General features: G+C 37.3%; 3 protein-coding genes and 1 non-coding gene across 11 annotated transcripts; 2 read left to right on the top strand and 2 right to left on the bottom strand.

Moving 5' to 3' along the window:
- The first annotated feature begins 5176 nt into the window (after positions 1-5176).
- Positions 5177-5283, top strand: LOC114172945. The gene has a single exon (XR_003602434.1). It is a non-coding gene; the product is annotated as a small nucleolar RNA R71 (small nucleolar RNA).
- Positions 5284-5693: 410 nt separating this feature from the next.
- LOC114172944 (LEAF RUST 10 DISEASE-RESISTANCE LOCUS RECEPTOR-LIKE PROTEIN KINASE-like 1.5) lies at positions 5694-6424 on the top strand. Its single transcript, XM_028057117.1, has one exon. It carries the CDS (start codon positions 5696-5698, stop codon positions 6422-6424), a length of 729 nt encoding a protein of 242 aa, XP_027912918.1. The 5' UTR covers positions 5694-5695.
- A 10347-nt stretch (positions 6425-16771) lies between these two features.
- On the bottom strand, positions 16772-20425 carry LOC114172943 (TMV resistance protein N-like). Its single transcript, XM_028057116.1, has 7 exons — positions 20402-20425; positions 20031-20224; positions 19758-19930; positions 18846-19627; positions 18491-18763; positions 17634-17771; positions 16772-17218 (listed from the first exon to the last, which is right to left on the bottom strand). The coding sequence occupies exons 1-7, from the start codon at positions 20423-20425 to the stop codon at positions 16772-16774; spliced, it is 2031 nt and encodes a 676-aa protein (XP_027912917.1).
- Positions 20426-35320: 14895 nt separating this feature from the next.
- LOC114172942 (TMV resistance protein N-like) lies at positions 35321-48259 on the bottom strand. Of its 8 annotated transcripts, XM_028057110.1 has the most exons (8): positions 47735-48256; positions 40714-41403; positions 40405-40619; positions 39536-40314; positions 39241-39438; positions 38414-39139; positions 37499-37927; positions 36588-36656 (listed from the first exon to the last, which is right to left on the bottom strand). In XM_028057110.1, exons 2-7 carry the CDS (start codon positions 41196-41198, stop codon positions 37505-37507), a joined length of 2826 nt encoding a protein of 941 aa, XP_027912911.1. In that variant the 5' UTR covers positions 41199-41403; positions 47735-48256; the 3' UTR covers positions 36588-36656; positions 37499-37504. The 8 variants fall into 8 exon arrangements, with proteins under 8 accessions (XP_027912912.1, XP_027912911.1, XP_027912908.1 ...); XM_028057111.1 differs by lacking the exon at positions 37499-37927 and adding an exon at positions 35321-36489 and having other exon boundaries at positions 36580-36656; positions 39536-40619; positions 47735-48259; XM_028057107.1 differs by having other exon boundaries at positions 39536-40619; positions 47735-48257.
- Positions 48260-64964: the final 16705 nt, after the last annotated feature.

The raw sequence follows: 64964 nt of genomic DNA, 5'->3' as shown, positions 1-64964 counted from the left end.
GCTTATTTCTTTCTCATTTTTAACATTGTTTCTCATTTTTCATTTCTCCCTTCTAGGTGTATCAACTTTTTTCACCACCTTCTGGACTGCATTAATTTGTTTTCATTATTTTTATTTTTATGTATTTGGTTGATATCACCATGACCTTTCATTCTTTTTCATTCCATAGCTTTTCCCAATTGGATTTTGACAATACCAACGTATTGTTCTTTCTCCCTCATCAATGAGATAGAATTCACACATTTTTCAGGCTTAGCTTGTGTGTATGTAAAGCTGAGGTTCGAAAAGGACAATTCAAATGGGCTAGATGTTTGGCTCTGGGCTAAATGTATTCAACAAAGAACTTCCCTTGATCCTTTCCATGCTTCTCATGCTTAATAAAAGTAAATGCAAAACCAGTAAAAAACTCAATACGAATGTTTCAATCATCTCATCTTTTTGACTCACTCATCTTATTAGGTGGGTTCATTTGATATGTTAAACTGTGAACTCTATTTGCAATTCATCTTGAACCTTTAAGCACTAGAACTTACCATTTTTTCTGATTTTGCAATTCCCTAATAGTGTGTTTGGATAGAGTGTTTTAATGAAGCAATTCATCTTTTTGAAGAATTTAGATTTCTTTGTAATTAAATGCTTTGTTTGCATAGAGAAATTAAAAAGCATTTAAAATGCAAGCATTTTTTGAAGTATTTCAATTAGCTAAATTAGTAAAAATTCAAATACCCTCAAATTAGGTGGAATTTGAAATTATTCTTACTCAACCTTACTCTCTAGACTGTCTGGTAGAGTTCTCAATTTGGTCTAGTCCACAAACAGGCTCGATGAGGCAGACGGGCCGAGTGGGTCCGACGACCTAAACGGATCGGGTTAGCCCAACGACACAAACAGGTCAGGTGGGCCCAACGACCCAAACAGGCCCGGAAGGCCAGATCACACACACAGGCCAAGCAGACCCGACGAACCACACACCTTGGGGGGCTCGAAGACCTAAATTTATCGAGTGGGCGCGATTACCCAAATAGTTTTGGGCGAGCCGGACGACTCACACGAGTTGACCGACCTACAAGTGTCGGGTGAGCTTGACGACCTAGCCATGTCGGGTAGGCCTAAAAACCTATACAGGACCAACAACCTAGACAGGCTCGATAGGCCTGCGACCCAGACATGCCTGACCGGTCCATCAACTTAGACGGGAACAATGGCTCCGACCCAAACAGCCCTGACGGACCATCGACCCAAACAAGCCTGACTGACCCTTGACGTAGATAGCCTCGACGGGCATGTCGCACTAAACGAGCCTAATTGAATTGCAGACCTTGACGAGCTGGACCAGCCCACCAACCTAGACAGGACCGGACCGACCCGACAACCTAGACGGGCCGAATGGTCTCGATGACCTAGCCAGGTTTGAACCCAACGACATGTAGCGGGACAGGCAAGCCCGATGACACAAACGAGCCCAACAACCCAGATTGGTTGGGTGGACTCAATGACCTAGTGGGGCCAAGCGAAGCCAATGACCTAGGTGGATCGGAGTGGGTCGATGAACTAGACGGGCACGACTGGACCGTATGGGTAGTTGGTTGGTCAGACCTGTCTAGATCGTTAGGCCAACCCAACCTATTTGGGTTGTTGGGTCGGACTAGCCTGGCTGAGTAGTTGGGTCGACTCGGGCCATCTAGGTCATCGAGCCTGTTTCCAAATTTATCATGAACTCAAAACATAAATAAACTTAAACTAAGTATTGTTGTAATGAAATTTTATTCCACAAGAAATTCAAATGTTTTATCCAAACAAGAAATTCAAAATGTAACGTATTTTAATTTCTTAGCCAAACAAGTTATTTAGAAAATAAAGGGAATTTAATTGCAAATAATTCAATACAATGCATTTCAATTTCCCAGCATTGTTAAAATGCTTCATCCAAACACAGGTAAAGCTTTTAAAGTTCAAAAATGTTTCTTTAGTTTTTCTCCTAGTTCTTTTTCCAACCAAAAGTTCATAAAGATTTTATATGTAGTCCCAAAAGATATCAATTGCCCAAAATGTCCATGCCTATACTTATTTAACAATTCAAAGCAAAACATAAATTAAAAACTGAAACTGAACGCAAAAATTTAAATGTGTAAAAATTTAAAAAGAACTATATTTTGTGTGGTTTCAATCTTCCTCTACATCAAGGTTCTTTTTTAGCTCCTATATAGAACCACCTTGTCAAAGAACTCATCAACTTTAAATTTAGAGGCTTCAACATCTCTCTATTGTGGCTTTAGTTCTTTGACTGCTTGGCCAACTTCTATATTGGCAAATTGATGGTCAGCTTCAATACTGACAAATTGTGTTTTAGGTTCAAATCCTTAACTTGTTTGGCCAACTTCAGTATTAGTTAGTTGTGTCTTTTAAGTGAGGGTTAAGGATTCAAAGCCTCCTTATTCCAATTCCCTTTATTGTGCCACATCTATAGGTGAGCTCAAGGATATTCATGACCTTTTCTTGCAAATAAATGTGAAGAATAAGGTTAAGAAATGTAGGTTTTTTTCTACTCCCCTTGTTGTAAGTAGAATGACAAATATAGAAAAAATTTAGATCCAAGATGCATGGCACAATCTCCTTAAAGCACCATGCCCACTAGAAAACCTCGAATTATGATTCTGCCATCTCCAATTAGTGTCCTACAAGTGAGAATGATAAAGAAGAAATATAGAAGATCTGATGGAGGCATTGCTATGTAGTGAATCTCGCGACTAGGGTTCGTGAAGGCTTGGTTCAGATGTTACAACGTTGAGTTTTCTGGCGTGATGGACGTGTGTTGGCTAGGTTCACAGTGGTTTGTCTGTGTGGAAAAATCCATGGCGCGTTCTAGATTGTTGGGTTTGTTCCGTCTTGCTGCAACGAGATTTTGGCGAAGAACTGGTTCGTTTCATGAGTGCAAGAACGTGAACGAAGATACGCTAATGGTGGTTCAAGGGTATTGTGTCATTCTCGATCTGCCCGTGGTCACGCTTCTCAATTTGCTCCGTCAGCACTATTCTAACATCATTCGTGTGGTGAAGATGGTGTGGAAGGCTGGAGTTGAAGGTCGGAGAAGATGAGAGAAAGATCATTTATGCAACTTTTTTTTTTAATTTTTAACGTATATTACACCTCGGTTGCCATCAGAACCGAGGCAGAAAGATGACACTTTTTGCCTCAGCTGCATATGCCTCAGGTCTTAAACCGTGGCCAAATGACCAAAATAACCGCGGCAGAAAGTCTTTCCTGCACTGGTGCCATCACAACAAAATTGACTGGGAAAATGAATTTGTCAACTTTAACTAAGACATCATCTACCACACCATATGGATACTTCATAGATCTGTCAACTAACTATAATGTCATCCTTGTAGGCTTTACTTCTCTGTTTTATTTACATGCTCATTTTTATTTTGCTCTTCCTTTCCCTCACACTCATTCTTTTCTTTTGGATTAATTCATCTTTTGGTCCTCTAATTATGATGTGGGGTTCATTTTGGTCCCTTAATTTTTTTGAGGTTCAATTTAGTCCTCGACGTTAACAATGTTAAAAAATTAATGGCAGACTGTTTTAATGTGATAGTGTGGTATCTGTGCAGTAGGTGGCAGTGTATTGAGATTGGGTGATGTGGATTTGAGTTAAAAAAATTAACATTGTTTTGAAAGGGTGTAAATCTGTTAGGGTTAGGGTTCTTTGAAAATAGGGAATTGAAGAACAAATTGGGGGATTTGGTGGAGAAGCATAATCAATCCGAGAAAAACCAAACGAAGGAGAGGGATTCGAAGACGAAGTGTTCGCTGTCGTCTTGGCTATGGATTCGAAGACGAAGTGTTCGCTGCCTACAGTTGCAATATGGTGCTCCACCATGAGAGGAAGAACCACCACCGTGAGAGGAAAGCCACCATCATGATTGGATGAGCTTGGATTTTGCCTTTTCCGCGAATTACACGACCAAGAAGAAGAAGAATGCCCCCTTAATATCATTCACAATCAACGCACCAAATGTCAAAGAACTCCTGCACAAAGAAGATGAATTGTGAAATTAGGGCTAACCAATTCTCCCTCCATATACTTCTATGCCACCTCATCACAGTACATTGATGCCCAACTATTAAAAAACCTGCCACGTTTCTGTTCCAAAGTGACACAGTTGCACTATTCTGATGTTGTTTAACCAAAGATAACAAGAGGTACCAAATTAAATTGTTTTAAAAAACTGGAGGACTAAATTGAACCTCACAAAAATTAGTGGACCAAAATGAAACATACATCATAATTAGAGGACCAAAAGATGAATTAAGCCTTTCTTTTTCACTCGCTTTCTCCTTCAACACTTCCTCTTCAACAACCAAGTTATCTCCAATCCCTCTTCCCACAATCTTCCCACTTCCGGTGGTAATTGATTTATAGTGCTCCTCGGAATTGGTCTGTGTGTTGGCTGAAAAGTGACTTGTCTACTGATCTGATAACTGTTTTGCCAACTGTCCAACCTGTGTTTCAAAGTTCCTGATTGAAGCTTCTGTATTATTTTGATTAGTCAAAGAAGCTTTCATAAACTTTTCTAGAGTATGCTCCAGTTTAGTTGTTCTATCATGCACAGAAGGATAATGTTGTTGTTGTTGTTGATAAATAGGTTGTCTATTTGAAGGACCAACATCTTTCTTTCATCCAAAATTCTAATTTAAATTATTTCTCCACCACTATGGAAAGTTATTATTGTTGGAGAAATTTTCTGGTCTTCCTTGGTTACTCACATATTGAATTTCTCCTTGTGAGCTACTCTGATAAGAACAATGATCGTTTGGATGATCGCCTCCACAAAAGTCACATCTCATGGATTATTGATGACTAGGAAAGGATTGCACAACTTGTAACTGCTCAGGTAATTTAGACATTTGCTTGGTTAGTGCTTCAATCTGCTGAGTCTGAATTTTATTGAGCTAATATTACATTTGTAGTACTGAGATCAAGCACTCCTTTCTGTTGAACGATTTGTCTATTATGTTGAGCTTGATGATCTGTGGATGCTAATGCCTCAATGATTATTGTTGCTTGCTCCGCTTCTACACTCATCATTGCTCCTCCAACTGCTGCATCTAATATCATGTTAGTATCAGGCCTCAGACCATTGCAGAAAATATTCAACTGGCAATATCTTCAAATCCATGATTCAGGCATCTCCTCAATATAGAATTGAACCGCTCCCAAGCTTCACAAAATGGCTCATCTGGTCCTTGCCTAAACATCGAAATATCAGCTTTGGCTTTGATGTAGCGAGATGGTTGAAAGAATTTGTTCAAGAATTTGTCTTCTACATCATTCCAGTTGTTCAAGCTCTGATTTGGATGTGACTTAAGCCATTCCTTTGCTTTGCCTACCAGTGAAAAAGGAAACAAACACATGTATACATGATCAAGACACCAGTGCAGGAAGGGCCTTTGGCAGCGGTTATTTATCATATTCTGCACCGGTTCGCGAACCGAAGCATATTGGGGCGAGGTCAAAAGAGCACAGCTTTTGGCCTCGATTAAGGCCCGAAGCCATAGAGTGCCCTGCTGCCTCGGTTCAGACGAACCCGAGGCCATAGAGCCCACCTTTTGGCCTCGATTTTCTGTGCCACCCGAGGCCATATGAGCTGCTTTTTTTTTTTTTTTAAATTCGAAACCCTCTCTCTCGTCCATGTCTTCCTCCATCGTCATCATTTTCCTCTTCCTCTCCCTCTTCAGACCCTGCAACACTCAAACATGCTCTTCCAATAACACAAACCCGTGTCCTCCGTTCTCCTCTCACCCTCCTTTCCCTTTCTCCTCCACACCAGGCTGTGGCCACCCCTCCTTCCATATAACCTGTTCCAGCCCCCATTCTTTCATCTCCATCAACAACCTCTCCTTCTCCATACTCTCCTACAACTCCAACACCTCCTCCATAACCCTCTCCCCTCGCCCTAACCCAACGCCCCACCCCAACTGTCCCTCCTTCTCCTTCATTCCTACCCGCCACATCAACCTCTCCGCCACCCCCTTTCGTGTCTCAGCCGCCACGTGCTCCCGCCTCTCCTTCCTCCGCCCCTGCTCGCCGCCTTCCCTCCCTAACTGCTCCCACTGCCCCTCCCAGTGCCACCTCATCAAATCTCCCTCCCACCTTCTCCCTGACTGCAGATCCACCCACCACTCCCCTCAGTACTCAGACTCCCCCTGCCTCACCGACATCCTCGGCTTCCTCCAACAGTTCCTCAAGAACGGAATCCAACTCGACTGGGACCAGAGCCGTGACCCCTACTTCACTAATTGCACCATCTGCCGTGCCAACAACAGCACCTGCGGGTTTGGGTCCCTCTACCTCGCGCAGCTCCGCGACGGCTGTTCTGGTTGTTGCTGCCGCTGGTTTTGCTCCTGCAGAGAGAAATAGAGGAGAGAAATGGAGGAGCTGCGCGCGCGAGGAAGAAAGGGGCTGCAGTTTTGAGCCCTAATTAAACACTATGGCCTCGGTTCAATTTAGAACCGAGGCATATACCCCCTTTTGCCTCGGGTCCCCACCACCCGAGGCCTAATAGGGCTTTTGGCTTCGGGTTTTTTACAACCGAGGCCTATAAGTCAAAACGAGAATGGCATTTTTGAAATTTTGGGCATCCTTTTTGGCTTCGGGCCTTCTTAACCGAGGCCTAACAGGGCTTTTGGCTTCGGGTTTTTTACAACCGAGGCCTATCACTGGTTTTGGCTTCAGGTTGTTGGGGAACCGAGGCATAAAAGTTGCCAATAATTGCAAAATTGCCACCGCGCCATTATAGGCTTCGGTTCCTGGCCAACCGAGACCTATAAGGCGAGGTAAAAATCCAATTCTGCACTAGTGAGATCTCCTTCCTCAAAGCCCACGGTTCGAACCAGTTCATAGAATGTGGAGAGATGAGTATATGGATCTTCATTATGCATTCTAGTGAACTGATGAGAATTGATTAAGCTGAGGAAAGCTAGCTTCATCTCCAATGCTTTGGTAGTGGCTGGTATTGCTATGCTAGAAAAAAATATCTTGGCCCTTGTTGCATAGCATAGTCTCCAAGTGTTCTTCTGGTTGGAGTTGGTCCTTGATTCTCCATATTTTCTGCTTCTTGATGTGTGGTGAGAGTACTGGAAGATTCTTCCTTTGTTTTCCTTGCTTTTTTTTTTGCTTTTGCCTCTATTTCTTCTAGATATCTTTTCTATCTCCAGGTCAAATGCTAATTGATCTTCAGGAACCCGACCTCGTAAGAACATAAATGAAAACTGCTCAATCAAGGATTAGTACAAAGGAGGAAATTGAATAAACTATCTAATTAAGAAAATATACACAAAGCTGGATGAGATAACTAAAAATTTCAAAAGAACACCGTTCCCCGGCAACGGCGCCAAAAATATTTGTTGATCTCTTGGCAAGCGTACCAAAAATCAACTGTAGTATAATTATTTTAAGTAAGAGTGTCGAACCCACGAGGAACAGATTCAGTGAAAATAGATAATTATCTTAATCAACATATGTACAAAGATTTTAATTTGATTTATCATTGACTATTGCATAAAATTAATACAGTAAAAGCGGAAAAGTTTAGAAAAATTCAGTAAAAGAAACTGTGATTGAATTTCATTTATATCCCTTGTTTGTAATCTGGATGAATATAATACATAACATCTGAAAATACCAATATTGATGCAACACCCAATAATCATTTATACCGATTCCTCGCATATAAAATTCATAAGATTAGTTCCCTGAATATTGATTCCTCATATATTCAGCAAAGTATCCAGCATTACAATCGAGTGTTATAAGCAATTAATATATTGAGATCTATTCCTAGCATCATAGTATATCAAGTATCATGCAATTGATATATTGAGATCTATTCCTAGCATCATAGTATATCAAGTATCATTGTTCAAATCGGATTTTCAAAAAATACTTTCCAGTCAAATCTAAAAAACAAAATCGGGACAGCTATTGATCAGATAGAATCAAGCATTAAGAATAGAACAATAATACCAACATAATAGAAATGCTATATATAAATATCATCATATTACATCCAAGTTTGAGTCGATTGCATTCAATCCCAAGGAAAGAGATTAGCCACTTATGGTAGCCATCAAAACCTAAGAACTAGAAAAGAAGAACAAGAAAATGAAGATCTCACTGGTGTGTGATGCTCCAGAACTCGTACAGATGTGCTAACTAAGGATCCCTCTACTCTTCTAATTCAAGGAGTATATATACTCCACGAAGTCTCACTTAAGTCGGTCATTCTCGCTTAGGCGAGATAGAGTTCTCCAGGTTGAAGAAAGGTCTCGCTTGGGCGACCACATTCTCGCTTGAGCGAGAATTGCAAAGATGATGATGGCTTCTTCACGAACTCTAGCTTAGGCGAGCTCAAGCTCGCTTTAGCGAGAAAGGCGATAAGTGATGATTTCTTTTGCACAAGATCTCGCTTAGGCGAGATCCTTCTTCACTTAGGCGAGATTAGCGGCCTAAGCTCTCGCTTGGGCGAGATTGCTTTGGTTTGAGCAACCTTGGGCAACATTTGATTGCAATAGTGGAAGCATGTGATTGAAATTCATTTGTCTTAGATTTAGGGAGAATCAATGTGAAATAACACAAATTACAAACAGAAGTGTCAGAGTTCTCTATGAATCTTTACTAATTTTTGGCACTTATCGTATGGTAAGCTTGTAATTTGAATTAAAAATGTTCATGTTTTTAATTTTGAATGATAATATAATGATTGAAGGAGATCATTTCAATAGCAAAATTATAGGGATAGGAAAGTCGTTGGTCTAATGATGTTTCTCTTCTTGGTGACGACCATCCTTATTGCTTGGCTCATTCAGTGTAATGATGGAAATAATGGAAATAAAGTAACACACTAAGTTAAATCAAGGAAATAACTATGTAGTATTACTTACTACTGTAAAGAAAAAAACCAAGGAGAAGGTTACTAATAAAAGCAATATCCAGAGGAATAGGAAGAGACAATATTGAATAGAGACCAAATTCACACCCTCCCTCCTTATGCTAATGAGCTATATATTTAGTTAATGCCCTACACCTTTTACCCAAACCACGTGAGTTTGTTACACTTCCATATTTGCCAGCTGTTTTGGTTGTATATTCCCACTAACCGTTTCCAATTCTATCCTTACCTCCTTTTCTAATATAAAATTACCACCCCCATTAAAAGTAACCTTGTCCCCAAGGTTAATATCAAGATATTTCTATTGAAATTGTGGCAAGTCTTCCCATGTAGCAAGTATCTCATCCTTGCCTTCCCATTGAATTAAGACTTGTTGCATGTATTGATTACCTTTTACGATCACTTTGGATTGCAACATAGTCATAGGTTGCAACTTCTTTATTAGTGGAGACAGTGGCCCACTGACATTTATGATCATATTATAAAATTGAATTGAAGGTGATAGTTGAGATTTTTCACCATGTAAAGTAACAAATTGGCCATTCACGTAAAATTTTAATGTCAAAGTCCGAAATAGTTTTACCAAGCGTGGCTAACCAAGCTACTCCAAGTACAAGGTCTACATTCGTAACGGGAAGAAGATATACCGGAAGATGTAAAACATGCCCTTGAATTTGAACCTCCATAGGATTTATCATCCCTTCCACGTTCACGAAATGACCATCGCCAATCAGGACCTGTAATCAACAAGTTGGTTCGATATGGAATAGCAAATAATATGCAATTCTAGGGTGTAAAAAATTTGCAGAACTCCCACTATCCAGAAGTATTCGAATTTGCATTTGACTAATAGTTCCCTGAAATCTCATGGTTTTGATTCCTAAACATCCGTTCAATGCATTAAAAGAGAGATGATCCTCTAAAGAAGCTTGCTAAGTAATCTCATGCTCCTTATCAGGGGGTCAGGGTCGAACAAGGTAGGTGCATCGTTTGCAACCTATAACAAGTAAAGTTGCTTATTGGGACACTGATGGGTAGGTGTAAATGGGGCATCGCAGGTGAAACATAACCCTTTTTCACGCCACAAATGCATCTCTGCCGAAGAGAGTTTTTGAACATTAGACGTTGTGGGTTTTTTGTTGAAGTGATGACCCGACAACAAGGGAAGGTAATAAAGGGGGTAGACTCGTATTTTTGAGTGTTTGGTGGGTCATGGCAAGAGTATTGTTGGAAGATGTCTGTAAGAACTAAGAAAATTAAGTAAATAAATAAATATTTATTTAATAAATGTGAGGGAAGCAATCTATAAAGTAATTAATGTAGAGAATTATGACAAAGGAATAATGGTAGCTCAAGTAGTTAGACACGCTTGGTGCATTTGAGAGGGACTTGGGTTCTTTTCTTACGTATGCCATTAATGTGATATTTTAATTATTTAATTTATTGTGGCCGCATATATGAACACGTGGCATGATGGTATGAGTATATGTGTGCATGATTGTCAAGAAACATCTATAGGCTGATGGTTGTGCATATGCCTGATAATTCGGTGGATGCGAGTTCAAACCTTTGCTAGCATAAAATAGATATTTTTATGCTTGGATTACTTTTGGCTACATTAGTAAGTGATCAAGAAACCCTAGCCGTCTCTAAAGAAGCTGGAGAGGTAAGGATCATGGCAATTGATTAGCTGAAACCACGTGTGGTTGCCTAAGAGGGTTTTACAGAACATGCAATTGTGTTATATATTGATGCATGAAAGTCTTCTACTGAACCAAATTCTTTTATCGTTTAACCTCTTGATGTTTGTTGTATGTGATTTAGAGAGAGTATGTGTACACTTGTGGTTTCTGTTGTATTGAGTACTCTATGTAACTCCATCACTGCTATGATTATTATGATTCTTTTATTTTTTTTTACTTGCCAAGATGTTTAGAGTTTTTCTCCTAAATGCGGCACAATTATTACTATTACTATATTTATTATTATTATTATTTATATATTATTATTACTAGTTATTATTATTATTTTTATTATTATTAATATTATTATTATTATTATTATTATTTTATCTACTACTATTATTAATATTTTATTATTATTATTATTATTTTATTATTAGTATTATTTTTATTATTATTTTTACTATTATTAATATTATTAATATTATTATTTTTATTATTTTTATTATTTATGTTATTATTTATATATTTTTATTAGTTATTATTTTTATTTTTATTTTTACTATTACTATTATTATTATTATTATTATTATTATTATTATTGTCGCGATGGGACAACGAACCAACAATTAAATTTGAAAAAAACAGAGTTTGGAGTCGCCACCATAGTTATTATAGGAAACTATGGAAAACCATAAAAAAAGAGCAAGGTCTGCGAAAAATCAGAATCAGAATTTGGGTCCGGAAGTCGGTTACGCGTGGGGAAGGTATTAGCACCCCACAACGCCCGTCCTAAGACGGTACCTTTAATCAAATGTGCAAAAAGTTATGTGGTTTTTTTAAAATATTTAATTTTCCCCAAAAATATTAATAAAAAAATGTATACAAAACAACAAAACTATTTTTTTGATTTTTTGGGCCCGACGAGGATCAATCCTCGCTCCTACGTATCTCCATGTGAATGGAGAATCAGGGTTACGTAGTTCTTTTGAATAATTTATTTGGAAAATTATTTGAAAATGGTATAATTTGTTTTATAATTTTGAAAATATTTTTATTTAAATTTTAGTATTATTTTAAAATTGGTGTCATTCGACTCGAGCGGCCGGATAGACACTTCAAATAAATTCTTTTTTTTTTCTAATCTTTTATTTTTTATTTTTTTAATCATTTATAAATTTTTAATATCTTTTTTAAAGTTATTTTAGAGTAGTTGTGGATGTCATTGCGACGTGAGCAACCAAATAGATATAAAAGAGTAAACAAAGAAAGTTATATTTTATTTTTAGATCATCTGGATATATTTTTTGAAAAAGTAAAAGTCTAAATTGGATATCAGGCGACGCGAGCGGCTGGACAGACAATAAAGAAAGGGGAAAAATATTTTTTATGATTAAAAAAAAGAATGAAAATTGAAAAAAAAAAACTAAATCAAAAGATGAAAGAATTGAGAGGGACGTACCTTAAAAAGTTTTCAATATCTCCTCACCTTTTCTCTTTTGTTTTTTCTTATGCTTCCTTTTCTAATATTTTTGTCTTTGTTTTTCCAATAGAAATAAAGATGAGAGGTGTCTGTGGGTGGTAATGAGAGAAAGAGAGTGTAGAGAATGTTTTCTTCTTTTTTTCTACGTCCTTTAATATGTTTTTTTAAGAGAGATAAGAAATGAGGTGTGTATGTGGGAGTCGTGATGGGAAAGAATTAGAGAAGTGTAGAGAATGTTTTTTTTTTTTTTTTCGGTTATGATAGAGTGCATATTTATACTTGCACCTTACAATATCAATGCAATCTCAGCCTTAATTGTAATGATAAATATAAGGAAGAAATGGTTATGATAACAACACATTATGAGAATCAAATCATAGTAAATTAGAGCACAAAATCAATCCCAAATTAGTAATATTGATTCTAACCATTAACAAACCAGAGCACAAAATCAATCTCAATTAGTAATATTGATTATAACCATTTGAAGAAATATTTCTTTTAATTATTAGAATATTACTAATTTCTCTTCCAGGAACAAGGGTAGAAAGCAGGTTGAGTTGCTGGGCTCATGAGAAGGAGTGCGATAATTAATAACAAATTGGGTTCTTCCCTCTTTATTCCTTTTTTTTTTCTTTTTTTTCATCTCTCTTTTTTTTTTCTTTTTTTTTGTCTAAAATTAAAGTTTGAAAATCTTTGAAGAAAATAATGTTTCACATTTTTTTTATTTTTTAAATTTTTTTGAAAATAAATTTATTTACCCGGACAAAATTGGGTGTTGACAATTATTATTATTCTTATTATTTTATTTTACAATTATTATTAATATTTTGTTATTATTTTATTATTTTATTATTATTATTATTATTATTATTATTATTATTATTCCTATTATTATTTTTATTTTATTTTATTTTACTATTGTTTTATTCTTATTGTTATTATTATCATTTTTTGATTTTATTTATGATTTTTTTATCATTATTATTCTTTTATTATTATTGCTTTGTTTTGTTATTATTATTATTATTACTTTGCTATTATTGTTATAACTTATTAGTATTATTGTTTTATTATTATTATTATTGTTTCATTTTATTTTATTTTATTATTGTTTTCATTATTATTATTATTATTATTATTATTATTGTTTTATTTTTTTATTATTATTATTGTTGTTGTTGTTTGTTTTATTATTATCATAATTATTGTTTTATTGTCCGTGCGATATTTTGGGGCAAGAGTTATATATTCTTCCTGCTTTTGTGTATTGTTTGGTTGTTCAGGATTGTGTTGGACTATGATCCAGTCATGTGATTATGACTGGATAAACATATTTCATGTTATGGATTGTAGTATAGTGCTTGAGGTTCTTTGGAACTTGCTTCAAAGTGCCAAAAACTAGTAGCAGTGACGTTACTGGTGTGGCGCCTAGCGGCTTGGGGTGTGCAGCCTGGCGGCATATGGAAAGCGTATGGCGCCTAGTGACGTGAGGTGTCTGCCAGGCGGTCTGGATCCAAGTTCTGCCTAGCAACTCGAGAGGTGCGCCAAGCGAATTTAGGTGCAGAGTTGGATCACGAGGAGGATTCCTGCACCGCTTTGGATGGAGGTCATGAGGCGATGCTTTGTTGGGGCCCCAGTTACGAGTATAACTTGTATTAGGGTAACACGTGGCCACTCAAGGTTGTAACCTGGTGGTTTTGGAAGTCCAGTGGAGTGTGCGAGATCGTGGCTCATACGGTGAGGTTTCAGAAGATTACCCTCTTAAGTGTAACTGATTGAGTTTGGTAGTCTGGGGTCAACAACGGACTGCGATTCCTTTTGGGGAACTCCACTTGGTGTCGCGGATTGTGGTCGTGGCAATTTATTCCTACATGTGGACTATTAGGTGGTGGCTTGAGTCGGAGGGGAGAATAGACACTCGTGCAGCAAAGATCGATCAGTGTACTCATCAAAAGGTGTAGAATCAAGATGCGTCCAACATAAGGTTTAGGAGTTGAGGATTGAGGATTGGGGTGCTAACCTTGGTCATAGTTTGAATTGCTTTATTGCTTATGTGGTATTTATCTTTCTTGTATTTGAGCTCACCCTATTTGTGTGTGTTTGGCGATGATCATGTAACTTGTTACATGAGAGCAGTTGTGGATGGAGGTAAGCACGTGATACTTAGATTCAGAGTGGGGCCAACTACGGGAGTTTTTACTAGTTTTCTTCATGAACTATTTTGTAATTAATATTATGAACAATTAATCTTTGTAATAATTGAACGTCGTATGAATTTTATAATTGGCGCGTTGAAATAAAGTTTTAAATTTTTCCGCATTTTGGAAAAAAGGAATTATCATAAATGTGTATTTATACTTATATCTCTATTTTAATTATTTAAATTAGTAATATCCGGCCGAGATGTTACAATTTCGGTGACAAAACTGCATTCTTTCCAACAACATATTTTGCTTCATATAATTTGGCTAAGGAAACTACACGCAACATAGAAGTATGTTCCTAGACTATGACAACCCTCTGTATGTCAGATCTGAGACCACCGATGAAACAATCTAACAAAGCATCAGGAGTGATTCCATATATACAATTTGCCAGCGTAGTGAACTCTTGATGGTACTCTTGCACATACCCAGGTTGATTGAGCTTTAAAAGAGTAGATTGGGGAACTTTGTATGGTGAATTGCCAAATTCTAGTTCGATCGCATGAGTAAATCCCACCCATGACTGAAAGGGACTGTTCTTATCCATCATTTGGAACCAGGGTATATCAGCATCCATGTGAACAACAACAATGGTTAAACGTTGAGCATCCGAAATATCATAGTAAGTGAAAAGTTATTCAGCCTTAAAAATCCATTCAAGTGCATTAGATCCATTAAATCGAGGGAAATCCAGCTTGACATTTATAACCTAAAATGGAAGAGCATATGCGAGGATGCAACATCTGATTTCAAAGCGGCAAGACCAATCTCCATGTTCTCAAAACGCGTAACATAATCAGCATGGCGCAATTCCATCATTTTCATCATTTGTTTGACATCAGTTGATAAATTTTTAAGCTTTGCGGTAATGTCCTTCAAACGAGGGTTTTTCGCCATGGACAAAATCAATGAAAGCACCAATTGTAAAGATAGAAATAATGGAAATAAAGTAACACAGCAAGGTGAATCAAGGAAATAACTCTATAATATTATTTACTACTGTAAAGGAAGATACCAAGGAGAAGGTTTCTAATAAAAGCAACATAGAGAGTAATAGGAAGAGACAATATTGAATAGAGACCAAATTCACACCCTTCCTCCCTATGCTAATGACCTATATATTTAGTTATTGCCCCCACACCTTTTACCCAAACCACGCGATTTGTTACACTTCCTCATTTGTCAGCTGCTTTGGTTGCATATTCCCACCAGCCGTTTCCAATTTTATCCTTGCCTCCTTTTCTAATATAACATTCGGGTGAGGGACATTCTGGTTCTTTCATTGTGCGTAAGGTTTGAGACATTTTGTTTATTTATCAACTGAATTTAACATCAGTAGACAATGTGAAGATTATTTTTTCTTAGATATGGTCATGGATTGGTGGTCAAGAAGAAACTGTCTATCTGATATATGGTGAATCAAATGAGTTGAAAATGGGGCATTACCTCAAGCCAAAGGAAAATGCCTTGAATAAATTCACTACAAATAAAAATGGGCAAGGTATGACTTCTTCTAAGTTATTGTTCTTGTTTAAGAACAGAACAGGATCCCTTGAGTTATGGAATTAAATCCCAGTTTTTTTTTTTTATTATTTGTTTATTTTCATCGTTTTTCTGTTACTGTTGTGTAGAAGTGTACAGTTAATAAATTCAATGTTCATTTTATCCTGTTTCTCCCTCCTCACATTATACCTTGTTGGTCATCCTTGAGTTGTTTATTGTGTTTCCTTTCTAGTTGTTATTTGAGAATTTTTTTCCATTTTGAACATTATTAATTCACTATAAAAAGAAAAACACAGTTGATTTATTGTCTTCTTAAAATGTGTTAAGATTTGTTACCTATTGGCTTATGTGTTTGGTTCAACATAATATGTTATACAATTAGGATAGTAGCGTAGCCTGGTCCCTTTACTGAATTGAATGAACAGAATTAAATATCATCTTAACTACATTATTTACGTTCATCCTCTTTGTCTTGGTAATAATAAAATTAATATTGTAAAATCCATTTAGAGGAACAACTTCTTCTAGTTATTATTAAACAAGATTATCTACTAATTCCACGTATAAGTTAGAGTTTGTAATTTAAAGAATGTTCCTTATTTAGTCAGTTTTAGAAGATATAAAGTGTTGTCATGATTGTAATTACAAGAAATACAATGTTTTAAGTTAGAATGTCATAATGCAGTATTTCTTTTCGAGGACTTCTTAATAAATTATTATTATATGCTGCTAAAAGGTAAAAGAATTGAGAAAAGCAACAACCAGAAAGCAAATACAATAAATAGATCAAATAAAACCAAGGAAACACGATGCAAGGAGCGAGAAACAGGATAATAAACATGAATTTCTTAACTGTAACTATACAAATGAATTCCACTCAAGGACATAAGGATTAATTCCATAACTCAAGGGATCGTGCAGTTCTGAAAGAGGATAAATGACTTACAATTTTTTCATAAATCTAATTAGGGAATTTTTCTTTGACGGAGACTCCTTTTCTAAGTCATTTGATTCACCAAATATAAGATACACAATTGTTCTCCTCACTACCAATCCATCACCAAAAATCACGAAAATCTCAACCTTGTCTCCTGATCCTAAATTTGATATTATACCCTCCCAATCTTTATCGTTAAAGAAAATTACCGTGCCATGGTTGTGTATATGCAATGTGCACTTTGTATAATTAACAATTAAGACACTTCTAAGACCTTCGGTTGCCACAATTTCAGGGTTTGATAAATAAACTATACACAAAGCCATTCCCTTTATGTCACGATCCCGAGGCACAGTGAAAGAAACAGAATATCCCTCACCCATATGGGCCAAACAATTAGGATCATTGTCACCAGGAAGAGAAACTTCACAAGATTCACTTCCTGCAATTACCTGTATCATGAGATAAATAAGGACATGTTTAGTTAAACAAAAACAAATACATGATTAAAACAAATCTTGTTAATAGTTTTGTTCGGTATATATCACCATTTCTATATGGATTTAGAATGCGGTTCTGTTTTTGACTCTCTTAGTTATATTTCTACAATCATTAGGAAAAAAACAATCACAAAGCTAGTAAAGCAAGAAAGTGGAAATCAATTTGCTAGTACTTGGCTTAAGCATAATCACTTGGTTAGTTGGTTTTTAAAATCTGATACTTTTAGAAGAAGTTGTGTTCTTGTAGAAGTGCAGAGTGCTAAAAGTTTAGAACTGTAGTTTCTATTCATTAGGATTATTGTGTTCTCTTAATTAATAGCTACAATGGTGGTGAAAGTAATGAACAGAGGGAAAGTTAGAGAAGAACCTTGGAAATTCTATCACTGAAAGCATCGAAGAATTCTTTCCATCTTCCAACACCGATCGAAAAAGACCTGAAGTGCTGCTTTGAAGTGTGTGATTCTGTAATATTTACACCATATTCGACCAAAATATCTTGTACTTGCTGAGATAGTTGAAACTCCGTCTCACATTGCAACAAAACACTTCGAAGATTGACAAGGATCCTAAGTAATGGCGCAATGTCATCCCAACTATTAACTTCCACATCCATGAAAAAGGAATGATAATAAGATAGGGGGTTCATTGATGGCAACATCCAAGACCGAATGATAAAAGGAAAAAGATTATGTGATAATCCCTCAAATCCTCGTAGAGATAAATATCCAATACTTTTTGAGCTTACAATTGAAAAAGGAACTTGTTTCACAACTGTATTTTCAGTAATTAGTGTTATGAAGGATTCCATTTGCACTATATCTTTTTCCAATAGGTGAATCCTCGAACAACCAGAAAGAATGAGTGTTTTTAAAGATTTCAACATATATATCTCTCTGGGAAGATTCTTTATCCTTGTACAGTCCTTCAAATTTATAAGTGTAAGATTGCCGAGAGCTCCAATAGATTTGTGCACTTCGCACAATCTTGGGCAATCTTTGAGAATGAGGTGTTCAAGACTTGGTAGTCTCGAAAAGTCAGGGGTTTTTCTCAAGTACTTGGAGCGACTAAGATTAAGAACTTTTAGTCATGCCAAAACCTTCAAGAAGATAGTTTTTTTGGAAAATGTTAGAAAAGAAAGTGATGGAATAAAATAGTTGTAAGTGGAAACAAATACTATATTTATTTTGGGCAGAGGTTCAAAATAAAATGTCAAGTTATAAGAACCTGGGGTTCTTTCCAGACGAGTCGAGGAAGACGGTGTTTTAAATCAATGGCTATTGCATCATGTTGAAATCCAATAGGATGGTATTCTGAAGAAAACTTTTCCAACCTAATCAATCCCAGTTCCTTAGAGCGGTACTCACAATGTCCACCGAGTTTCATCCTTCTTATTGCGTCTCTTACCTCTAAATAATCACGTTCGAAGAAATCTTTTACAGTTGGAAACCATTTCGGAGGGAATCTCTGAATGAATTTTTTTTCCTGTGATGAAAATAGCTAAAAAACAAATATATTGCACATGAGAAAGCAAACACTTTTAAAAAGAAGTTTAAAAACAATAGATAAAGAATGTTCTTACAATATGCTCTAACAGTACATAATCTGCATCCATATCAAACCATAGTCGACTGGTCTTCTTAGCTTCCATTCCTGAAGTAATTTCGCCAATAATTTCTCTTGCCATTTCTCTTAGCAAAGGATGCAATCCAAACTTGTTGTTCTTTTTAACTATTATGAGGCTACGTTCTATGAGAATTCCTATTCCACTATCAGCGTCTACCCCACAACCATTAAGGATCTTTGTAACATAGGCTCTATCTTTACCAACAAAGAAACAATATATATCAAGGAATAAATTTCTTTCAATTTGATTAGGTAAACCTTCGAAACATATTTTCAATACTGGTAGAACGTCATGCTGGGGAGTTTTCCCTAATTTGAACAGTACTCTATGCCATTCTTCTTTCGTCCTTTCATATAAATAAGTTCCAATGACTTCAAGAGCCAGAGGTAGTCCTCCACAGTGAGTAACTATTGCTTTTGCAAGGTCATGGTATTCTTCTTTTGGTTTTGCTTCTCTAAATGCGTGCCAACTAAGAAGCTCAAGAGACTCTTTTGCGTTCAATAGATTTATCCGAAAAACAGCATTAACATCATGTGTCTTCAAAAGTTGTTCATGCTTAGTTGTAATTATTATTACAGTTCCTTTATCAAACCACAGAAGACTATCCGATAGGTTTATTAATAGAGAATGGTCATTCACATTGTCAAGTACAATGAGCACCCTTTTCCGAAAATGCCTTTCTCGAATATTTCTTCCCTTCTCAATGTTACGTACCTCTACCTTTGGTTTTAGGACATCTGAAAGAAGTTTTTCTTTAAAATGAAGCCATTTTTTTTTTATTATCTTGTGCAATATCTTCAACGAAAATTTTGTCCATGAATGAATCATGAATTTTATTGTAGATGGCTTTGGCTACAGTGGTTTTACCAGATCCTTCCATTCCACATATTCCTATCATACAAACTTCCGTGGAATTATTTTTGATAGTGTGAATCACATCTTCCACATGGGATTGTAATCCAACTGGAAATTTAGTAGCAGACAAGACTGGTAAATTAAGAACGCTCTTAACAATTTTGTCCACTAGTTCAGCATCACTCCTTCAAGTTTAATAACAACTATAGAAGAAGTCATGTACTGCAAAAGTTAAATTGCAGGCTCAAAATATGCATATTGAGTGAGTGAGCTATAGTAACTTACCTGTAATTGCTCTCATCCCAGCCAAAGAAATTTGCTGCTTTGGTGAGCGCGTGGCTCCACCTTGACATGCCATGCTCTAGTTGTTGAGCTGAAAATGTTTGTTTTGCAGTTGCTTTGAATGCTTCTCCAAAATCACCCTTCTGAAGACGCACATCAGATGGCTGAATCTCGTAGTTGTTGACAAACAAGTCTCTCTAGATAAACACTCTTTGTATTCAGATTTGTTGTGTCTTGAAATGAAACACTACATGGTCCTTTTATAGGCCTTTGGACATTACCCTTCAACTACATTCATTAAATATAACTACTACCAAACTCACAATTAATACAACAACTTCTAACTACCCACCTTCCAACTACCAACTACACACCTTCCAACTACCAACTACACACATTTAAGTTTACCTAACAAAATCCCCCCATAAACTTAAATGCTCTTCTTGTCCTTCATTCCAAGTATCATCTTGTTGTTCTCAAACAGAGAGGATGACAGCGGCTTTGTAAACATATCTGCAGCTTGTGCACGACTTTCAACGTGCTCCAACTCTACATTTCCTTCTTTCACTTGTTCTCGGATGAAGTGAAATCGAACGTCAATGTGCTTGCTTCTCTCATGATTGACCGGGTTCTTTGCCAATTCAATGGCCGACTTGTTATCAACTCGGATCACAGTCCCCTTTTCTTGCTTCAATTCCAGTTTGCTCAGAAGGTTTCTAAGCCAAACTGCATGGCAGACACTCCAGGATGCTGCAACGTACTCTGCTTCACATGTTGACAGTGTTACAATGGGCTGTTTCTTTGAAAGCCAGGTGAACGCTGTGCTCCCCATGAAGAATACATATCCAGACGTGCTTTTCCGGTCATCAACATCTCCACACCAATCACTGTCTGAGTAGCCAACTAGTCGGTAATCATCCGTCCTAGTATACATCAGACCAAGTGACACAGTTCCTCTCACATACCTTAAAATTCTCTTTAGGGCCTTCCAATGAGTATACCTTGGTTCTTCCATATACCGACTTGCTATTCCAACACTCAGCATTAAATCTGGTCTAGTATTTGTAAGATACCTGAGACTTCCAATCAGACTTCGGTATTTGCTCGCATCAACTCGGTCTCCATCTGTATACTTAGAAAGTTTTGTGCCCGGTTCCATAGGGGTGGAAACCGGGTTGCAACTCGTCATCTTGAACTTCTTTAAGACATCCTCAGCATACCTTTCCTGCGACACAAAGATACCGTCCTTCCCTTGAATGACTTCCAAACCAAGGAAATACTTCATAAGACCTAAGTCGGTCATCTCGAACTCCTTCTTCATCACTTCTTTAAATGCTTCAATTAGCTCAGCATTATTCCCCGTGAAGATAAGATCATCGACATAGAGGGCAATGAACATCACATCTTCTCCTTTCTTCTTTATGTAAAGAGCATGTTCATAAGGGCACTGCTCATACCCATTCTTCTTGAAGTAAGTGTCGATTCTTTCATTCCATGCTCGTGGAGCTTGCTTCAGGCCATAAAGTGCCTTCTTCAATCTCAACACTTTCTTCTCTTCGCCTCTTCGCATGTATCCAAGTGGCTGTTCAACATATACTTCCTCCTCCAAGACTCCATTCAGAAATGCTGACTTCACATCCATCTGCAAGATTGTCCATCTGTGTTGAGCTGCTAAGGAAATCAACAACCTGATTGTTTCCATCCTCGTCACTGGAGCGAATACTTCATCATAGTCTATTCCTTCCTTCTGCTTGTACCCCTTCACTACGAGTCGAGCTTTGTATCGCTCAACTTCTCCTTCAGCATTTGTTTTCTTCTTGTACACCCACTTTACGCCAATAGGCCGAGCTCCTTTGGGCAAATCGGTTAGCTCCCACGTGTTGTTGCGTTCGATTGCTCCGATCTCTTCATTCATTGCAATTTGCCACTTCTCCTCCTGCACGGCCTCTTCAAAGTTCAAGTCTTCCGAATCTGCCAAGAAACATACAACATGTACTTCGTCAGTCGAGTTGTATATGTCTTGCAAGCTTCGTGCTCTAGGCTGTAGAGGTTCATCTTCTTCATCAGAAGTCTCATGATCTCTCACAGCTGGTGGTGTATCTACTTCCAAACTTCTAGACTCCTTCTCCGAGTTGTTCCACTTCCACTCGCTCTCTTCATCAACTTGAACATCTCGGCTCATAATCACCTTCTTTGTTATTGGGTTGAACAACCTATACGCCTTGGTTTTTTCATCGTACCCAATAAACACGTACTTCTTGCTCCGATCTTCAAGTTTGGTCCTTTGTTGAGCTGGAACATGACCATAAGCAATGCTGCCAAACACTTTGAGGTGAGACACACTCGGCTTTCTTCCACTCCAGACTTCTTGTGGTGTCTTTTCGTTCAACTTAGCATGTGGACATCTATTTTGCACATAGATGGCACATTGCACTGCTTCCGCCCAGAACTCCTTAGGCAAGTTCTTGCTTTTCAACATTGTACGAACCATGTCAAGTATGGTTCGATTTTTCCTCTCAGCTACTCCATTCTGTTGGGGTGAGTATGGTGCTGTCAGAAATCTTCTTATTCCTTGCTCCTCACAATACTTCATGAGCTCGGATGAGATGAACTCGCCTCCTCGGTCAGACCTAACAGATTTGATAGGCATGCCGGTCTCCTTTTCAACCATTGCTTTGAACCTTTTAAACACTTGGAACACCTCGGATTTCTTCTTCAAAAAATACACCCATGTTTTTCTTGAAAAATCATCTATGAAAGAAATGAAATACCTTTTCCCACTGAAAGATTCAGGGGTAATTGGTCCACAAATGTCTGTGTGAATTAATCCGAGTTGTTCCTTTGCCCGGTACTCGGCAGTCCTCGGAAATGAGGTCCTTGGATGCTTCCCGAGCACGCACTCTTCACAAAATTTCTTTTCAAACTCCACCGTCGGGAGTCCTCGCACCATCTCCTTTTTCACCAACTCGACTAGTCCACCAAAATGCAAGTGGCCAAACCGGAAGTGCCACATCATAGCTTCATCCTTCACGTCAAGTTTCAAGCACCTCTCTTGGACTATTTTTAGGTCCAGCTTGTACATCCTGTTCTTCTTCATCTCTACTCGAGCAATCAATCGATCTGACTTATCTTTCAAGTATAGTACTCGATCTTTCATCAGAACCGAGTAGCCTTTCTCCATCAGCTGGCCCATGCTCAATATATTGCTCTTGAGATCGGGTACATAGTACACATCTCTGATTTCTCCAACTTGGTTGTTCTTTTGTAGGTACCAGATTGTACCCCGACCTTTTACTGCCACCTTTGATGCATCTCCAAATGATACGTGTCCAGCGTCAACTTTGGTGAGCTCCTTAAAAAGATTCTCGTCCCCACACATGTGGTTGCTTGCTCCTGTATCAAGGTACCAAACTGAGTTGTCAGAACAACTCGGACTTAGCTCGGCACCTGATCTCCTGGACATCATCAATATTCCTTCTTCCTCAGCGTCCTCAGAAAGGAAGTTCGTTTCCTTCTTGCTTTCAGATCGGCAATCCTTCGCGAAATGTCCAACCTTCCCACAATTGTAACATTTGACTCCTGAGTAGCAGTCTTTAGCAAAATGACCGTACTTACCACATTTGAAGCACTCAACTCCTGAGTTGTTCGAATGACCTCCTCGGCCTCTACCACCACGACCTCCAGCTTGTCCTCGTCCACGCCAATTTTGTTGGCCGACCTGTTCTTGACCTCTTTCATATCCTCCTCTGCCTCTACCACCTCGGCCTCGAGTGTTCTGAGTATAAGGAACCTTCTTCTCCCTAATGGTTGCCTTTGCTTGGAGTGCTTGATCAAGGGACTCCTCCTTCTTCTTCTTTCTCCGCTGCTCATGCGCTTCAAGCGACCCAGCAAGCTCTTCCACCGAGAGCGTTATCAAGTCCTTTGATTCCTCTATTGCGCAAACTATATTCTCGAAGTCGTCGGTTAACGACCTCAAGATTTTCTCCACCACTCGGCAAGCGGGCAGCGTCTCTCCATTTCTACCGAGCTGATTCGCTACGGTCTCAACTCGGGAGACGTACTCGGCAACCCCTTCATCTTCCTTCATCCTCATCCTTTCAAGCTCGCCTCTGAGAGTTTGAAGCCGAACTTGCTTCACACGGTTATCCCCTTTGTATGCCTTTTCCAGAATATCCCACGCTTCTTTTGAAGACGTAGCATTTGCTATCTTCTCAAAGCCGGACTCATCAACAGCTCGGTACAGCACGTACAAAGCCGTTTTGTCTTTTGCTCGTGTTGTTTTTAACGTAGCAATCTGGGCTATCGTCATTTCTCCAACATCCTCTGGTTCTTGGTGCCCATTTTCGACCACCTCCCATACTTCCTGGGAACCAAGGAGAGCCTTCATTTGCAGACTCCAGTTATCATAGCTGACGCCTTTTGATAACTTCGGCAGGGGCATGCTGTTAGCTAAGCTGGCCATCTCTATCAAACTCTCTAACTCACTCAAACACTCAGGCTCTCAAGCTCTGATACCAATTTGTTGACAAACAAGTCTCTCTAGATAAACACTCTTTGTATTCAGATTTGTTGTGTCTTGAAATGAAACACTACATGGTCCTTTTATAGGCCTTTGGACATTACCCTTCAACTACATTCATTAAATATAACTACTACCAAACTCACAATTAATACAACAACTTCTAACTACCCACCTTCCAACTACCAACTACACACCTTCCAACTACCAACTACACACATTTAAGTTTACCTAACAGTAATATACAGGCAGAACATGTCGACAATAAGTTTGGTGCCATTTGATGATTTGATGAAGCTGATGAAGACACCAAGCAGATTGAGAATAGGTTTTGGTGAAAACAACAATTGCTATCCGACAGAGATCGAGAATAGGTTGTTGGATGGGCATTGCGTTCGCTTCATTTTCGTGGTGAAGGTAAGTAGTGATTCCAACTGTAGAGAGAGCAGACTCGAGATGTGAAACAAATTTCTTACGGACGTCTTCTCCATGAAAGTTGATGATTACATCCAACATCAATGGGAGTTTGGATGATGAAGACGCAAAATCCATGGAAGCAATTCTTACGCTCATCAAGTGTCTGAAGAGAAACCAATAACCCAACAAATTCGAACATATGAGATTTGTTCAAACATTGAAGCAATAGAAACAAATAATACAACAAAGTCAAACATATGATCTGTACAGACAAAAAAGCATTCAAAGTACAGCAAAGCTTAATACTTTTTTTTTTTACTTGTGGAAGCGCATTAAGATATCAAGCCATTTAAGAAATTAAACCAACATTCACCTTAACCATAAAAAAAATGTATTGCACTAATAACTAAGAAATTGTTTTCTTATATTATGTTTTTTAGAAATTACATATTAACTTTACTTTTTATTTTAAGAACATCGCACCATCTGTCATCTTTGCTAGGCACGTGTCCCATTATGTTTTAAAAGAATAAAAAACACATTTTCTTTTCACATTGATTATCTAAAGACGTCATTTCAATAATGAAAAGAAAGTACACATGCAATTCAGAAAAAAAAAAAAATATAACTACATTAATTTTAAAATAAAATAATGAAAATAATTCTCACTTTTTAAAATTTAGGAAGCTTAGTATCCATTTATTAAAAATTCAAAAGGAGATGAGCATCGTTCATTTATTAAAAACGCAAAGTAAAGTAAATGTAATTATTTTTTCCTTTTACTTGAGATACAATATGTAATATGTTACACATTTTTATATTATTTTTCTTGTAATTATAGAACAAGCATTTTCTCTGCTTTTTTTCTTTTCATTTATATATAATTTTAATTTTAGTTTGCTGGTGTACTGTGTTTAAACTCGTAAAATTATTGAACCTGAATGTCTTACATGTCTTAATTATTAATTACACGAAATGCACATTAGAGATGCAGAAGCATGATGTCTTTTAATGATGACGATTGACATGCCATAATATAAAATTTAGGATATTGAGAGAAGTGGAGATTTTTGTAAATGTTAGTGATGCATTGGTGGTAAAAAAACACACTTATATATGGTGAATCAATAACTTTGGAAATGGAGCCTTTCCTCGACAAGGAAAAAATGCCCTGAATAAACTCGCTAAGAAAATGGTAAGGTGTAACTTCTAAGTTATTGTTGTTGTTCGAGAACAGAACAGGATCCCTTCACTTATGGAATTAAATCTTAGTGTCTTGTTTCCAATTTATTTCTTTACATGGTTTTCTTGTTTTTGCTGATTAGAAGTTTATAGTTAAGAAATTAAATGTTTATTTTACCTGTTTATCACTACTCGCATTATACCTTGTTGATTCTCTGAGTTATTTATTGTGTTTCCTTTATTGTTATTTTTTTGAGAAATTTCTTCCCCTGCTAACATTATAATATTACCTTGTTTATTGTCAATTTTCTGCATTTTTTTCTTCTTAAAATGTGTGATGATAAATTGGCTTTCAACATATGTTATATTATTAGGATAGCATCGTAGCCTCGTACCTTTACCGAATTAAATGAACACACTTATATATCGTCTTACATTATTATTGTACTTGCACCAGTGCAGGAAGGGCCTTTGGCAGCGGTTGCTTTTAATATTCTGCACCGGTTCGGGAACCGAAGCATATTGGGGCGAGGCCAAAAGGTCATAGCTTTTGGCCTCGGTTTAGAACCGAAGCCATAGAGGGCGCTTCTGCCTCGGTTTTCCAAGCACCCGAGGCCATAGACGCTGCCTTTTGCCTCGGTTTTCACTGCATCCGAGGCCATATGGGCCTTTTTTTTTTTTTTAAAATTCGATAACCCTTTTGGCCTCGGTTTTTGCTGCACCCGAGGCCATATGGGCTCTTTTTGGCCTCGGTTTTTGTTGCACCCGAGGCCATATGGTGTTTTTTTTTTTTTTTTTTAATTTCGATACCCTTTTGGCCTCGGTTTTAGCTGCGCCCGAGGCCAAAAGCACCCTTTTTGCTTCGTTTCTGGTATGAACCGAGGCCTAATACTCTGTTTTTTTTTAAATACAGTTTCTGTTTTGGTGTTATTCCCACATTTAAACCTGCAAATTTTGTTCAGCACCCAGCACAGACCAGAATAGACCAGAACAAAATATTTTAAAACACATCCACAATTCAAATTCATTTAAAAGACAATTACAAATCATTTACAATCAAGATACATGTTCTAATCAATAGTATTGTACATTTCAATTATATATTTGGCACATGCTATCCTACCAAACTTGATGGACTTTGCGGGAATTGCTGCAGGACTCTTGAATGTCTACAAAATAATAGATTAAGTTAAGTTAGTATATAAAAAGGAAATATTGCAAAGTATTCATTTTAATTCAAATATATATTACCAATTCCCAATTTGTTGTAATACGAGCACGCACAGTGGTTGTCATCCATTGCATTATACAGTAACCGCACTCATATGAGCCGGTTTGTCTATTACACTACATTATATAAACAACGTTACAATTAATTAATGAAGAAAATCAACCAAACAATCATGAAGATATGGATAGAAATATCAAACCTGGAGAGAACACCATACAAGACCTTTTGCCTTAGCCGTTGATCTCCCTAACAACATGTTATGTGCAGCAATTGAACTATGATATAAGGAATAAGTTAGGATATTTTTATATAACATGTCATATTCATAAGATTGATATTGAGGTTCTTACCAATCTATCACTTGTCTAAGATGGTTGGGGGGAGGGCGATGCAAAGAGCAAAACCACACAGCAAGGTTCTCCCTTAGGGAAACCACAAGTAACTGCCAATGACGCCTGATAAGAAAATAAATTCATTGTTATGCATTAAAATGACTTATTATATTCATAAGTTAACAAAAATGACTTACCCAGCAAGATAAGGGACAAAATAAATTTCTTTTCCACGTTGAAAGCATTTGGTCACATATGCTTGAATGTCATCAAACTTGTTGCCTTCATGGGTGAGTTGGGGGTCTATAAACCCATATACATCATTCAGCCCCATAGTTTCAGTGACACCAGACAGATACCTAAACCAAAAATTGATTTGATATAAGTAAATACATACATATATCAAATAACTATATATAATGACTAAAAGACTTACATCATCCATAATTGAATAATGGTAATATTGAGTTCTTCTTGTCCTCGTGCAAGCTCCAAGACATCTTGGGAATGCAAGTAAAGTGGGATGTCAAGATCTCTCCCAAAAATGTTAGCATCCCAAGGAACCTGCATCGGCTTATCAGCTATGATTTCTGCAAGTTGGAGCAATGCACCAAGAGGATCATCCAAAGAGAGAAGATTCTTCTTTGATTGAGGTTTTTCCTATATTGATGCAATTTCAGTTAAAATGGAATATAATTTAAGTTTGAATATAATAAACATGTAAACTTAAAAATGTAGTATATTAGTGGGTTTAAGAGTCTGTACCGGGGGGTCAGTATCAACCAAATCTCTAGGCCAGGCGAGGAAACACTGGAATGCTTGTGCCACAGTATACACCTCATCTGTTGGCACAGGAACTAAAGCATACGGCATGAGAACCTCCTCTACCGTGACCTTAACCTCATCCTCTGATAACTCCATGCCATGAAGAACTGTGGCTGCCTCAAATACTTTTCCACGAGCCACTAGTGTCTTCTCTGTACCATCCCAAATATATAGCTGACATGGATGAGTGTCATCCATGTCATCCCCGGGTGGAGCTGAACAACTCCCCTTTCCCCATTCCTGATTCATCTATTTTGACACCACTCTTATTGTCAATCCACTTACATTTGAACAGTGGAATAGTAAACATGGTATAATCAACCTCCCATATCTCTTGTATTACACCATAGTATGTCATTGATCTTGTATTACACCATATCTCTTTATTACACCATAGTATGTCATTGACTAACTCCACTATTTTGTACTGTGCTTTTATCATCAAGACACTTTGTATAGAATGTGCAATTATTGATTTCATAACCTGTACAACAGATGACATCAAATTTCAACCCATTTGCTAACTACATCAAAGTCTCAGAGCATTGCGCATCTTTCAAAACCTCAGATTTAAACCAAGGCATGAATGTTCTATTATGTTCCATCAAATGTCATTTCTCTGATTGTCTTGGATTGTTCTCTTTCACAATGACTTTGTGTGCAGATAAGTAAGGCATTACCTCATTTGTGTTGTTCAAAATGTATAGGTGTGCTTGCATCAACTCTTCGCGATTTTTGGTAACCACACTCACACCTCGTATGCTGTTACTTATAGAACACCTGTTCAACCATGATCTGTGAGGAACTCCTATCGGTTTTGCTTTTGCCATGTAATCTGAACAGAACTCGACACTTTCTTCAGCAATATATCTTTCGATCATTGAAGCTTCTGGACGATATTGATTTTTCACATACCCCTTCAAAATCTTCATGTAACGTTCAATGGGATACATCCATCTTAAGTATACTGGTCCACAAAACTTGATTTCTCTCACCACATGAACAAGTAAATGTACCATGATGTCAAAAAATGATGGAGGGAAAAACATCTCTAGCTGACACAAGATGATAACAATTTCGGCTTGAAGTTCATCTAACTTTAAAGGATCAATGACTTTGCTACAAATTGAAGAGAAGAATGCACACAAACGCGTTATAGTTTTTCTAACATTTTTGGGTAAAATTCCACGAATAGCTACAGGTAACAATTGTTGCATTAAGATGTGGCAATCGTGAGACTTGAGGCCAACAAGCTTCAAGTCTTGCATGGACACTAAACTCTGAATATTTGAAGAGTATCCTTGAGGTACCTTGACACTCTTTAAACATAAGCAAAAACTTATCTTCTCTTGTCTGGACATAGTGTAACATGCAGGCGGCAAATAAGTGCGCCTACCAACCTCCCTTGGTGCCAAGTCTTCTCGGATCTTCATTTCAACCAAATCCAAACGAGCATTTACTCCACCTTTTGTCTTTCCCTGAATGTTGAGTAGTGTACCAATCAAGCTATCACACACATTCTTCTCTACATGCATGACATCTATGCAATGCCTAACTTCTAACTTCGACCAATATGGAAGGTCAAAGAATATTGATTTTTTCTTCCAAGGGCTCGATGCAGATGACTTCTTGGACGTTTTACCAAATACATGATGTACTTTATTAACTTTTTCATGAATTTCAATGCCAGTTAATGGAGTTGGTGCTTTGTCATTCTCTTGATGTCCATTGAATGCTTTCTTTAACCTTCGATAAAGATGATTAGCTTGTAAAAACCTTCGATGGCGCAGATACACGGTCTTCCTTCCATTTTTCAATTGATGAGATGCAGTGTTTTCTTCACATATAGGACATGCTTTATGACCCTTGACACTGTACCCTGACAAATTACCATAAGCTGGAAAGTCATTAATGGTGCAAAATAACATTGCATGCATCATGAAAGTTTCAAAAGCAACAGCATCAAATACTTCAACACCATCAACCCACAACACCTTCAAGTCTTCAACTAGAGGATTGAGATATACATCTATGTCATTTCCAGGCTGCTTTGGACCAGATATCATCATAGACAACATCATGTATTTTCTCTTCATGCAGAGTCCAGGAGATAAGTTGTAAATGAATAATATAACAGGCCAACAACTGTGATTTGTACTTAAATTACCAAATGGATTCATTCCATCGGTAGCTAAGCCAAAACGAATATTTCTACATTCTTCACCGAACTTGGGAAATTCCTGATCAATATTTTTCCTTTGCATTGAATCAGCTGGATGACGAAGGAGTCCGTCACATCTTCTCTCAGTTGCATGCCATCTAAGGTTTTTAGCGTCTTTAGGATTTGCAAACAAACGCTTAAGTCTAGGCACGATTGGAAGATACCAGACTACTTTCAAAGCAGATCCTTCCTTCTCTATTTGACCATTAACTTCACTGTTTCTTTTCTGCTTGTACCGTGATGACCCACACTTTGGACATTTTTTCAAATCTTCAAATTCTTTTATGTATAATATGCAATCATTAGGACATGCGTGTATCCTTTTATACTCCATACCCATCGGACAAAGAATTTTCTTGGCATCATAGTTTCGAGTGGGTAGAGTATTTCCTTCGGGAAGAATTTCATTCAAGAGCACGAGCAATTCTGTGAAGCTTTTATCTGTCCAACCATTGGTCGCTTTCAAATTCATAAGTCTTAAAACCGCTGATAATCGCGTGAACTTAGTTGAACCAACATACAACGGAGTTTCCGCATCAGCAGACATCGTCTCATACACATGCGCTTGTGCAAAAGCTTCTGCGCCAACATCCCGTATCATGTCCTCTATATTGTCTTCTTCTACTCGCTCTTCACATCGCTCTTCACATCGCTCTTCCCGTCGCTCTTCTCGTCGCTCTTTCATGGAGGAATTGGCAAGATATTCAGATCGAGAAATAGTTGGAATGTGTATTAATTCGCCGTGCCATGTCCATATTGTATAACTTTTAAGGAAACCATCACAAATAAGATGTTCCCTAACTTGAGTTGCATTCAATTTTCTTCCATTCAAACAGTTGACACACGGACATCTGAACTTCACTTCATCATCACTTCTCCCCTCATAACGTTGCGCAAATTTTATAAATTCTTCTACTCCATTCTCATACTCAGCGCTAATACGTGGTAAATTAATCCAATCTCGATCCATACTGAAATTGCGTGAACAATTTCAGTAATCTTTGAATCAATGCTCACGTCGTAATCAAGGTGTGACCCTATCCCATTTAAGAAGATTCACTTTCCTTATTTTATTGGTACATATTACTTTTAAAATACATATCTTAAATTTCACGAAATTTTGCCAGCATTTCGCATTGGCCTTCAGGATACACGAAATGAAAGTGATTATAAACCACAATCAAATATGCACCCGAAGATCAATACAAAACACAATTGACAAATATTCATGAATTTTAAGATATGTATTTTAAATATATATGCACTAATAAATTACTAGAAAGTGATTAATCTTCTTAAACTGTCCAATCGGACAATTCAAGATTCAATACATTTAAATTATTAGTATTGTATCCCCTTATATCTAATTTTAAAAAAATGTAATTTTTTCAAAATGAAAACTCGGGGACAATACATAATTTACGTATTGAATCTCAAACGGGAAACTAAGGCTAACTCACATATAAGAAAAAACAAACAACATGTTTTAACAAATAATTAATAAAATATATAAAGCAAACAACAGATTGGCATAATAGGAAAATATTAGAATTAGGAACCTGGGAGCGCGTAAAAAGAGCAGATGACACTGGAAGATGATGCAATTCAACGCGTTCGAAAGCTACAAGAGATAACAAAAAACACAAGAGAAAGTCATAAGTAACAAATAAAAGCAAAAACAACAATTTCCTTAACATCATATATTACCTATTTAATTATAGTGTTTTTACAATTCTCTTAAATTAAATTCAGACTTAATGCTCTACGTCTGAAGACACAATGCTCTTAAATTGAGACTCAATCCTTTCACAAAATTAATCAAAACACTCCAAACAATTTCTATCTCAATCCAAATTAACACTCATAATAACTAAAATTTAAAATTAACATACACAAAAACAGAAAATCAAACAAAAACGCGTTCGAAATTTACCTTAAAGAAAACCTCGGCGCGACAATTGCGGCAAAAGAACTAAAGTGTTCGCGTGGTGGTAGAGGAACGCCGGAACACTTGCAGAGAGACAGAGAGAGGGACGAGACAGCGGCAGTGGTCTCGTGTGGTGGTGGACGGACGCCAGACGAGACGGCGCAAGAGCTCGCGTGGTGGTCTCGCGTGGTGGTGGCTGGAGGCGCGACGAGACTGCGGTGGCTGGTGGAGGCTCGCGTGGAGGCTCGCGTGGTGGTGGCAGGAGGCTCGCGTGGTGGCAGGAGGCTCGCGTGGTGGCGCAAGAGCTCGCGTGGTGGTCTCGCGTGGTGGTGGCTGGAGGCGCGACGAGACTGCGGTGGCTGGTGGAGGGTCGCGTGGTGGCAGGAGGCTCGCGTGGTCGCCGGAATTTGCAGAGGAGAAATGGAAGCTGCGCACGCGAGGAAGAAGGGGTTCTGTTTTTGAGCCCTAATTAAACGATATGGCCTCGGTTCCACGCAGAACCGAGGCATATAACCCCTCTTTGGCCTCGGTTTCCTAACACCCGAGGCCTATAACCCCTCTTTGGCACCGGCTTCTCCCTAACCGAAGCCTATAGGTCAATTTCTGGCAACCTTTTGGCTTCGGGCCTCCTTAACCGAGGCCTATAACCCCTTTTTGGCACCGGTTTCTTAAGAACCGAGGCCTAAAGCGGCATTTGGCACCGGTTTTTGACTGAACCGAGGCCTATAAGTTCCCTTTAATTTAAAAATTGCCACCGCCTCCTTATAGGCTCCGGTTCCGCTATAACCGAGGCCTATAAGGCGAGGTAAAATCCCAAATCTGCACTAGTGTTGTACAGGAACAACTTCTGCATATAACTAGGCATGATATATATACCAAGTCCACGTAAAAGTTAGACTTTGTAATTTAAAATTTAAAGTAAAAGTATGTTTTATTTAGTCAGTTTATAAGAGAAAAATATTGTCATGATTAAGGTTGTTATGGATTGGATTTTTTTCAATCCATATCTATTTTAGATTCAAATAATTAGATTAGATTTTTTATCCAAATTTCTTTTTCAATAGAATTAGTTTGGATTTTCTTTTTAATATAGATCCAAATATTTGGATTCAGATTTAAATTCATATCTAAATATCTGGAAGTTCAAATTCCAGAATCCATCTTTTATAAAATTAATTTGATACTTAAATGAGTTTTAATTGAAATTATTCTTGTACCTTTCAAGACAAGTTGTTCTCCATTTCCAATTCTAACTTTGGAAATATTTAATTGTTGAGCTCCTTGAAAAGTTTTCTATCATGAGTCATGTGGTTTGCACCACCACTCTCTATAATCCAATCTTTTATAGATTCATTTGTTGTGACACATGATGGTGAAAGGAGTAGTTCCTCCTCTCATTTATCCTCATCAATCTTAACATCTTCTTGAGAATCTTGGGATTTGAATACCTTTTCCACATGTCCCAATTGATCACATTTGTGACATTTGATATCTGGCCTCACTATGAGAGCATTCTCTTTAGTGTAATTTAAATTACCCTAAACCACCTCATAATCTTCTTTGTTCTTGTGCTTGCAAGGCATGTATCACCTTTGTCAAAGTAACTGTGGACAAATCCTTTATGTTTTCTAAGGAAGCAATAGATGCTTCATATCTTTGTGGTACCGTCACCAGAATTTTCTCAACGAGTTTGGAATCTGGAAACTCTTTTCCCAACAATTTTATCTTGTTGGCTATACCCAATAATTTGTTTAAGTGTTCTTTAATTGTCTCTGACTCTTTCATTCTTTGCATCTCGAACTCCCTTATCTAGTTCAAAACTTTCATACCTCGAATCTTCTTCTTCCCTTCATATTTTGCTTTCAAGTATTCCCAAATTTCTTTGGGATTTAGAGTCATGATCTTGGTCATAATCATTTGTGAAACACTTGGGAACAAGCATGACTTTGCCTTTGACTTTATCGTCTTTTTGTCTTTGTGCACTTTGATTTGAGCCACAATGGGATTTTCAAACAAGGGAACATCATCTTCCTCTACGACTTCCCATAGGTCTAGCTCCTTTAGATATGTTTGCATCCTTACCGTCCATAGATCATAGCTTTCACCATCAAAGAGTGGAATAGCGACGTGATGTGTGACATATTTCCTTCCATTCTATCACCAGTAATATGAGATTTTTTGGGCTTTTGGAAATATAAAAGATATATGTGATATGCTATACGGAGGAAAATATTTTGCTTTTTATTGATATTCCCTATATATAGAGCAAAATGTAACAAAATATAAAATATAAAATATTTACAATATCTCACTCTTAATTTAAAATAATAACTAATTTTTAAAACTAAAACATATTTCTAAAATTGAAATATTTCATAAAAACTAATTTATATATAAAAATATTAAGTAATATTCTCAACAATAAACAATATTAAATACTAAAGATATTATCATTACCATCAATCAACAAATATGGGGAGAAAAAAATTGAAGATGACGATGTTTACTTTTGTTTTAATCCTGTGTTTTGACAATTATAATGTTAAAAGTTTACTTTTATTATGTATATAACTTTGAGTATTTTTAATATATTAAAATTTCACATATTTCTTTTAAATGTTTTGCAAGATTTATTATATTTTTTTATTCACCGTTATATTTATTATATGCATTTTATAAGATATAAGAACATGGAACAATTTGGTATATTTAGATGATGAAATTTTCTACGACTTTGTTATGGATTTGCTAGAGATAAGTTCTCACAATTTGGTAGGGATTAGAAGGGATAAAATTAGTTACAGATCAACTAAGGAATAACTAAGGATAGAATTAGTTATATATCAATTAGAGAATTATCTAGAAAAAAATGTTAGGAATCAACTAAGGATTAACTAGAGATAAAATTTGCTACGAATCAATTAGAGATTAATTAGGGATAAGAACTAGTTAAGGATCAATTAAGGATAAAATTAGCTAGGGATTAGTTAGGGAAAAAATTTGAAAGCAATCGGTTTCGAATTAGATAGGGATAAAATTTATGGATGAGAATTAAAGATTAAATTAGCTAGGGATCAGCTAGGAAAAAAGTATTCTATGGATCAACTAGAGATAGTTTGGGATAAAATTTATTTTGGATCGGTCAGGGATTAGTTAGGGAAAATTTTGCTACTGATTTCCTACGGAAATTATGAGCAATAGTAAGGGAATAGTTCCCTCACCATTTAGCTACCTAATTTAGTTATGGAAGAATCTCTTGCTTGTGAAATCATTTTGCGAGAGATTTGCGAAGGATTATTTCATTACATATACGTTATTTTCTTGTAGTGAGATTGATATATGAATTTGAATTCATATTTAAAACTTTTGCTAGTTATAAAACGATTTTTGCAACCTAATGTTCGATGTAATCACAAAAGAATGGAAGATTTGAACATATGAACATCAAATAGCAAACACACAATAGAGGAACAGAGAATAGGAAATCTTTGTGGTTGATGACTCTTTGCTACAAACCACGAACAAAACTCTCGAGTGGCCGCTCGATTTAACGATGCGTTGAAAAACTCAACTCAAACTGCTCCTCGAATTGAATACAATAACCAAGACTATGAACTGGAAACACTTCACGGAAGTGAAAACACAACAGGAACGAAACTTGAACCACGTTATCAAAGTGACGTTCATACACCAAGATAGGAGAAGAAATGCCTCACACGCCACTCATGCTTGGATGAGATAAGTGTAGAAAGTGGTGTTTGGCTGCAAACTCAATGAAGAACCCTAGAAGAAAGCAGCACGGTATCTCCTATAGATATTTTTATCAAGATTATTCCGTTTCTATTAATCAATTGCAAAGATGAACACTAATGATCAAAAGAAAATTGACAGGAAGAACCTCTGATATGTATTGAAGAATTCTTGGTAACTTCCAATTCCAATCAAATGAGGCCTCAAGGAATGCTTTGCTGGAAACTACAGAAGACATTTTCATACAGAAATCAGTGAAGAAACTATAGGCATATGTAATATATATATATACCTCAGTTTCCTTCCAGACTAGTTTAAGATGACCGTGTTTTAAATTTATCGCAAATACACTTCCTTGACAAAAGTTTACAGGTATTTATTTTAAAGTCAATGCCTCAATGGCTTGTGTCCCCTGCGAAGGAAAAAGCAGAAAAATAATAAAAATAAACCACTTTTGTTTGTTCACACGGAAATGATACTTAAAGTTAACGTTCTTAAGTTTTAAACTTTTTCTAACAAAATTGCAAAATTAGGTATAATAAAAACCCAAAAACTGAAAACTATAATTAAACTTATAAAGGTAAACCGAAAAAAAAAAACTTATTTAAATTATACATAAAACAAATAGAATCAGTGTAAAACGAGAAGTGAATTTAAAATTTGTTTCATTTAGACTTATATAAAGGGATTAGTCTACGATGCTCCTTATGTTGAAACGAAAACAGAGATTACTTGGCAGATACCAAAGAAAAACCCATAAAATATCAAGCAACAGATGTCTTTATTAATTAATTAACGTCTTTCTTAAATAAACATTATTTGCTGAAAGGGAAAATAATTAACAAAAAGTAACCACCAGAAAACAAAAACAATAAACACATCAATCAAAACCAAAGAAGCACCACTCAGGAGTGAGAAACAGGGTAAAATAAACATGAAATTTTTAACTATAATCTATATGTAAAGAAAAAGGAAGAAAAAGATGAAAAAAATAGCAAAAAGGGATAGTAGGATTAATTCCACAACTAAAATGATCCTGGTGTTGACAAAGAAGAAAAATGACTTACCCCAAGTCACATTATAATTTTCTTTATGGATCTAATGAGGGAATTTTTCTTTGGCTCACCATACATCAAATAAACAGCTGTCTCCTTAACCACCAATCCATAAGCAGAAGACACAAAAATCTCCACTCTGTCTCCAGATCCTAAATTTGATACTATGTGATCCCAATCTTCGTCATTAAAGGAAATTACTGTGCCATGGTTGTGTATCTGTAATGTGCACCTCGTGTAATTTACAATTAAGACAGTAGTAAGTTCAGGTTCAATGATTTCGGGAGTTGATAAACAAACAACACATAAAATCAAGCCCTTCATCACACAATCCCGAGGCACAGTGAAAGACACAGAATGTCCCTCACCCCTATGGGCCGACCAATAAGGATAATTGTCACCTGGGAGACAAACATCACATGACCCACTACTTGCCAATACCTGTACCGTGAGATAAACAGTTTGGTTATTTATGTAATTTTTCTATTCAAATTATCTTTTAAACTTATTATTTTATCATTAAAAATTACAAAAATGAACAATTATAATCAAAAAAATCTAACACACAATTAAAACAGACTAATGTTAATTTAAACACATCATGTCCTTAAGGACTTTGAATGCATCTCTGTTTTCGTCTCTTTCGGTTTATATTTCTACTATATCATTGGGAATAAAGCAGTCATAAAGCAAGATAGTGGAATTCAATTTCCTAGTTCCTAGTACAAGCATAATCAATTAGTTACTTGATTATTAAAATTAGATACTTTTATATCAAGTCATGGGGTTATAGAAGCGAACGGTGCTAAAAGTTTAATTAGTATTGTAATTTCTACTAGATACTTCATTAGCATTATTGTATGTTCTCTAAAATAATGGCTAAAATGACAGTGAAAGTAATATACAAAGGGAAAGCTAGAGAAGAACCTCAGATATGCCATCGCTGACAGTATTGAAGAATTCTTCGTATCTGCCAACACCGATCAAACAAGACCTGAAGTGATGCTTTGAAATTCTTGATTTTGTAATATTTACACAATAATCCATCAGTATCGCTTTTAGTTGTACAGATAGTTGAAACTCGGGGTCACATTGCACCAAAACACTTCGAAGAATTGCAAGACTGCTAAAAAATGGTACAACATCATCCCAACTATTGTCCTCCGTATCACTGAAAGTATGAATATAGGATAGGGGATTCGTTGTTGGTGACATCCGAGACCGAATGATAGAAGGAAAAAGATTATTTGACCGTTCCTCTAATCCACATAAGGATATATATCCAATGCTTTTTGAACTTGCAATCGAAAAAGGAACTTGTTTCAAAACTGTATTTTCAGAAATTAGGGTTATCAAGGATTCCATTTGCACTATATCTTTCTCGAGTAGGACAATTTTGGAACAACCAGAAAGAACGAGAGCTTTTAAAGATTTCAACATATATATCTCTCTGGGGAGATTGGTTAGGCCTGTACAGTCCTTCAAATTTAGTAATGTAAGATTGTAGAGAAATCCAATAGACTGGTGTACTTGACGCAAACTTTGGCAATTTTTGAGAATGAGTTGTTCGAGAGCAGGTAGTCTTGAAAAGTCAGGGGTTTCTGTCAAGTAAATGGAATGACTAAGATTAAGGACTTTTAGCCGCGCCAAGACCTTCATGAAGATAGTTTTATACAAAGTATTAGAAAAGAAAATGATGGAATAAAATAATTATGAGTGGTAAGTTTTAAAAGAAAATAACACGTAATAAAAACCTGGGATTCTTTCCAGACCAGTCGAAGAAGACTGTGTTTTAAATCAATCCCTATTGCATCACGCAAATAAAAGTCGTTAGGTAGGTATTGTGAAGAAAACCCTTTCAAACTGACCCATCTTAGTTTCTCACAAAGGGACCAAGAAAATCCGGCAAGATTCACCAGTCTTCTCGAAAATCTTTGAATGACATTTGTCTGCTGTGATGAAAATAGCCAAGAAAAAAAAAATATTGCACGTGAGAAAGCAAACAGTTCCAAAAGAAGTTTCAAAACCATAGATTAAGAAAGTTCTTACACTATTCCGTGACAGTGCATGTTCCATATCCTCATCAAGCCACAACCCACTGATTTTCTCAGGTTCCTTTCTTAAAATTTCGTGACTAATTTCTCTTCCCATTTGTCGTAGCAAAGGATGCATTCCAACTTTGTTGTTCTTTCTAATTTTTACGAGGTTACGCTTTATGAGAACTCTTATTCCACTATCAGGGTCTACTCCACAGTCATTTAGGATCTTGGTAACATAAAATTTGCATTTACCAATAAAGAAACAACATACATCAAGGAATAAATCTTTTTCCATTTGATTAAGTAAATCTTCGTAGCTTATTTTCAATATCTGGTCAACTTCGTGCTGGGCACTGTTGTCTAATTGCAACAATAATCTATTCCATTCTTCCTTCGTCCTTTCATACAAACAACTTCCGATGACTTCAAGAAGTAGAGGTAGTCCTCCACAATAAGCAACTACTCTTCTTGCAAGGAAATGGTATTCCTTTTTTGGTTTTGCTTCTCTAAATGCGTGCCAACTAAAAAGCTCAAGGGACTTGTTTGGGTTCATTACATTCATCTGAAAAATATAATCAACTTGATATATCCTCAGTAGGCGTGCATCTGTTGTTGTAATGATTATTACAGTTCCTTCACCGAACCATGCACTACTTTCCCATAGGTCCAATGGCCCATACTCATTCACATCGTCAAGTACAATAAGCACCTTTTTCCCATAAAGTCTTTCCCCAATCATACGTCTTCCCATCTCAACTTTATGTATCTCCAGCTTTGTTTTTAGGAGATCTGAAAGAAGTCGTTCGTGTAAATTAGCATGCTTTCCTGTTCGACTAACTTCTGAAATATCTTCAATAAAACTTTTCTTTAAAAATGTACCATGAATTTGATTATAGATGGCTTTGGCAAGTGTGGTTTTACCGGATCCTTCCATTCCACATATCCCTACAGTACAAACCCCGGTGGATTTATTTTTTATAACTTGAATCACATCTTCCACGTGGGGTTGTAATCCAATTGGAAATTTAGTAGCAGACAAGACTGGTAAATTAAGAATGCTTTTAACAATTGTGTCCACTAGTTCAGCATCACTCCTTCAAGTTCAATAGCAATTATAGAAGAAGTCATGCATTACGAAAATTAAATCATAAGCTTAAAATGTGGATGATTGAGAGAGTAATAATTTACCTGTAATTGCTCTCATCCCATCCAAAAAAATCTGCAGTTTTGCTGAGTGCGTGGTTCCACCTGGACATGCCATGCTCCATTTGTTGTGCTGAAAATGATTTTTGTGCAGTTGCTTTGAGGGTTTTTCCAAAATCACCCTTTTGAAGACGAACATCAGATGGCTGAATTTCGTAATATACGGGCAGAACATGTCGGGAATAAGTTTTGTGCCACTCAATGATTTGTTGAAGCTGATGAAGACACCAAGCAGATTCAGAATAGGTTTTGGTGAAAACAACAATTGCTACCCGACAAAGATTGAGAATAGGCTGTTGGATGTCCATGTCGTTGACTGCATTCTGGTGGTGAAGGAAAGTGGTGAGTCCAGCAGCAGAGAGGACAGAATCGAGATGAGAAACAAATTTCCTGTGGATGTCTTCTCCATTGAAGTTAATCAGCAAATCATACATCTGTGGAAGTTTGGAAGTTGAAGAGGCGAATTCCATGGAAGAAACTGGTGACGTTATGAAGTGTTGGAAGAGAAAGCAATAATGCAACACAGTGAGAGATGATCTCTTTACACACACAAAACCATTCAAAGATTAATATTTCTTTATAGCCGTGGAAGCGCGTTAAGACCATTACAGAACCCTTTTCACTTTGGCCATTTAAGAAATAAGACCCACACCCACTTTGTCGAACCAAAAGAAACTATTAAAGTGTAATGCAAATTCTAGAAGAATCTAGAAAATCATAAGATAAAAGTATTGAAATGTAATGAAAGTTCTAGAACAAAGTAGAAAAGCCTAAGATATGAAGAAAAATATCAAGAACATTCTACATAGGCAAAAATCTAGAACATTCCACACAAGTTGTGGCTAGCACTTTCTAGAATACTCTATAGGTCTATAAATACCCATGTATTCAATCATTTGATGAATGTCAAGAACTAAGACCACATCTAACACACCACTCTCACTACTACAACTACATACTCCTTCCAACTACAACTTTCACACTCTACTATCTACACATTTTCTCTATCCCTTCAACTACCCCTTTCACAACCTTTAAAATACTAACAGTGGTACCAGAGCTACGTTCGATCATTTATTGGGCGTAGAAAAATTACTCTATTACTTTCAAAACCTTCCTTCAATACTTCCAAAAGAAGAGAGTTTTTTTCTCTTAACCTATGGCTTCTAACATTGTTCACTTTTCTTCAGTCCCCCTACCAGTTTTTACCGGTGAAAATTTTGACCTCTGGAAACTCAAACTAAAGACATATTTTATCTCACAAAAATTGTGGGATATTGTTCAATCTGGTTATACAAAACCAGATAATATTGAGACTCTATCTGAAGAGGAACGAAAAAAGCTAGAAGATTCTGAACAAAAGGATGCCCAAGCATTGTTTGTTCTTCAACAAGCTGTGGGAGAAACTATCGCCAGGAGGATCATGGATGCAGAAACTGCAAAAAGGGCATGGGATATTTTGGAAGAAGAATTTGAAGGCAATGAACAGGTACGCTCCGTTAAACTACACTATCTAAGAAGAGAATTTGAGACCATCAGAATGAAGGAATCTGAGACCATTGAAGAATACTATGGAAGAATAAAAGAAATAGTGAATAAAATGAAGTTATATGGAAAAGAAATTAAGGAAAAAAGAGTGGTAGAAAAAATTCTTATCACTCTCACAGAGAAATATGATTCCATAGTAGCTTCCATAGAAACTTCCTCGGATCCATCTTCTCTATCGATAAGTAAATTAGTTGGTCTCCTTGGAGCGCACGAAGCAAGATTAAATAATCGTGCTGATACAAATTCAGTGGAAAATGCCTTCCAATCAAAGCTCAAATTACAACCCAAAAGGAGAGAAGAAGGAGAAAAGAAAAATATTGAAGAATATTCTAGAAGCAAAGATTCTAGAAATTTCTCTGGAAGCAAGAAAGATAAATATCCTCCATGTGGCATTTGCAATAAGTCAAGTCATGCAGAAAAGGACTGTTGGCATCGAGGGAAGCCAATATGTCATTATTGCAAGAAGCCTGGTCACGTGGAGAAGTATTGTCGTAATAAAAATAAGCACCAAGCAAACTTTGCTGAAGAACATAATCAGGAACAACGTTTATTCTATGCTAATCAAGAATCTCATAGTGGAGAAGGAAATTGGTACTTGGACAGTGGATGCAGCAATCACATGGCCAAAGATCAAAGCATCTTCAAAGACATTGATAAATCTGTCAATGTCAAAGTTCGACTTGGAAATGGCACCACAGTGGAGTCTCAAGGCAAAGGAACTGTCATGGTGGAGACAAAGAAAGGTACGAAATTCATCAAGGATGTTTTACTAGTTCCCAATCTTAAAGAAAATCTTTTAAGTATTGGCCAAATGATGGAGAATGGGTATTCTCTTCACTTTGAGAAAGATACATGCAAAATTTATGACAATAGAAGGATAGAAATTGGTGAAGTAAAAATGGAGAAGAGAAATAGAAGCTTTCCCATAAGCTTCAAACCTGGAACTAATATTGCCATGACACTAGTGCATATTTGATATTTTACCTCGTCTTATAGGCCTCGGTTATGGCGGAACCGAAGCCTATAAGGAGGCGGTGGCAATTTTGCAATTTTAGCAACCTATATTGCTTCGGTTCTACAAACAACCGGTGCCGTAAGCAGTTTTAGGCCTCGGTTCCTTAAGAACCGAAGCCTATTAGGCAGCCCAGAAACCCTAATTTAAAATTTTCATCAGCGCCGCCCCCTTTGGCCTCGGTTGCTTTTCGACCGAGGCAATATTGGGCAGTTTTAGGCCTCGGTTGAAATAGAACCGAAGCCTATAACCCTGCCCAGAAACCCTAATTTAAAATTTTCATCAGCGCCGCCCCCTTTGGCCTCGGGTGGAATTGAACCGCTGCCAAAAACCGGTTTTCTGCCTCGGTTAAAAATTGAACCGAAGCCTATAACCCTGCCCAGAAACCCTAATTTAAAATTTTCATCAGCGCCGCCCCCTTTGGCCTCGGGTGGAATTGAACCGCTGCCAAAAACCGGTTTTCTGCCTCGGTTAAAAATTGAACCGAGGCCAAAAGGTTCATTAGGGTTCAAAAATCGCGAATCACTTTTTTTCCTCTTCTTCCTCGCGTGCGTGTTTTCTCTCTCCGCCGAGAAGATGGAGGTTGAAACCTGCAGCTGCTGCGCGGACAGGTGTGTGATGGCGCGAGTGGACGGAGATGGTGACTGAACTGTGGTGGTGCGGTGCAGATGCTATAATGGAGGCGCGCCAGTTTGCTTCGCGGAGGTGTGGCAGTTTCCATGGCTGCTGTTGCGGTGCGAACGTGGTATGGACAACAAACGATGGTTCTGCGTCAATGGTGGATTCGAAACTGGTGCAGCCATGGCTGCTGCGTGAGGAAGAAGAACTCGCGGTGGCCGTTCGCTCCAACAGCGTTTTCCGGCGTGGTGGCTTGCGCAGAATGGTTCGTGAACGGTGGCGGCACTGCTGCAGCTGCGATGGAGATGCGAACTGCTGCGTGGTGGTGCCACCACACCTCTACGAACGCCGGAAACACCAACCTGCAGAAGAACCACCTGCAGCAGCGCAACCACAAACCTGCACCCTCATTCTCGTCCATCTTCGCGCGAACCAGCAGCTACAACGAAGCACGCAAACGGAATAGTTGCAACAACCACCATGTTTTCTTCACGGACCATGACGCAGCAGCACCACCATGCCCGCCGGAGCAACCGCCATTGACGTCAGCCGCGTCGTCGCAAAGCCAATGGGTTTGTTGAGAATGGGTTTGTCGATGATGGATGGTTGATGATTGGTAGTGACAGGGTATATGGCCTCGGTTCTTACCATAACCGAGGCCAAAGGCTCTTTTTTACGCCTCGGGTGATAACCGAGGCCAAAAGGCACCCCTTTTGGCCTCACCCCAATATGCCTCGGTTCTAAAACCGAGACAGAATGCCAAAAATAACCGGGGCCAAAAGCCCTTATTACACTGGTGTGAAGGCGGAAGTTGAAGACTCATGGCTTTGGCATAGGAGATTTGGCCACTTCAACACACATGCCTTAAAGCTTTTATATCAGAAAAACATGATGAGGGATCTTCCTTACTTGAAGGAGAATAATGAATCATGCGAAGGATGTCTTCTCGGCAAGCAACACCGATTACCATTCTCAACAGACAAAGCAAAGAGAGCAAAAGACTTACTAGAATTAATCCACACCGATGTTTGTGGACCAATGAGGACGCCTTCACATCACAACAACAGGTACTTCATCCTCTTCATTGATGACTTTTCTAGAATGACATGGGTCTATTTCTTAAAGGCAAAGTCAGAAGTCTTTGGAATATTCAAGAAATTTAAGGCTCTTGTCGAGAAACAAAGTGAAAAACAGATAAAAGTACTTAGAAGTGATCGTGGAAAGGAGTACACATCTCGTGAGTTTGACAAATTCTGTGAAGATGAAGGTATAGAACGACAACTTACAGTCGCATATACCCCACAACAAAATGGTGTTTCGGAGAGAAAGAATCGTACAGTCATGGAGATGGCGAGATCAATGCTGAAGGAGAAAGGACTACCAAATACATTCTGGGCAGAAGCAGTCTACACTGCGGTCTACCTACTCAATAGATGTCCTACTAAAGCAGTTCAAGACAAAACTCCAATTGAAGCCTGGAGCGGTAAGAAACCATCAGCTAAACATCTAAGAGTATTTGGATCTATTTGCTATATTCATGTTCCAGACCAAAAGAGACACAAACTAGAAGACAAGACCGTACGAGGCATCTTCATGGGATATAGTACACAATCCAAAGGCTATAGAGTCTATAATCTTCAAACAAAGAAGCTAACTATCAGTAGAGACATTGAAGTAGATGAAAGCGCTACTTGGAACTGGGAAGAGGAACAAATTGAAAGGAAGACAATATACATGCCCAACAATCAACCAAGTACAAGCCAAGAAGATAATGATCAAGATACCATTATAACTCCAGAATCTCCTGCAACTCCAACATCAATTCAAGATCAAGAAGAATCATCGCCTGAATCCACTCCGAGACGAATCAGATCTCTAACAGACATCTATGAATCTTGCAACTTGGCCATACTAGAGCCTGGAACCTTTGAAGAGGCCGCTAAACAAGAAGAATGGGTCAAGGCAATGAAAGAAGAGATAAAGACAATAGAGAAAAACAACACTTGGGAGCTAGAAGATTGTCCAAAAGATAAAGATATCATCGGAGTTAAGTGAGTCTTCAAGACAAAGTTAAATCCCGATGGTACCATACACAAACACAAGGCAAGGTTGGTAGCTAAGGGTTATTCACAACAACCTGGAGTAGACTACAATGAGACATTTGCTCCAGTTGCTCGACTAGACACAATAAGAACTCTAATAGCCCTTGCAGCACAAAAAGGATGGAGCATCTACCAATTAGACGTCAAGTCTGCATTCCTCAATGGTGTTCTTGAAGAAGAGATCTATATAGAGCAACCACCAGGATTTGTGGTTAAAGGCCAAGAAGCCAAAGTGTTGAGATTGAAGAAAGCTTTATATGGCCTGAAACAAGCTCCTCATGCATGGTACAGCAGAATCGATCAATATTTCACCAATCAAGGATTCAGGAGGAGCAAGAGTGAGCCTACACTATACATCAAGACACAAGGTCAGGATACTCTTTTACTCTCTCTATATGTAGATGATCTTATTTATACTGGAACCAACAAAAAGATGTTGATGGAGTTTAAAGAAGATATGATGAAGACCTTTGAGATGACTGATCTTGGCTTGATGAGTTATTTCCTCGGCATAGAGGTAAGTCAAAGAGATGATGGAATATTCATCTCACAAAAGAAATACACAGAAGATTTGCTGAAGAAATTTAAGATGTACGGGTGCAAACCTGTAAGCACACCACTAGTGACAAATGAAAAACTACAAAAGGTGGATGGAGCACCAGAAGCCGATGCATCTCGATACAGGAGTCTAGTTGGAAGTCTACTTTATCTAACGGCTACACGACCAGATATCATGTTCGCTACAAGTCTCTTATCAAGATTCATGCAAAACCCAAGCCAAATACATCTTGGCGTAGGCAAAAGAATTTTAAGATATCTACAAGGAACCAAAGAGTACGGTATATGGTACAAATCCACAGGCAATCCAACATTGCTTGGTTATACTGATAGTGATTGGGCAGGGTCAGTGGACGACATGAAGAGTACCTCAGGCTATGCTTTCTCACTTGGATCGGGGATATTCTCTTGGGCGTCAAAGAAGTAAGCCATAGTTGCACAATCAACCGCTGAAGCAGAATATGTGGCAGCCGCTGAAGCAACAAGTCAAGCTATATGGCTTCGAAGAATACTCAAAGATATGGGAGAAAAACAAAGTGGCCCTACTACAATTAATTGTGACAATAAATCAACCATTGCAATGACAAAGAATCCTGTGCATCACAGCAGAACAAAACATATAGCAATTAAATACGACTTCATCAGAGAAGCGGAAACAAATATGAAGATACGACTTGAGTACTGCCCGACAGAAGATCAAATTGCAGATATCTTCACAAAGGCCTTACCAAGACCAAGATTTGAACTACTACGCGCTATGCTTGGAGTTACCGAATTTGCATCAAGGAGGAGTATTAAAGTGTAATGCAAATTCTAGAAGAATCTAGAAAATCATAAGATAAAAGTATTGAAATGTAATGAAAGTTCTAGAACAAAGTAGAAAAGCCTAAGATATGAAGAAAAATATCAAGAACATTCTACATAGGCAAAAATCTAGAACATTCCACACAAGTTGTGGCTAGCACTTTCTAGAATACTCTATAGGTCTATAAATACCCATGTATTCAATCATTTGATGAATGTCAAGAACTAAGACCACATCTAACACACCACTCTCACTACTACAACTACATACTCCTTCCAACTACAACTTTCACACTCTACTATCTACACATTTTCTCTATCCCTTCAACTACCCCTTTCACAACCTTTAAAATACTAACAGAAACATTACACCAGTTAAGTATGAAAACTTTTCTAGTTATGTTCCGTTTATTAAAAATTACATATTAACTTTACTTTTTGTTTTAAAATCGATATCTGATTTCTCTTTTTATCCTAGCCATGTATCTATTTAAATTTTAAAGAATAACAAATACATATTCTTTTCACATTAACGCATATCTAATGAGGCCTTTCTAATAATGAAAAAAAATAGAAAGTATAAATGTATAATTTAGAGAAACGTCACTATACCTGAATTTGTTTTGTTTGTAAAATAAAAGAATTAGATATCACTTTATTAAAAGTTTAGTATCATTTATTAAAAATGCAGAAGAGATGACTTTCATTCATTTATTAAAAACGAAAAGTAAAGTTTCGATTTCTTCTTCTCTCACCTTCTGTCTCACACAATGCTCACACACAACATTCTTTTCTCTCAACACAACATCTTCTTCACTCCAACGCTTCTTCGCCCATGTTTCTTCTATATAAGGTTTATTTTTTCTCTTTCTTTCTTCTACAAGATGTATGTATTTTTTATGGTTTTTGTTTTCTGAGGAAAGTTTCGATTTTTAATGAATGAACACATTCATCTACTTCTTTTCTTTTACCTTATGATTGCTCTCAGAATCATAAGCACCGTCAAAAACACCAAACAAGTAAAAACTTTTATGCGATTTTTCATTTTTCTACCACCATATTTAACTAATCTTCTTTGTTGTATTTGTATGTTGAATGAATATTTTGCTCTCAGATCTACTTTGTATTTATTTTATTTTTGGTTTGGAGCGTTGTTTTGCTCTCAGAATCATGAGCACTGTAAAGAACACCAAAAAGGTAAAAACTTTTCTACTATTTTTCATTCTTCTACCATATTTAACTTCTTTTCTGTGTTGTATTTATTTGTTCGATGGATGTTTTGCTCTCAGATCTACTTTTCTTTGTATATGTTTTGCTCTCAGATTCATAAGCACCGTCAAGAACATTAAAAAGGATTTCTTCTTCTTCTCTAAGATCTCAGTAGTTTTTTATGTTTTCTTTGTCTTTGATGGATGATTTTTTTTGTCAGATAGATGAAATGTGTCAAGAACAAAATAAAAGTTAAACGTTGAAACTTTTGTTCTTCTCGCAGATCTTTTCTTCTTCTCTCATATCTGAATATTTTTTTGTTTTTTTTCTCTGAAGAATGAATGTTTTCTAGTAGATGGATAAACTTTCCAATAACACAAAAAAGGTCGAAGCTTTTTGTTCTTCTTGCTAATCTTTTCTTCTCTAGATCTGAATATTTTTTTATGTTCTTTTGCTCTGATGAATGAATGCTTTCTGTCAGATGGATGAACTGTTTGATGAACACAATAAAGGTAGAAGTTTTTGTTCTTCTCGCAAATCTTTTATTCTTCTCCCAGATCTGAATACTTTTTTGTGTTTTTTTCGCTAATGAATGCATGCTTTCTCGTAGGTGGATCTGTTTCAAGAACGCAATAAAGGTATAAGTTTTTGTTCTTCTCGCGAATCTTTTCTTCTTCTCCCAGATCTAAATACTTTTTTTAAGTTTTTTTTTCTCTGATGGATGATTTCTTTCTATCAAATGGATGAAATGTTTGAATAACACAATAAAGGTACAAGATTTTATTCTTCTCGCGAATTTTTTCTTCTTCTCTCATATCTGAATACTTCTTGATGGATGAAATGTTTTAAGAACACAATAAAGGTACACAGTATTGTTGTATGTCTTTGAGATGAAGGAACTGCTTCAAGAAGACAAAGTCAAGAACATTCTACTATCTACTCTGTGTGGCATTTGCAATAAGTCAGGTCATGCAGAAAAAAAGACTATTGGCATCGTGGGAAGCCAATATGTCATTATTGTAAGAATCTTGGTCACGTGGAGAAGAATTGTTGTAATAAAAATAAGCATCAAGCAAACTTTGCTGAAGAACATAATCAAGAGCAACGTTTATTCTATGCTAATCAAGAATCTCATAGTGGAGAAGGAAACTGGTACTTGGACAGTGGATGCAGCAATCACATGGCCAAAGGTCAGAGCATCTTCAAAGACATTGATAAATCTGTCAATGTCAAAGTTCGTCTTGGAAATGGCACCACAGTAGAGTCTTAAGGCAAAGGAACTGTCATGGTGGAGACAAAGAAAGGTACAAAATTCATCAAGGACGTTTTACTAGTTCCCAATCTTAAAGAAAATCTTTTAAGTATTGGCCAAATGATGGAGAATGGGTATTCTCTTCACTTTGAGAAAGAAACATTCAAAATTTATGACAGTAGAAGGTTAGAAATTGGTGAAGTAAAAATGAAGAAGAGAAATAAAGGCTTTCCCATAAGCTTCAAACCTGGAACTAATATTGCCATGAAGGCTGAAGTTGATGACTCATGGCTTTAGCATAGGAGATTTGGCCACTTCAACACACATGCCTTAAAGATTCTATATCAGAAAAACATGATGAGGGATCTTCCTTACTTGAAGGATGTCTCCTTGGCAAGCAACACCGATTACTATTCTCAACAGACAAAGCATGGAGAGCAAAAGACTTACTAGAATTTATCCACACCGATGTTGGTGGACCGATGAGGATGCCTTCACATCAGAACAACATGTACTTCATCCTCTTCATTGATGACTTCTCTAGAATGACATGGGTCTATTTCTTAAAGGCAAAGTCAGAAGTCTTCAGAATATTCAAGAAATTCAAGGCTCTTGTCGAGAAACGAAGTGGAAAACAGATAAAAGTACATAGAAGTGATCGTGGAAAGGTGTACACATCTCGTGAGTTTGACAAATTCTACAAAGATGAAGGCATAGAACGACAACTTATTGTCGCATATACTCCACAACAAAATGGTGTTTCAGAGAGAAAGAATCGCATAGTCATGGAGATGGCGAGATCAATGCTGAAGGAGAAAGGACTACCAAATACATTTTGGGCAGAAGTAGTCTACACTACTGTCTATCTACTTAATAGATGTCCTACTAAAGCAGTTCAAGACAAAACTCCAATTGAAGCCTGAAGCAGTAAGAAACCATGAGCTAAACATCTAAGAATATTTGGATCTGTTTGCTATATTCATGTTCCTGACCAAAAGAGACACAAACTAGAAGACAAGATCGTACAAGGCATCTTCTTGGGATATAAAGTCTATAATCTTCAAACAAAGAAGCTAACTATCAGCAGAGACATTGAAGTAGATGAAAGCGCTACTTGAAACTAGGAAAAGGAACAAATTGAGAGGAAGACAATATACAAGCCCAATAATAAATCAACTACAAGCCAAGAAGATAACGATCAAGATACCATTACACTAATGCAGGAAGGGCTTTTGGCAGCGGTTATTTTTGTCATTTTGCCCCGGTTCTAGAACCGAGGCATATTAGGACGAGGCCAAAAAGGTTAGCTTTTTGTCTCGGGTCTCAACCGAAGCAGAAGCTCCATATTCTGCCTCGGTTCTGTTGAGAACCGAGGCCATATGTGCTCATCTTCTCCACCAGAAACCCTAGGTAGTCACCATTGTTACACCACAACTCCGTCAACCACCGCTAGCCAATACAGTCTTCTCCTTCATCGTAAGAGCAATTTTTGAATCGTGCAACCACCATGGAACCTCCATGTTCTTCATACACAAAACTGTGAACATCACACTTGTATAAATGCAAACAAAAATCAACCATCTGCAGCAAATCACAAACCCTAAATCGCGTCTCCTCCTTCAAATCGCGAAACCACCTCCTTCGCAATGACAAGTTTCTTCACGCTGCCGCCACCTACACGTCTCGCCACCATCAACGACAGATCTCCATCCACGCACAACCCCAATCTACCACGCACCTGTAACACAACGAACTGATGCTCACTTCGCGAGCCCCAAATCGCACTTCGCCAAGCCAAAACACGAATGAGCCAAACGTCTAGTAGTTGTGAGTGGTCGGAGTGCAACAGCAGCAGTGGAGGTGGGTGGCTGAGAGAGAAAACACGCACGCGAGGAAGAAGAGGAAAAAAGGTGATTCGCGATTTTTGAACCCTAATGAACCTTTTGGCCTCAGTTCAATTTTTAACCAAGGCAGAAAACCGGTTTTTGGCAGCAGTTCAATTCCACCTGAGGCCAAAGGGGGCGGCGCTGATGAAATTTTTAAGGTTATAGGCTTCGGTTCAATTTTTAACCGAGGCAGAAAACCGGTTTTTGGCAGCGGTTCAATTCCACCCGAGGCAAAAGGGGGCGGCGCTGATGAAAATTTTAAATTAGGGTTTCTGGGCAGGGTTATAGGCTTCGGTTCTATTTCAACCGAGGCCTAAAACTGCCCAATATTGCCTCGGTCGAAAAGCAACCGAGGCCAAAGGGGGCGGCGCTGATGAAAATTTTAAATTAGGGTTTCTGGGCTGCCTAATAGGCTTCGGTTCTTAAGGAACCGAGGCCTAAAGCTGCTTACAGCACCGGTTGTTTGTAGAACCGAAGCAATATAGGTTGCTAAAATTGCAAAATTGCCACCGCCTCCTTATAGGCTTCGGTTCCGCCATAACCGAGGCCTATAAGGCGAGGTAAAATATCAAACATGCACTAGTGTTATAACTCCAGAATCTCTCGCAGCTCCAACATCAATTCAAGATCAAGAAGAATCGTTGCCTGAATCCACTCTGAGACGAATCAAATCTCTAACAGACATATATGAATCTTGCAACTTGGCCATACTAGAGCCTGGAACCTTTAAAGAGGCCGCAAAACAAGAAGAATGGGTCAAGGCAATGAAAGAAGAGATAAAGACAATAGAGAAAAATAACACTTGGGAGCTAGCAGATTGTCCAAAAGATAAAGATATCATCGGAGTTAAAGTGGGTCTTCAAGACAAAGTTAAACCCTAGTGGTACCATACACAAACACAAGGCATAATTGGTAGCTAAGGGTTATTCACAACAACCTGGAGTAGACTACAATGAGACATTTGCTCTAGTTGCTCGACTAGACACAATAAAAACTCTAATAGCCCTTGCAACACAAAAAGGATGGAGCATTTACCAATTAGACGTCAAGTCTGCATTCTTCAATGGTGTTATTGAAGAAAAGATCTATATAGAGCAACCACCTAGATTTGTGGTTAAAGGCCAAGAAGCCAAAGTGTTGAGATTGAAGAAGTCTTTATATGGCCTAAAACAAGCTCCTCGTGCATGGTACAACAAAATCGATCAATATTTCACCAATCAAGGATTCAGGAGGAGCAAGAGTAAGCCTATACTATACATCATGACCCAAGGTCAGCATACTCTCTTACTCTCTCTATATATGATCTTATTTATACTGGAACTAATACAAAGATGTTGATGGAGTTTAAAGAAGATATGATGAAGACCTTTGAGATGCCTGATCTTGGCTTGATGAGTTATTTCCTCGGCATAGAGGTAAGTCAAAGAAATGATGAAATATTCATCTCACAAAAGAAATATACATAAGATTTGCTGAAGAAATTTAAGATGTACGGGTGCAAACCTGTAAGCATACCATTATTGACGAATGAGAAACTACAAAAGGCGGATGGAGCACCAGATGCCGATGCATCTTAATACAGGAGTCTAGTTGGAAGTCTACTTTATCTGACGGCTACACGACCAGATATCATGTTTGCTACAAGTCTCTTATCAAGATTCATGCAAAACCCAAGCCAAATACATCTTGGCGTAGGCAAAAGAATTTTAAGATATCTACAAGGAACCAAAGAGTATAGTATATGGTAAAAATCCATAGGCAATCTAGCATTGCTTGGTTATATTGATAGTGATTGGGCAGGGTCAATGGATGACATGAAGAGCACCTTAGGCTATGCTTTCTCACTTGGATCAGGAATATTCTTTTGGGCGTTAAAGAAGAAAGCCACAGTTGCACAATCAACCGCTGAAGCAGAATATGTGGCAGTCGCTGAAGCAACAAGTCAGGCTATATGGCTTCGAAGAATACTCAAAGATGTGGGAGAAAAACAAAATGGCCCTATTATAATTAACTGTGACGATAAATCATCTATTGCAATGACAAAGAACCCAGTGCATCATAGCAGAACAAAACGTATAGCAATTAAATACCACTTCATCAAAGAAGTAGAGACAAATATGAAGATTCAACTCGAATACTGCCTGACAGAAGATCAAATTGCAGATATTTTCACAAAGGCCTTACCAAGACCAAGATTTGAACTACTACGCGCTATGCTTGGAGTTACCGAATTTGCATCAAGGAGGAGTATTAAAGTATAATGCAAATTCTAGAACAATCTAGAAAAATCTACAATAGAGTTATTGAAATGTAATAAAACTTCTAGAGTATTAGAGAAAGGCTTAGGATAGGAAGAAAAGTCAAGAACATTCTACTATGTAGAAAAATCTAGAACTATTTGCACAAGTTCTAGCTAGAAGTTTCTAGAATAATCTTTGGGTCTATAAATACCCATATATCCTACCATTTGTAATATCAAGAACAACTAACACAACATCCAATACAACTACTCTCAACTACAAAATACACTTCTCCAACTACTACTTTCACACTCTACTATCCACACATTTTCTCTATTCCTTCAACTATCCCTTTCACAACCTTAAAATACTAACATATTTACACCATTTTCGATCAGAATAGTTTCTACATGGTTAGATACTTCAAACTCGGTTTCACATTGCACCAAAACACTTCAATTGTTTTTAATATTATTATTATTGTTGTTGTTGTTGTTGTTATAATAAACAAAGAGAATGAAAGTAGAAACATTAAAATGTGTTAATTGAATTCAATAATTTAACCAAACAGAAACTAATAGATAACAAAACAAATCATAAACACTTAAGAAAAAGATACCAAAGAGCAACTATATTTACATGTTGATGTAGTACTAATAATATCAAAAAGGAAAAACAATTAACAAAAATAACAATGAGAAAGGACATATAATAAACAATAAGAACTAAACTATAAACTAGGACACTAGGATTTTGTTCCTTACATCAAGGGATCTTTACACTAGTGCAGATTTAACATTTTACTTCGCCTTATAGGCCTCGGTTATAGAGGAACCGAAGCCTATAAGGAGGCGGTGACATTTTTGCAATTTCGTCCAACTATATTGCCTCGGGTCCACTAAAAACCGGTGCAGTAAGGGGTTTTAGGCCTCGGTTACAAAAGAACCGAAGCCTATAAGGGGAACCTAGTAACCCTAATTTCAAAAATGCCACCAGCGTCAGTATTATTGGTCTCGGGTTTTTATTGAACGAGGCAATAAAGGGCTTTATGCCTCGGTTATTAATTGAACCGAGGCCATAAAGCCTCTTATAATTCCCAATTCGCAAACTCTCACTGTTCATTGTCTCCCACAACTGTCTTCCCTCTGCGCGAACCCTCCAATTTCTGGTCTCCAGCGAGCTTCATCCAGCGGCTGTGCCAGCGGCTAGGGTTTTTCATCGGAGCCGCCTTGCCTCAGCCCCCTGGAACCTCCTCCATCACGACCGTTGCGCCGCCTCTAAACGGCTTGCTCCTCCGTCTCTTTCTCTCGCGCATAACTCAACACCTAAGCCCTAAGCTGCCATCTCTAGCATCCCACAGTTGTTGGCGTCGACGAGCCTCCACCTCGAGCGTCTTTAAGCCCACCGTGGTCCGCTGCGATTGCCGCTCTCGCTCAACTCCCGCATCTTATCGCTACTCTGCCACTTCGGAACCCTTGTCTTCCGCTGCAATTTCCGACGAAGGTTTCACTCTCCGTTCTCGTAAGTCAAGTTGGAGCTACGACAAACTGGTTTCATCCTAACTCAACTCCATTGATGTTGTTCTGGTGTTTTATTCATTCTATTTGTTGCTCGCTGCATTTTGGGGACTCTGATGGGGTTTTGAAAGGGGAAGCATGTATGTTATTTTGTGTTTACTGAATGTGGCTGAGCCGAGAGTGGTGGATCCTTGAACCACGTTTCTGTTGCCAGTGACGACAATTTTGTCTATGCCATCTGCTACGAACATCACGTTATGCAGATTCTATCCAATGTTCACCTTCTCGTTATAGATCCTTGATTTTACATATATGATTGCTCTTGCAGGATGATTGTTTCCCATTGCGGCAAGTGCATTCACTGCTGCTTGGATTGTTTTGTGTGTCCCTGCACCATCTTGTGCTACTGTGAAATGTGGTTGTTTCTGGATTGGTTGCAACGTTCTGAGTATATGGCTTCGGTTCGACCACAACCGGAGCCGAAAAAAGGGTATTTTTGCTTCGGTTGACACCCGGGACCAAAAGTTACCCCTTTTTGCCTCACCCCAATATGCCTCGGTTCTGGAATCGGGGCAGAATATTAAAAATAACCGAGGCCATAAGGCCTTACTGCACTGGTGTTATCTGTCCAAAAGAAGAACAATAAGAAGAATAACTTACAGAAGCCACACATTAAGATTTACTTAATGAATTCATTCAAAGCATTTTCCTTTAGGTAAGTGCAAGGCCCCATTTCCAAGCCTTTATTGGTTCACCATATATTAAGATAGATAGTTGTGTTCTTGACCACCAATCCATGACCAAAAGTAAAAAAAAAACTCCACCTTATCTCTTGATCCTAAATTTGATATTATACCATCCCAATCTTTATCGTTAAAGGAAATTACTGTGCCATGATTGTGTATTTGCAATGTGCATTTTGTGTAATTAACAACCAAGACACTTTGAAAACATTCATTTGCCATGAATTCAAGGGCTGATAAATAAACAACACACAAAGTCATTCCCTTCAACTCACGATCTTGAGGTATAGTTAAAGAAACAAAATGTCCCTCACCGATATGGGTGAGCCAATAAGGATGGTTGTCACCTGGACGACAAACATCACGAAGGCTTAAGTCATGTATGTAAATTTTCCATTTAAATGAAGCATTGATACTATAGAAATGATAGGTTGAGAAAGGTGAGTTCTATAGTTTGCTTTACATATTGTAATAGGATCATTTCATGATGTCTTAACTAATAGCTAAATTAATATAACCATAAAATTATATTAATTATCATGAAACATGAATTGGTTGAATGATTGTGCATTGGTTTGACATTGGCATGGTCATGGGTTCAAATCTTGGTAGAACCAAAGTAAATTTTCTTTTTGCTAAAATTACTATTAGTACGAATGTGAAAGGGCAGAGAAAACCCTAGCTGAATGGGCAGCTAAGCGGGGGCTGTAAAAATAGCCACTTAGTGATCTTGAATGGAAATTAAGCTAGCTTAATGTCATTTTAGTTTTTATATCATCATTTCCAATTAAGACAACTTTTAGTGACCAATTAAGGAGAATGAGAGAGTATTTTTGGCTGCCATTGTTCTAGAAAAATTGAGAGAGAATTCAGAGAGAGAAATTGGTGTTGTAAGTGAAGCATAATAGTGGAATTGAGGAGAAGTAAGGCAAGCCATTGGTGATCAACGAAGTTCTCCAAAATTTCAAAGTTAAGCTAAGGAATCCAGGTTAGGGGAGTTGGACTCAATTGTTTTTATTCGTGTTGTAAATTGCATGAGATGTATAATGATTGGATGCATATATTCTGCCTATTTCATGTAATTTTCGTATTTCTTAAATTTTTCCAGAAACTGCTTGGAGGGTGATGAATCACCGTTAGGCGACACTTCATTTTGTACTAGTCTTTAGGTTCCTGAAGAGGAACCGCCTGGCGGCATATCCTTGGTCGCTAGGCTACATATGGCTGCAACCCAGATTCTAGGTTTTTGGTTGAACTGCTTGGCAGTGATGAATATCCGACAGGCGACACGAGTCGAATTGACTCGATTATGATGTGTTTCATGTTTTGGGATGGTTCTGATTGGGGAAAAATGGAAGTCCTAATTTGTTGTGAGTGTTTAGGCGTCATCCAAATTGGATTGCATGTGATTGAGGGTTAAATTAGGTGAAAATCGTATGAATATCATTTTAGGGTTAATGATTTGAGATTGTTATTGTGGCACTAATTTAAGCGGAAAAAGGTACATGGATTTCGTATCTTAGAAGCCATTGAAATGAACCACGATCCTAACCCTGTGAATGTAGCCTTCGAGTCAAAAAATCAATGGAAAATAGAGTCGTTGGGGATTGGGTAAAGCTCACAGGTTCATGGAGAAGTTAGTTCCCTAGAACAACAGGAACCACCTAGCGACACCTAGTCTGTCGCCAGGCACTATATTAGTGTAGTGGGCTGGATGTCTTTTGAGCACAACGAAATTTGGAAGATGAACCTAATGCAATTGGAGTGTTAAAAGAATAGAATTGAGGGAATTTTGAGATGTCTGATAGAGATAAAAAGGATAAGAAATGAGAGAGTTAGAGTTATGTAAGAATAGTAAGATATGACTGACTTGGATGGAATTATGGGTTTTAATAGTGAGTCTCGGATTAATTAAACTAGAGTCCTATTTTGTGAGAAAGTGGACTGGAATGTAGGATAGTAATATTAGTTAGATGTGCACGACTTAGAAGTATGATGTAAACGTGATTAGGCCATGGTTGACATATCATATGAAGTGTGATGGAGACTTAATTAACAATTTGGTAAATAGTATAGGGTAAGTGTCATGAAGCTGACATTGGAATATTGTGATTTGGCAATGTTAAACTTAAGCAAGTTTATGGAATTGTAAACTTAGGTTGGTGAACCTAGATGGGATTAAGAACCTTGGTAACAAGGGAATCACATGAGAGTTGAAGTGATTAATTAGGTGAATTTCACCGTGAGACATGGTGTTAATTTTAGAGTCGAATTTGTCCTATGTACCTATAAACCAGTAAAGCGCGAGTACTTGGGACTTGGCGATACGCGTCCCACGCCAGGCGACCTGGAAGCGGGAACCGCCTGATGCCTTGTGAGCAACGCCAGGCGATATGGTTGCACTATAAATGGTTTTGCTTGTTTGGTGGTGCATGATCTACAAGTCTTTGGTGATACTTTAAAGGTTGGCTTGCTGGTGTTCCTTGAGTTGTGGCTCGGGATAGGGGTTAAGCATGTGGCATTCCTTGAGTTGTAGCTTGGAATGGCATCTCTTGAGTTGTGGCTCGGGATGGCGGATGAATACGAGGGACTCTTGAGTTGTGGTTGTGAGTGTGCGGGTTGTGGCTCGTACGACGTGTCCAGATAGATTATCCTCCTTGGTATAAGACCAACGAGTTAGGTAGTCTTGGAAAGTTACGAACTATGTTCGTATTGGGAACTCCGCCTAGTGTTATGGTGTATGATCCGTAACATGGTTTCTCACACGTGCTCTATCGGTTGTGGCCGATAGGTATGGCATCAAGACATCTTGAGGTACTCACTAAAAGACGTAGAACACAGTTAACATGGTTTTGGCCATGTGGTATGAAATCAAAGGATGAAATTCCATTGGTGTGATTGTGTTATATATGTAAATGTGTTGTATATATGTTTATTCCCCTATCTGCTTGTGTTTGGCGATAATCGTATACGCGGTATACGTGAGTAGATGATGGTGTAGGTGGATCTGGTGAGGCGTAGAGCCGGAGCGAGCCTAGTCTTGGGAGAAGAATTTTATCAAAGTTTTTATGTTTTTTTATGATTTCAAATAAATTGTAATCCTTTATATTACTAGACTTTTGGATAATTATAATAGTATTTATAATTATGGATTTTGGATTATTATTGAGGTAGTAAAGTTTTAAAATTTCCCGCGGTTTTGGGAAATGATATTTCATTAAAGGCAGTTTAATTATATTTCTTTATTTTATTATTTTAAATCCGTAATATCTGGTCGGGATGTTACAAGCACCGTTTTCATACAACTGAAGGAAGCACTTAGCACTACACCAGTTTTGGCTATTCCCGATTTTTTAGTACCTTTTGTTCTCGAAACAGATGCTTTGAGTATAGGTGTGGGCGCAATTGTGAGCCAAGTCAATCATCCTATAGCTTATTTCTCTAAGAAGTTGTCGTTGAGGATGCAAAAACATCCTGCATATACACGAGAGTTTTATGCTATTAAGAAGGCCTTGGCAAAATTTTGACACTACCTTTTGGACCATATATTTATTATTAAAACAAATCAAAGGAGTTTAAAAGAGTTAGTGGAGCAACGTCTTCAAACTCTAGAACAACAATAGTGGTTGCCAAAGTTCTTGGGCTTTGATTTTACAATTCAGTATAAACTAGGGAAAGACAATATTCCAGCTGATGCGTTATCAAGGAGTTTTATGTTGGCATGGTCAGAGCCCACACAATTGTGGTTTAAAAAAGGTGGCTGAATTATTACAAACACATGATAGGTTGAAAGAAATTTATGTGAGATGTCTCGCAAATTTGCAACAAAACCATGAGTACTTGATTAAGGATGGAGTATTATTATGGAAAGGTTGTATCATGCTGCCTATAGAGGAAAACCTTATCAATCAGGTGTTATTTGAGTTTCACTCATCAAAAGTTGGGGGTCGTGCTAGGGTTGAAAAAAGCATAGCCCACATTTGTTATCAATTCTCTTGGCCTAGGATGCAGCAGTGTATTTGGCAATATTTAAGAGAAACCAAATCTGTCAACAAGCTAAGGTGCAAGAATCCTTACCAGCTAGATTACTACAACCCTTGCCAATTCCTTTACATGTTTGGGATGATGTATCAATGGACTTCATCACGTGTTTACCATTGTCTTTGGGGTATTCAACAATCATGGTAGTGGCGGACAAGCTTTCGAAGTTAAGCCATTTCATTCCCCTTAAGGTTGAATATAGTAGTAGGGTAGTGGCAGAAGCGTTTATCAATAACATAGTTAAATTGTACGGGATCCCTCGTTCCATTGTTTCAGATCGAGATAGAGTCTTCACTAGCTCATTTTGGAAACATCTTTTCAAGGCTCAAGGTACTACCCTTGCCATGAGTTCTTCATACCATCCTCAACTAGATGGTCAAATAGAGGTTTTGAATAAAACGTTAGAAATATATTTTCGATGCTTTGTTTTTTACAACCCCAAAGGATGATATTTTATGCTTCCATGGGCTCAAGTTTGGTATAATTCTTCATTACACCAAAATATTGGAATGTCCCCTTATAAGGCATTATATGGCAGAGATCACCCACTGTCATCAAATATGAGACTGATCCTAGTGATCCAATTTCAATTCAAGACATATTACAGGCTCGGGATGCAATATTGCAGCAGTTAAAAGGTAATTTGTTTAAGGCGCAACTATACATGAAACATTAAGAATATAAAAGAAGACGGGATTTGCAATTAAATGTGGGTGACTTAGTGTTGGTAAAATTACAACCTTATAGACAACATTCGGTTGCCTTAAGAAAAATACAAAAAACTAAGCATGCGATATTTTGGGCCTTTTGAAATTGAGGCAAGAATCGGAGAAGTTGCTTATAAATTGAAGTTGCCTGATGCTACAAGAATTCATCCAGTCTTCCACATATAATTGTTAAAGGCATTTAAAGGTAGTCCTTCCCAAACTTATTTACCTTTGCCTCTCACCACCACTAAACATTGTCGTTTTATGCAACTGCTGAAAATATTAGAATCCTGAGTTATTATGCACCAATCTCATCCAGTGGCTCAACTCTTAATTCAATGGGATTCCTTGGATAATACTACAACCACGTGGGAAGATGTCCTAGAGATCCAACTATCTTTTCCCGAATTCAACCTTGAGGACAAGGTTGCTTACAATGGAGGGAGCATTGTAACGTGTAAAAGTAATGACATTAGCATTGATGCTAAGCTGGATGTTGAAGGCAAATCGTTATAAAGATCGATGTGGATAGAGGCCCAACAAAAGCATGAGACGGAGGAGAGATAATGTATTTCTAAGAGATTATGTGCTCTGAGGGGAGCTATGCGTATGGTATGCTTCCTCTGCAATATTTTCATCTTTGTCTCTCTAAATTCTGCCGTTATTCTACCCTAATTTCTTATGTACCTCTAAACCAGGTTTTGGATCTGTTGCCACTCTGATGCTATTGTTAAGATAAGGAGTTATGTTACTCTGTTGAAGATTGTTTCCTTTTCTGTTCAATGATCATTACATTGAAATTTACATTCTTGATTGCTGCTAAATACATTCAGTTTTATTGTTGGAATTTTATACGCGTGATGATGATGATGAAGATGTGAACTCCATCAAAGAATCGAAGTCAACTCTTCAAAGGTGCAGCAATAAGGTTAAACATTAATATGTTTTATACTTAGTCTCGAAGTGCGTTATGACTCACCTATAATAACTCTTTTAAATTCCATATATGTGTTATATTTTCCTGTTGAACCCACCTCTCTGTATCGTTTTCTCTACGCGACATTGACGTTAATCGTTTAGAAAGACACTTTTCAGGACTGCAATTATTCAATTTGGATTTCAAAAATAAATTCAAATAACTTCTTTTTATTAAAAGATTTATGTTATTCAGTTAAACATTGGAAGAAATTAAGATATTCTATCAAAACTATTAGAAAGATTTAGAAAAGGACGAACTTAAAATATTTAATTATGATTTTAAAGAAAAAACCACTGATGTTATGTGGAATTCATAGTTTTTCTGTTTATTTGTCCATTCTATCACAAAAAGGATGGCTACCACTGAAAATTGGTTTAGTTGATTAAAGTGCTTAGCTCAAAATATAATTATAGAAGACATTAACTTTTTAATGGAAGGTTTATCTCAGGTTTGTTAGGTGATTTCTCATATAAAAATTTTTTGTGTTTCTTGTGACGATGCAGTGACAAGGAGTTTATCATTTTTTAATTACGTGAAAACCTTCTTCTGTTAGATAACAAACAAACTGATACCCCAAAAGCCGTTTAAACCTCAATTATCCATCTTTAAGAATGATTACAGTTAATGAGTATGATAAAAGATGCAAGATGCTGAAATCTAATGTTAAACAACAAATGTATAAGCCAAATACACCACATATTATTGAGAAATAGAGGACAGTTTGAACATTTAATTACACAACAGTTTGAACCTAATTTATCATGACTAAGACAAGTTTAATTTCTGATCAATTTTGATACACATGGAATATGGAAAATCCTAGGCCAATTCCAATATCCCTTCTTTGCATAGCTATGCATAGAGGACATTCCCTGATGCCAACCAAGTATAGAAAAAGAAAGAGAGGGTGCAATTCCTTTTGGGGAACAACTTAAGGTTCAAACAGTTTTCAATCTGTAGATATTCAAGTGAGATGAGATGTTGAAGTCCCACACCTTTGAAGAGAAAAATGTTTCTCATGCACACAGTGGCGCAAGAGAAGTTGGAAGCAATTGCTTTTCCATCAAGGCATCAACGAGAACATCTCCTCCAAATGTTACTTCTAAAAGAAACTTAAGAAATTTAGTACCCAACTCTGTGATGGCTGCTTCGTTGTGCCCAACAATTAAAGACCTCAACTTTTCCCAAATGAAAGGCTCTTAAAAGTGTAATACAAATTCTAGAAGAATATAGAAAATCTTAAAATAAAAGGATTGAAAATGTCACGCAAATTGTAGAACAATAAAGAAACATCTAAGATAGGAGGTAAAATCTAGAACATTTTACATAAGTGGTTGTAACTAGGATTTTTTAGAATAATCGCTTGCCTAAAATGGGGTTTATAAATACCTATGTACATTGACATTTGATTTAACACAACATATACGGCTATAAAATACACTTCTTCCAATTACTACTTTCATATTCTACTATCACCATATTTTTTCTATGCCATCAACTATTCCTTTCTCAACCTCAAAACACTAACATTGGCATCATAGCTACATTTGGTCATTTACTGGGAGTAAATAAATTTTTAACTACACTTCAAAACTACTAACATTGGCAAGCTTTGAACACAATACAAGAGGAGTTTCATGGAAGTGATGATGTGTACACAATGTTAAAGTTCATTCTCTAAGACGGGATTTTGAATTAATAAGAATGAAAGAATATGATACCATTAATGACTACTATTCTAGAATAAAAGAAATAGTTAGTTAGATAAGAGCCTATGAGGAAAATATGCTTGACAAAAAACTCATAAGAAATTTTAATTTCTGTTCCCCAAAAATATGATGCAATCGAAACTGCGATTGAACAAACAAAATATTTAGCTACATTGTCAGTAACATAACTAATGGACTCTCTTCAAGCTTATGAAAAAAGATTGAAAAGGCGTGCATAAGATTAAGTAAAAAATTCTTATCACCAAAACTAAAATTATGCTCCCAAAATAAAGAATACGAAGGCAATAAACTATAGGAGAAACTTTTAGAAATAAAGAAAATTATAAAGCTTCCTATGACCCGTCAATGAAAATATCCTCCATATGTGGCATCTGTAAAAAGAAAAGTCACTTAGATAAAGATTGTTGGGATCATGTAAAACCTCAATGTCAATATTGCATGAAGTTTGGCCACGTTGAGAAGTATTGTCGTTAAAAAATAAGCATCAAGCAAAATTTGTCAAAGAACATAATTAGCAGCAACACTTATTCTATGGTAATCAAGAATCTCCTAGCGAGGAGGAAGTTGGTACTTGGTTAGTGGATGCAGCAATCACATGGCCAAAGATCAAAGCATCTTCAAAGATATTGATAAATTTGTCAATGTCAAAGTTGGTTGGGAAACGACACCGAAATTGAGTCTTAAACAAAGGAATTGTCATGGTGGAGACAAATAATGACGAAATTGATCAAGGCCATTTTACTAGTTCACAATCTTGAAGAGAATCTTTTAAGTATTGGCCAATTGATGGAGAATGGATATTCTCTTCACTTTGACAAAGATACATTCAAAATTTATGATATTAGAAGGATAGGAATTGGCCAAGTAAAAACGGAAAAGATAAATAGAAGCTTTCCTATAAGATTCAAACATGGAAGTAATATTGCCATGAAGCCAAAAGGTGATGGCTCATGTCTTTGGGATAGGAGATCTGGCCATTTCAACACACATGCCTTAAATTGATGAGGGTAAACTAGGGTTGTGATTTTATATCTATAGGCAAGTGCACCAAGTCATTGATAAAGGAATTTTAACAATATGCATATGATATGAGCTTATTTCTTTCTCATTTTTAACATTGTTTCTCATTTTTCATTTCTCCCTTCTAGGTGTATCAACTTTTTTCACCACCTTCTGGACTGCATTAATTTGTTTTCATTATTTTTATTTTTATGTATTTGGTTGATATCACCATGACCTTTCATTCTTTTTTCATTCCATAGCTTTTCCCAATTGGATTTTGACAATACC

This window comes from Vigna unguiculata, unplaced genomic scaffold, assembly GCF_004118075.2.
Source record: "Vigna unguiculata cultivar IT97K-499-35 unplaced genomic scaffold, ASM411807v1 contig_77, whole genome shotgun sequence".
Taxonomy (NCBI): Eukaryota; Viridiplantae; Streptophyta; class Magnoliopsida; order Fabales; family Fabaceae; genus Vigna; species Vigna unguiculata.
The sequence above is the reverse complement of the archived record's forward strand: the minus strand, read 5'-3'. Positions and strand labels throughout refer to the sequence as shown.

Coding starts and splice junctions, on each gene's coding strand:
- LOC114172944 (XM_028057117.1), top strand. CDS start 5,696: ATGTCTTCCTCCATCGTCATCATTTTCCTCTTCCTCTCCCTCTTCAGA.
- LOC114172943 (XM_028057116.1), bottom strand. CDS start 20,425: ATGTGTGTAGTTGGTAGTTGGAAG. Junction 19,931..20,030: donor TGGGATGAGAGCAATTACAG/GTAAGTTACTAT, acceptor TTAAACTTGAAG/GAGTGATGCTGAACTAGTGG. Junction 19,628..19,757: donor ATGTGGAATGGAAGGATCTG/GTAAAACCACTG, acceptor AACTTCTTTCAG/ATGTCCTAAAACCAAAGGTA.
- LOC114172942 (XM_028057107.1), bottom strand. CDS start 41,198: ATGGAATTCGCCTCTTCAACTTCCAAACTTCCACAGATGTATGATTTG. Junction 40,620..40,713: donor TGGGATGAGAGCAATTACAG/GTAAATTATTAC, acceptor TTGAACTTGAAG/GAGTGATGCTGAACTAGTGG. Junction 37,928..38,413: donor TCAGCGATGGCATATCTGAG/GTTCTTCTCTAG, acceptor CTCACGGTACAG/GTATTGGCAAGTAGTGGGTC.